This window comes from Apium graveolens, chromosome 6, assembly GCF_009905375.1.
Source record: "Apium graveolens cultivar Ventura chromosome 6, ASM990537v1, whole genome shotgun sequence".
NCBI lineage: Eukaryota > Viridiplantae > Streptophyta > Magnoliopsida > Apiales > Apiaceae > Apium > Apium graveolens.
In genome coordinates, this window is record NC_133652.1 from 52,915,605 (window position 1) to 52,976,552 (window position 60,948).

The 60,948-nt window shown below is 33.7% G+C and overlaps 5 protein-coding genes across 5 annotated transcripts; 2 read left to right on the forward strand and 3 right to left on the reverse strand.

Moving 5' to 3' along the window:
* Positions 1-36,609: 36,609 nt before the first annotated feature.
* Positions 36,610-37,947, reverse strand: LOC141665049 (uncharacterized). The gene is made up of 2 exons (XM_074471030.1): positions 37,608-37,947; positions 36,610-36,893 (listed from the first exon to the last, which is right to left on the reverse strand). Exons 1-2 carry the CDS (start codon positions 37,945-37,947, stop codon positions 36,610-36,612), a joined length of 624 nt encoding a protein of 207 aa, XP_074327131.1.
* Positions 37,948-42,586: 4,639 nt separating this feature from the next.
* Positions 42,587-45,782, forward strand: LOC141668184 (F-box protein SKIP19-like). Its single transcript, XM_074474915.1, has 2 exons — positions 42,587-43,240; positions 44,788-45,782. Exons 1-2 carry the CDS (start codon positions 42,888-42,890, stop codon positions 45,497-45,499), a joined length of 1,065 nt encoding a protein of 354 aa, XP_074331016.1. The 5' UTR covers positions 42,587-42,887; the 3' UTR covers positions 45,500-45,782.
* Positions 45,783-46,882: 1,100 nt separating this feature from the next.
* Positions 46,883-52,507, forward strand: LOC141665050 (putative F-box/LRR-repeat protein 23; the record flags this gene model as incomplete). The annotated part of the gene is made up of 6 exons (XM_074471031.1): positions 46,883-47,208; positions 48,484-49,025; positions 49,788-49,927; positions 50,673-50,921; positions 50,975-51,066; positions 51,926-52,507. Coding segments are annotated over 6 exons (1,809 nt in total), but the record flags the coding sequence as incomplete, so codon positions are not given.
* A 3,150-nt stretch (positions 52,508-55,657) lies between these two features.
* LOC141667460 (G-type lectin S-receptor-like serine/threonine-protein kinase At4g27290) lies at positions 55,658-59,081 on the reverse strand. Its single transcript, XM_074473965.1, has 7 exons — positions 57,736-59,081; positions 57,518-57,652; positions 57,264-57,421; positions 56,971-57,181; positions 56,535-56,772; positions 56,300-56,450; positions 55,658-56,208 (listed from the first exon to the last, which is right to left on the reverse strand). Exons 1-7 carry the CDS (start codon positions 59,066-59,068, stop codon positions 55,897-55,899), a joined length of 2,538 nt encoding a protein of 845 aa, XP_074330066.1. The 5' UTR covers positions 59,069-59,081; the 3' UTR covers positions 55,658-55,896.
* Positions 59,082-60,320: 1,239 nt separating this feature from the next.
* Positions 60,321-60,701, reverse strand: LOC141665051 (abrin-a-like). The gene has a single exon (XM_074471032.1). It carries the CDS (start codon positions 60,699-60,701, stop codon positions 60,321-60,323), a length of 381 nt encoding a protein of 126 aa, XP_074327133.1.
* Between the last annotated feature and the right edge of the window lie 247 nt (positions 60,702-60,948).

Below are 60,948 nucleotides of genomic sequence, written 5' to 3' on the forward strand. Positions count from 1 at the left end.
AGTTAATTAATAATTTAATTCAAAAGTAGTTTAAGTAATTTCTCTATATTATTTATTTAATTAATTAGGTCATACTTAATTAATATCATAAATAAAATAAATTACTTATTTAATTTAAATTCATAATTTAAATTATTTCTTCTTTAAACATTTTTTGAGTGTGACCTTGTAGGTTATTATTACGTTGACAATAATTTTAATATCTCATATTAAAATTATAAATAATGAGCGGCATCTAGTAATACACTTCCTCCCCAAATAATAATAGTTAGATCTCTGATTCGATTAAACCTTTCGTGATAATGTACAATGTAATATAATCACTTTAACCACATATTATAGATTAAACTAGAGGCATGTAATGTGTCATCCTCATCATAGTTTAGTCCAGGTTTTCTTGATCAATGAGTAGACTATCATAAATCAACATTTGAGTGTGGCCACGCATTTCATAGTCTACCTCACACAAGAGGCCAATAATATCATTCCTAAAATCAGGAGGGTTAAATCCTTTCTAGATCATTTATATTTCTCATGCGATTCATAATATACCTGAAATACACTTTTATCATTACTCGGTCAAAGGTAACTTTTAATATAATCAAAGCACATTAATTCTCGTATAAAATATAATAATTTTAAGTCTAAGGACCATTACATTATTATCACAGTGAGAATTACCTATGACACAACAGACATGTAGAATCTCACATTGGATCCATCAAGCATCATGTACATTTACATGTGCATGTGTTTTTGACTTTATTATCTCTATACCTATGATCAATGAGATGTGATCATCATTCAACAAACACACCGGTTTTAATACATTATTATTGTCCCTTAATAATAATACTCGACTAGGGGCCTTTAAGAATATTGATACTATTCTCATAATCTCATTTATAAGTCACGTACTTAGAGATATAGAATTTATATCATATTTCAAGGACATTTATTAATCTAACATTTATATCGCAGTAAATTAAGACATAATAAATTACAAAGGGAATAATCGATAGAAATGTAAACATTAATAATCCAAATGTTTTAAACTAAAATATTATAATATTGTCTCTAGGGCACAAACACTAACAAATAACTGATAAAGTACATTGTTCACTTGATTTTTTGTAATTTTAGATTATTAACAGTTATGATATATGTGTTGTATTGGGTATATAATAAATTTTGGAATGTGTGCTAAATTTCAATTTTTGAATAATGTCAAACCATTTGATATCACTCAAGTTAAAGGCTGTAGTGAGCAAAAAATATTTGAATATATATGCACTTCATCAGAATTAAAGAATGGCAAGTATTATTATCCTACACGATGGACTGAAGGTGGATAGTGATTCTCCTAATATTAATTCTAAGAAGAGGCTTCAGATATCATACAATTCTGCTAAGTGTTTGTAGCTAATTGACGATCCGCAGGTACCACACACAACTCTCCTGGTTTCAAAATTGATAGATGATTCAGTTAATTAGTGATGTGTACATCATTTGTACATATTAAATGACTCCATATGTCGTCTCTTTAATCACCAAAGATGTAATTATTAAAAAATCTCATGCTTTAACTACCTTGCTCAAGTTGAAGTGCTTTATCGGTGTAGTGGTATAAGAGATGCTGGTGAAGGTAATCGATTATCAAGAAAAAAAGTGACCGAGTGAATGTAAGGGATATTTGAGCACCAGAGGGCCAAAGCACTTTAACTTGAGCACCGATAGTTAAAAAATTATACTACAACCAGTAGGCCATTTTACCCGTAATCCATCACTTACTTGAAGTATACTAACTATACTCTAAAAATTAGTCTGATCAAAAAGTTGACTTATACAAATTATATAAGTCGGGTTTGATATCTGTTCATGGGTACTAATATATTGTACTCTGAGTGATAACATGATTTCTACCTATGACATACCAAATGGATTTGAGTTATTACATTGTATGAATTAAAATCATAATTAAAATATGTGAAGCTTATGTATTTTCAATAAGTATGATCATGATATCCTCAGAGGGATTAGTAGTCTGATGTGGTTTCTTAACAGGTTGAGATAAAGAAGAAGGGACCCCGCAAATCTCTTTATGCAAAACCCAAGAATACATGGGTACATCCAAACGTTGCAGCAAAGAGACTCAAGAATGATTGGGATTCAGCTGCTAAAATTGATGATTCTGATCTTAAAGATGAAAGTAACATTCCTCCTTCAGTTCTCGTAAGTTTACATGCCTGTGGAATGTAGAGAATTATTTGCAATTATTATATCTTTTTCTTTGAAAACAAAACAGCGGCTAAACAAGGCATTTTAGCAAAAAAAAAAATTCTTCGCGTTAGACGTGGGAAAACCATAGAATCAAAACAGAGATTGGATAAAAAACAAAACCAATTGAACTAAGAAAAGTTAATTAGAGTAAAGTAATAACTCCAATCCATGCAAAGCTCCGAGAGAAAAACACTCAAAATTTCTAGATCTTAAAATTCAACACGCTGTCAAAAATTTGTGTTATTCTAATGCCCATCAACCGAACTGCATAAAATATTGAATATCTGTCTTTTTCTTTCTAGCCAGTATGAGGATGATGTTTATTCCTTTGAATTTTTATATCTTATAGAAATAGGATATCATGGCATATAAATAGAAAATGTGATATCTTAATTTTTGGTATTTTGATGAGTTGATAGTATAAGCTTATGGTGTCACTTATTCAATGTTGGAATGTGTAATGTTTCGGTCAATATATTTCTTATATGAAATTGAGAGTGGCTTCTTTAGGAAAAGAAGCAGAAATTATGTTGCTTCTTTGGTTCGGATTTAGTGAGGTAATGCATTAAATATTTGGCCTTATGAAGGCAAAAAAATCAATATATAAAGGAAGGAGAGAACATATCGAATAGAAATTGAGCTGAAGGATGATGATGCAAGATTATGCTCCATACTTTTACTCTTTCTAATCTATTTTGGTGCACATTTATCTATATATTCAAATATCACAGTCCCTCGGGTAAATAATTATATTAAGGAATAAATAAATAAATTTATATATTCAAGAGAATAAATAATTATTTTATAAATGACCTCGCTTAACCTCCTTCTCATAGATTGTTATAATTTTTTTCGGGATGTGAAGGAGCTCAATGGTATGGCTCCTGAAAATGTTCTCTTAATATAGAAGAACTTTTACCTAAGAAAATCAATATATACAAATAAAGTTACGAATTTTTCCACCTATTTAAAGGTGAGTGATAAATTTCTCTAACCTTAAATATTGAGTGGTTACATGAACTATTCAATCGCATTTGCACTGGTTTGATTTAAGTTTGAAACTCTTTCTTTTGAGCGCCTCGAAACTATTTATATATGAATATCCATTATACTTAAATTTAGTAGTGTATATCCCTCTGTTTGGCAATCTTTTTTGTTTCCATTATTTTCATCGTAAGTGTGTTAGCCTTTTTAATATGAATATTACATTATTTCAACAAGATAAACATAGGTTTTTTCACACTTCTTTGAATGATTCTATGTGCCTAGGCTAATATCATTTCTTTATCCATGTAATGCTCGAGCGTTTTTACCACTCGCTCTTAAGTTTGATATATCAAATGATGATTTTTTGTGTTTTAAGCTTTGTAATTATTTTGTTTTTGCATGTCAGTGCTTGAAGCTGTTGTGGGCTTGCGTTGCCAAGGAATTGATAATGGTGCTAAGAATCATGGTAACCGGTAGTTTTTAAGTTATATATTTTCTAAAAAAATAAATGAGATATTCGAGCGTGCTTAGTTTCTTTTAATAATGTAACAAACCACACTTCCGAACTATTAATTCTAAATCAAAATTAATATAAAATACAATTTACTAATTCAAAATCTATTCAAAGGTGATTATAAAAAAAACGTAGCTAAAAGCGGAAGTCCAAAAGTCAATATACTCCAATTCTAAGGCCACGAACTCCAATATTATCCAACTCGAAACTTAGACGAAACCTAAAATTATAAGTAATGAGCTATACAGCCCAGCAAGAAACCAGTCGATCCAACTAGTTGGCCAAGTAACACATACACATGTATTAAAATACGATAATCTATATGATATGATAACAAAACACACACTTTCAATAAACTTACTTATTCTTATTCAATACAGATAATATAGATAATCACATAACAACAAAAATTCAAAACCCAATAATCCATGCCACGATCACTACAACCCGGTGATAACGGTCCAAAATTTTCAGAAAACTGTCATTACAATCCAGTGACTACGGTCCTAAGTTCTTATTCGATATTTTCACAAATCATGGTATAAATCAAAAATCCAAAATTATCGTTGAGACACCACATATATACTACAATACATATACTATAACACATAATACTTTCATATATATCATCACTTAGCCCATGTTTTGATAATCAAATATAAACACATAATATACAATTTTGAAAACACTAGAAAAATCGATCGAAAACTTATCTCAAAATATGATCATATCTAAATTTGTTATTTTTATACCCTCTAGACGACGTTATCTTAGAAAATACGAGACATGGAAGTTATAGAGAACGAAAAGTCCTTTCCTAAAAGTCTAAGATCAACGAATTCTGACTTACGATGAATTTTCTACGAATTTTACAAGATTGTCGATTTTTGTGAGAAGTAGCCCTACGAATTTTAATAATAAAAATGAGGGAGACGACTATGATGTATTTATGATGTTACCAAACCCTATACTTTAACCTATAAGTTTTCTATTTTAAAGTCTAATCCAAATCTTAGGCCCATTAGTCTAATTTAATTTTAATATCTTAATTTTAATCTAATTTTAATCACTTTTAATTCAATTATCTTATTATTATTCAAAAAAATTACGGGATATTAGCAACAACCCGCACTTCCGGACTATTAATTCTAAATAAAAAATAATTCAGGATACAGAAATAATCCACGACCACTACAACCTGGTGATAACGATCCTAAATTTTCAAAAAACTGTCACTACAATCCGGTGACTACGGTTCTAAGTTCTTATTCGATATTTTCACAAATCATGGCATAAATCAAAGATTCAGAATTATCGTCGAGACACCACATATATACTACAATACATATACTATAACACATAATACTTTCAAATTTATCATCATTTAGCCCATGTTTTGATAATCAAATATAAATACATGACGTATAATTTTGAAAACACTAGAAAGATCGATCAAAAACTTACCTCAAAATCTGATTAGATCTGAATTTACTATTTTTTACCCTCTAGACGACGTTATATTGGAAAACTCGACACATGGAAGTTGCAGAGAACGAAAAGTCCTTTCCGAAAAGTCCAAGATCAACAAATTTTGACTTACGATGAATTTTCTAAGAATTTTACAAGATTGCTGATTTTTGTGAGAAATAGCCATACGAATTTTAATAAATAAAAATGAGGGAGATGACTATGATGTATTTGTAATATTACCAAACCCTATTTCTTAACCCACAAGTTATCCATTTTAAAGTTTAATCCAAATTTTAGGTCCATTAGTCTAATTTAATTTTAATATCTTAATCTTAATCTAATTCTAATCACTTTTAATTCTATTATCCTATTATTATTATTCAAAAAATTACGGGATATTATAACTAAGTATCGCAATAATATGTCTCTAGGACTCTACTGTCAAAATATCATCGATAGAGCCATATATGCCATGTTTTAGTTTTTATCATAATAAAGCAACATATTACCTGTCTTAGATTTATTAAAAGAACAAACATGACTATTCATCACATGACAATTTTAGGATAGAGAAACCAATATTAAATAAGATGATACAATAATTTGGCATAATACTAATTTCATTTTATTTGAAATCTAACTGAGGTGGTAACTACGAAAGCACTGTTCCGAGAGATTTTGAGCTGCAACAGTTATTTCACATTTTCAGGTTATTTGAATTGTTATCATTATTCATTTGTACGTGCCTCCTAAAACGAGAACAGTCCGTACCATTTTTTGGGATATATCATGTAGGTTATAGGGTACTCCGAATGAGGAAATATGGTTAGGAGACCTGACAATTCGGATAACCGGTTCGGTTTCGGATCAGATTAATTTCGGATCAGATCTACTTTCGGATTATGATATATTCGAAGATCATTCATATCGGATCGGATGTGATTCGGTTCGGGTCTAATTCGGATTAAAATCGGATAAAATTCGGATTAAGATCAGACAAAATTCTGTTCGGATTAAATTCGGTTCGGATATTTTCGGATCATAACTTATTTATTTTTTCAATTTATGAAATTTAAAAAATATTTTTTTATTTAATTTAGTATTTTTAATATAATATAATGTATTTTTACAAAATAATATGATTAAATAAGTATGTTATCATAAACATAAAATTGTTTAAAGTATAAATTTTACTTATTTTGGGTCATATTTGGTTTGGGTAATACATTATTCGGTTTTAATCGGTTCCAAGTTATAATCAGATCTTGTATTTCGGATCATTTTCGGTTAAATTTTCGGTTCGGGTATTTTTCGGATCTGTTTAAATCGGTTTTCGGATAATTATCGGATTGTATGATTCGGATCTCAGATTGGATCTTGGTTTCATGAATTTCGGTTCGGTTCTTGGGATCCAGACTCATTTTGCCAGGTCTTAGGAGTCTGTGAGCTCATGAACTAGCATGAGTATCCCCTGTGGAAGCCTCAGCAACTGTCAATCATACGTTCCTAAAATTGAAGAGGACACTTCATCAAACACTAACTCTTAGCATGCACACTCTAGAAAAATCTGACTCCATCCATCTCATTTTAATTGTCACATTTGACTTTGATTAGTCAAATTGACTAAAATTTGACCGAACTTTATTAAAATTTTATAATTGAACAAAATAAAAAAATTACATCATCGGAAAGTAGATTTAATCTACTTTATATAATTTTTAGTTTTCTGAAATAATATAATAGTAATGTTTAATTTTTGATAAAAAATATTTAGTCAATTTGACTTTTAAAAAAGGAAATGTGACAAGTAAAATGGGATAGCGGGGTATCTCTTATTGGTAAGTCTTAAAATTACTTTTCGAAGCCTAATATTTTGCATAAGTTATAAAAGTTTGAGCTCCTTTAAATGTTTTTGTGGATTTACAACAAATGTTAAAGAATGAGCCATCACAACGAATCTCTGAAAATAAAGCGGTGGAGCACTCTCACTTTGGTATTATAGACAACACTCGGCTCTAAGGTTAACTAGTTATACCAGAGCTGGATTAACAAATGTACCCTTTTATGCAAGTATCAAGAAAGTAGATAACTTTGTGATTTTGTTGCTTTTCTCGAGCATCTACATATACAACTAACTGGAAGATGTCTTTAAATTTTGTCTTTAGTTTTGCAATTTATCGAGTTAAAATTTCAGTCTCACTTATGGCGCCTTAGATTTAAAAAAAATCAAAAGTTGTTTTCCCGTGTTTAATGTGCAAACAAGTCTATGCACTTTTTTCTACGGACAGTTTGAGCCTTTCTGGCACATCAATAAGGCTTGAAGTGTTATATAAAAAACTAGGGATTTTTGCCCGCGCTACGCGCGCTTCCTATTTTTAATTTTTGATTTTTTTAATTAATATGATTTAACATAATAATATTATAATTTATTTATAAATAAATGTCGGTTATTTTAATTTGTTTGTAATAAAAGCAATGCATGTTTCACATTTTTTTATACGCCTACTATTTCTTTGCAATGTCCACTTTTTTAATAACAACATTTTTTTATACGCCAACTATTTTTTTGCAATGTCCACGCTTTTAATAACTGAAAATTTAAAATAATCTTCCTATATGTAACTTGTTGGGTAATATAGCTTTATAATTTATTATATAACTCGACAACCCGAAAAACTGAAATATCAATGATCTTCATTTTCTCTTTAACTTCATGAATATAAATATAAGCAGATGCAAGAACTACGATAATGTGAGAAATGTAAGAAGATCCACTTTAACTCTTAATGTCTTGCTACTTTGTTCCCCCTTTCATAACCTTTAAACCTCGAATAAATAATACTCGATAAATGTTTATCCTCGATTAATTGATAATATTATATACTCCCGTCTCAGACCCTTTACTGTAAAGTAATAATTTGGTAAATATATAAAATGACAACTTTTTATTAAATGTATAAGTTCTATATCATATATAAATCACTAATTAAAAGTAAAGGGATTAGTTAAAAAGACGCAGTAAGGATATGCCAAGCAACACTGAAATTAAAATTGACTTACATTGATTTAATTTGGTCATCATTCTTTCTCTTGAAATTGGAATGTTCTCTCTGCGGCAAAGTAAAACCTATATCTTCACTAAAAAAATCAGGTGTTTCATCAATTTCTCCAAACATAAAAAGATAGACACGTTCTGTCATAAAGTTATGAATAATAATTATCTTCATTATCTATCTTCACATGACTAAGATATGTGACATAGAACTGGTGTTAGTATAGATGTTGATCTGTGGGTCGTGACTCATAATATAGAGGTGGTGTTAGTATAACTCTTAAGATAAAAAATTATATAATTTGGATATACAGATGAAACACAATTTGTTTTATAGTTTATATAACTATACTAAAGAACAATGCAATGATGTCTAAAAAATATTATAGACATAACTATGCTTTATCTGTTTAACGACAAATGTAAATTCATTATCTAGCAAAAACGTGCTACATTGATCACGGGGTAGTAATTGTACAAACGGATGAAAATATATAGACTGTACAAATTTTAATCTTTAACATTTTACATTGGCACAAATAATTAGTTTCTCCTAATGTAGGTAATTTGATAGAATACAAACATCATTTTTTACAACTCTAACATGGTTTTTGGGAAACATTCTTTAAAGTATCTTCTCAGCATAAGGAGATAATCAACATATTCTTTAAAGACACATCACAAAATTTGAGTAACATGACTATTGAAATCATAAAAATTAAATAAAATTGATAACTACCATTCGGTTATTCTAAATTATGATAACTGTTTAATTGATTAGAAAAGAACTGCCCCAAAACTACCGGACATACTCACACGTATATATACCTTTGGGTGTTTTTTACATTTAGATGTATACTACAGATTACAAAATGTCTTCACGAAGTGAAAAGAGGAAGAGATGGTAGGCATAAAGAATATAGCGGAGCAAGAGTTGCAAAATTTGGCTATAACGTGCGCAGAATTCAATAATGACATGGAAGAAGCAAAGATTTTCTACTCTGAGATGTATGCTACAATGGAAAATAGGCAATCTGAATTATTTGCTCATTCTGTTGGCCTTGAGGAATAACTCAAGTAATATTTAAATTTTTATCTGTTTTTATGATTTATTATGCTTTATATTACAATTTGAATGGCATTAGTTTTAATGTTTAAAGTGAAATACAAAATACTATGAAGAATGGATCAAAGAAAAAACGTGGAAAGTCATCACAAAGTAGTACTGAAATTCCACATTCTTATACAGGGAATTCACTCAGATTCCTAGATGATAAGTCCACATCTCTACGTGGTCATGAGAAAAACTTCAAACAGAACACGGAAGAAATGATAAGTGCATTTCAAAAGTTTGGAGATGGGTGGAAAGAACATCTTGATAATTTGAATGCTCGTGCTAATATGTTGTTTGAAGAAAGTGGAAAGCTTCGCATATTATTAGATGATTATGCTCGAAATATATAAAATATATTCCAGTCGATATGATGTGATAATGTATTATAATTTTTCAAGTTGGAGGTCATTAACAAACGCTTTTATGCAAAAAATGCAAATAGGATTATTTGTTTATGTTGGATTACTATCATGTTATGTTTAATGTAGATGATTAAAAAGATATATATATATATTGAACAACAATTTATGCAGTTTATTCTATCTACAAATATGTTTTACTTATATGATGTACATATATCAAATTCACATAAATTGAAAGATTTTTATACTTGCACAACCTGACCATCATTTGCTGGTTCGGGATCATTAATTTCAAAGTCTTGAAATCTTGCTTGTTCTGGCCCAATACCTAAATCCATGTTTAGGAAATTCTGTATATCTGCAATAGACCTATCAAATGTTCGAGGGTCATGTGTATCATGTCTTCTAAGTGTTGCCAAACGACATGCAACTGCATTCCTATGAGGGTGAACCAAATTAAGTTCATAACGGATATTCTTATCATTAAGCCTTGAAAGAATAAGTCTAATAGTTTGTCTAGTATGTGGTGTAATTCCTTCTTCTTTGTAATATTTGTATTCTCGATATGCTTGTATATTGTCGGTTTCAATGATAATCCGTTCTTAAGAATCCTGGAATGCACAACGCATGCCTAATAGAATAGCCCATAATGCACTATTCAAATTTGTAAGGCCTGGAATTGTGCCATAAGTAAGTCTGAGAAGATGACCTCCTGCGTCTCTTACAATAACACCAATATCGTTTCTATTATCGCCTTCAGGAACATTTTGAATAAACTCACTATGGATATTGATCTTCACCCAATCATTAGGAGGAAATTGTCCACACGTTCAACATGTTCCATTATCCTTAAATGTATAACACAACAGTTAACTGTTTATGGGTATAACTTGATTATATGAGATATTATAAAATGATTTTTGCTAATATATAAAGAAAAGAATTCAAGTGATGTGTCTGCTCCAAATAGTTGAAGACCTTTAAATAACTAAAAAAATAAATAGAAGAGTTGAGGAGATGTGTCTATTCCAAATAGTTGTGAAATTTTAAATAACTAAATCTATTGGAACAGTTTAGACTGCAATATTCATCATAAATATGTCCAAAAGAGAATTAGTATGTGGACAAAATTATATAAATAATTTTAAATTTTTCGCACATGATTTAAGCAATTGATACGTATAGTATTACATTTGAAACACAATTTTAAAATTTATGGTTCATAGATTATGTTATCGAAGATAAATTATATATTGTAGAAGATTATATTATGTCAAATTAAACTACATATGATGAAAACTAAGGTAAGATTTAAATTTATATACAACTATATTGAAACTTTTATATTAAAAGTTTAATAAAATAATATCTATTATTATTAGTAATAATAGTTTATCAGTAGTTATCTTTATTAGAAATAAAACAATATATGTTATAATAGTTTATGAATTAGTAATTATGATTAAATTTCTTTATTAGAAATTAAATAAGTTTGTTTAGTACCAATTAATTAATTATTTTAGACCAAACTTTATTTATCCAACTTTCAAACATGCAATGGTATATGTGCTTGGAAATTGTGATCACAATATATGTAAATTAATACAACTATATATAAATCTCAAAGTAATGAATTCCAGCCAAATAATGGTAAGCTTTAAACCAAAATTACATTATAATTGATGTGTGCCTCATAGTTCAGATCTGGTATTTCAAAATTTATGAAACATATTACACCCACACTCTAGTGCTGTTAGATTAGCTAGTGCACCAACAGTTTCAGATGTAACCACGCCTTGCACTCCTAAGGGACTTTCTTATCAACAGCATACTGCTTCAATATGTCAATTTAGGCAAGTTCATTAGAAGTAGTTAATAAGCCTCTTCATGAGTCAAACACATTCAACTGCAAGACACCAAGTTTTAGATACACGGAAAACAAACAAACAAGCATGCAACTAAAAAACTTTATTGAAAAAAATTACGACCAAATGAAACTCTTAAATTCGGATCATCTGACCATGTGTTGGACAGAGTGTATAGCATAGGTCCAAGTTCATGAAAAATACATACACATCTGTATTTATTTTTTCATCTTTTACAACCTAAATTAAGTGAGCTTCTTAAGTGAAAGCACCTTCTTAAGTGAGCTTTCAGGATCACCTATATTAAGCACCCTTTTAAGTGAGCTTTCAGGATGAACTATATCAAGCATTATCGCACTTCGTTTTCGTGTAGGCATAACCTCCATGCTGTTGGAGTAGCTAGTGCACCAGCAGTTTCAGTTGTAATCATACCTAATCTTGCACTCCATAAGAACCTGCCTCAATAGGCCCTGTTACAAATTTTAAGGTTAATCCAGTTCATCAAAGCAGTTAGTTAGCCTTCTTCCTAGTAAAAAAATTACATGCAAGATATAAGGTTTTAGATGCATGACAAACAAACATGTAAGCAACAGAAAGTATTTAAGTTAAAAAAATTACAACCAAATATAACTCTAAAATAGGATTATCTGAACATACCATTTGATAGAGTGTATAGCATAATTATAAGTTCATGAGAGATATATACACATCTGCATTTCTCTTCGCCTTTTACATCCTAACTTAAGGTTTGGATCCAAGATAACCATTATGTCAAATTTAACTAACATAAAGGATACCAGAATGATGTCAGCGATAATTGCATATTATACTTGATCAACAGTCAAATATATTAGTTGTAAAAATTGTCATGATGAATAATGTGTGTAACATAGTAAGAGTCGAAACAATAATACTGGTGAATCACAACTTGCATTTGAGGCTGGTGCAAGTAATAAAATTTTAAAAATACAGACATTGATAGCATTGTCACATATTGACACATTTGTGAAAGATGTATTAACTTTAAACTTCAACTATAAGCTAAGAATGCACAACGTAGACGTCAAGAATCTTTTAATCAAAATAAGGTTATAGAAACATGTCATATAGATTGATAATTATAAATTCAAGATACATAAGTTCAATTGAAGATAACACAAATCCATTGCGTAAATTTAATAATTCATAGCATAAAGTAAAATCTTGAAAAACAACAGTTGAAGAGTGCATTTGTGACATTTTGAGTTCCAAATATGCGCCATCTTCAAACCCTCTGGCCATAATTCACCTTCTTCCTGATAGTTTCCTTGGACAGCTCTAGTGCATAGTGAATTCCACAAGTCTACCTCAAGCGGAGGTCCATCTAGCAGGTCTAACGGTTTATTACTCCTTGCATTTGGACATATTTTGTTTGCTGGTAGTAGAAGATCATTTCCAGCAATGTTACCGTACATGTCTGAGAGCAGAGTAATAATCTCTTTCACGCTTCCTCTCATATTAGTATTGGTGATTATCATATACATTTCAGTAGCAGTACTTTCTAATTCAGCTGGTCTATATAATGCTTAAAGAAAATGTAAGCAAATCTGGATGGGAAATATGTAGAAGATAGATTTGATAAAATATCAAGATTCAATTGAACATTATGCCTCTGCAACAGTCTGAGAGATGAGTTAAAAAAGCTTGCCTGATGAACATTGTGTCTAACACAATAAGAAATGAAGCCATAGAACTAGTCACGCGTAACTTCCATTTGATGCTGATAAAAGTCATATAGCTTATCCCAGTCAAGAGCTTCAAGGGCATACTTAATGTGTTTTTTTGGTTGTTTACGCTTCCATACTAATCTTAAAGTTAATCAATATTGGATATCTTAAGTTTAATAACTTGTACAATTTGTACAATTAAAGAAAAGTAAAAACAGTATTCTAAGTACTGAATTATGAAGATAAGTATCTCAAGGAATCCTTAATAATAATATCAACTATTAAAGGTAATTCGTTGTAAATCAATTGCTCCACTTACTAATAAACAGTCATTACTATTGAGTTTCACATGGCAATACATATTAAACTTATCTTTCAAATTCAATATGTGTGACAATAATCACAATATGGTAAATGTTTGTATTAAATATAATAATAGCATAGTTCGAACAAAGAAGTATTAAGTTAAAGATTGCATAAAATAACTCTGGCATAATGCAACTAAAACGTTTAAATAGATAATATACAAATCCAAAATAATGAGAAACATACACTTTGAATAACAATAAATATTTTTTGTTGTAGAACAATGTGCACGCTTATTCCATAAATCGATAAAACTTTATTTTAGGTAGATATCATAAACTCTTAAATATCATAAAAAGCTCCAGCTACAGTAACTATTTAATGCATCAGTTATCGATATTCAATAAACTACATGACACAAAGAACACAAAGTTAGAGTACGAATAATAAATTATATACTATTTTAAATGTGAGTTAATTTAATGTGCATACCTATGTCTCAATGTGACGACATCAGGATAGTCAATATTGATAAAGATATTTGTTGAAGGCGGATTACCTATAAGAATAATGCCATTTTCAAATAGAAAAAGAATATGACTTTAGGAATGCTTGACTTGGAATTTGATAGTGCAATTGTTCACTTTAATAAAAATAATTAGTACATGTAGGAAAGAAATAATTTCACCTTGGTAAATGTTGATGCGGACAGATGCAAGGATGATAATTTTCATTTCTATTCCTATATCCTGTTATAAAAACTCAATATTTGGTGGTAAATTACCCACAAAATAAACACAGTGCGATGTCCTGAAATCAAAGTAACGATATGTTAATTTAAACAATTCTGATTGTACTCATCTGGATTATATAAGTAGAATACAAAATATCTTACTCTCCATCACTTAGTCTGAAGCGGATCATATCTCTTGAACCAAATCTGCTCAAGATTGTTCGCTTTGGTTCCCAGTCCTCGACAACACCGATAACATCTGTTTACAAATTGTAAATTAATATATATGATAACTTTATAAATCATGATTGTCGACGTTTTAAATTCTCTACATGTGGAATAAACAGGCATCTCATCGTAATTAGAATTCAATAGAGCATTGGAAATAGCAGGAAGAGGAGTCAATTCAAACTTGTGTCATGGAATTATTAGAGTATCCACTGGCATGACGTCCACAATAGTGATTGGTAGGAATCGTATGCAGTTTGTGTTACATACAGGCCTGTACAAATCAGTTGCAGGCATGATACCTATGTTCCTTATACAATATAAGGTTCCTGGATTCAAAAGTCCGGCAAATTGATTCCAAATAGCAGGTGACTCAACTGCAACCATGTGCGTATTCTGTAATCGAAACAGAGTATATGCATGAATAATGTAAATAAAAATATAAATGTAGTGCACTGAATTAATTTCAGCAGATTAAAAGCAATCACACCTCACAGTCGAGCAAAATAAGATTGTGCCTCGAGACCTCTCCATGACCATTCAATGACCTCCACATTCTTGTCACTCTAACTTTCAATGTCCATGCGATTTGAGTGGCATTCAGATCGGATAAATGTTTGTTAGATATATTTGATAATGTCATGGCTAATGTGATTTATGTTTAGTTTTCAGATCTTACTTAAACAGGATAAATCAGTACTTACTGGAAGTCAGGACTTAAGGATATCAGTACTTATATTATCAGAAGATAATTATCAGAAGGTGGATATCAGAACTTAAGTGTTGAAGGATGTTCAGATAAGGAAGGCATCTGGTTAAAGGAAAGAAGATTGAGACAAACATAAGAAGAGATATGCATGAAGAAGGAATTCTATGAAGAATAGAATACTTGGAAGAAAAGATATCTGATTGATATATTTTAGGAAGCAGAATTATATTACATATCAATTAGCGATTATCTTGTAACTGTGTAGTATATAAACACAGATATAGGGTTTACACTATAAGTGTTATCACGATTGAGAAGATTATTCTTTGTAACCCTAGCAGCTCTCGTGATATTTGTTCATCACTGAGAGAGAACAGTTCCATACTGTAATAGAGTTTATTGTTTTAAATAAAGTTTGTTTTCTGTTACTTGAGTTATTAAAGTTCGATTTGATTGTGCTATATACTGTATTCACCCCCCTCTACAGTGTGTGTGACCTAACAAGTGGTATCAGAGCCTATTTGTTAACACACAAACAGTTTAAGATCCAAACACAATCATGTCTGAAGCAGAAACTCCAACTAAGCCCACCAAAGCTGAAGAACCTCCAAAGACACAAATTCAAAGCCGATATGAGACTATTAGAGTTCCCATATTGAGACCATCTGAATATGCCATATGGAAGGTGAGGATGACCATGTTTCTGGAAGCTACAGATCCAGAATATCTTGATAGAATCAAGGAAGGGCCTCACAAACCAACCAAGCTCGCTGTTGCAGCTGCAGGTGAAGCAGCAAAGTTTGTACCAAAGGAGAAGAGTGATTATACTGCTGAAGATATCACATCAATTGCTAAGGATGCTAAGGTACGACACTTACTGCATAGTGTTATTGATAATGTAATGTCAAACAGGGTAATAAACTGCAAGACTACAAAGGAGATATGGGATGCCTTGGAAACAAGATGTGAGGGAACGGATACGATTAAGAAGAACAGGAAGACAATACTCACTCAAGAGTATGAACACTTTGACTCAAAGGCTAATGAGTCATTGACTGATTTATATGATAGATATGTCAAACTCTTGAATGATTTGTCACTGGTTAATAAGGAGTATGATCTTGAAGATTCAAACCTTAAATTCATGTTAGCTCTTCCTGAATGCTGGGATTTGAAGGCAACAACAATAAGAGACAACTATAATCTTGAAGAAACAGCTCTTGATGAAATTTATGGAATGCTCAAGACTCATGAACTTGAGATGGAACAAAGAAGCAAGAGGAAAGGAGGAAAGTCAAGGACAGTTGCTCTTAAGGCTGAAGAAGAATCCCCCAAGGCAGCTACCTCAAGGAAAGACAAGGGTAAAGCTCTCTTCACAAAGTCTGATACTGAGTCATCAAGTTCTGAAAGTGATGATGACTCAGAATCTGAAAGCTTGCCTGAGACGGATGCTGATGAAGAGATGATGAAGCTGTGTGCTCTTATGGTGAAAGGAATCACAAAGATTGCATACAGGAAGTTCAGGAAGGGAAAGAAGTTTTCCAGGAAAGGCGCAAGTTCTGATAAGAAGAATTTCAGAAAATCTGAGGGAAGAGGAGGAAAGTCTGACAGAGGAGATTATACAAATGTCAAATGCTACAACTGTGGTGAGAAAGGCCACATATCTCCTGATTGCAAGAAAGTGAAGAGTGACAAAGGCAAGGCTCTTGTCACAAAGAAGAAAAGCTGGACAGACACCTCAGATTCTGAAAGTGAGGAGAATTATGCCTTGATGGTAAATGCTGATAAGGCAAGTGCTGAAAGCAGTTCTGAAGTTGCTGAATCAATGGTACCTCAAACTACTTATGCCTTTCATACTGATGATATTAATGAGTTGAGAAAATATCTTAAAACCATGTTCATTAGTTATAGAGATCAAATTTTAACATGTGAAATATTAACTTCTGAAAATCTTGCTTACAAAAAGAGGAATTATTATTTAGAAAAAGAGTTAGTCATGTTCCATCAAACTCAGAAAAATAGAGATGATGTTTTCTATGTTAGGGATGAAGTGCTTAAAATGAATGAATCTCTAAAAGCTGAGTTAGAAAAGGAAAGAGAGATTATCAGGACTTGGACTAACTCTGGCAGAACAACTCAGAATTTGTTAAGTAGTGAAAACTGGAAAGAGGGATTAGGTTATGGAGAGGATAAGAATGATAAAGGAACTGTAGATATTAAGCCTGTAGTTGTTAAACAAAAGCCAAAGTTAAAACCTGTTAAGTTTGTAGTTGTAAAGTATGAAAATGAGAATTCAGAAGTTAAAAAGGAATTAACTTCTGAAAAACTAAAACAGGAAAAGACAACTGAAGTAAACGTAGGCTTAATGACTAAGAAGCAGCTTAAGCATAAGCTGAAAGATGTTAAGAATGCAAACAAGGTAAAATCACCTAGGAAAAATAGAAATGGAAAGGAAGGTGTGAATAAAAGCAATAATTATAAGCCTGTTCCTGAGGCTCCTAGGAAAACGTGTCATAACTGTGGAAGTTCTAACCATCTGGCTTCTTTTTGCAGGAAGAATAAGAACATAAACTCCTTACCTTCAAAGTCAGGAGTTAAGAGTCAGTCTGTTAGATATAAGCCACAAAATCCTTATTTTCATTATGGTAGTTTATGGCATTCCATTTATACTTGTAAGGAATATCATAGTTTGTACTATGATTATTATCAAATAAAACCTTCTTTAAAGAAAGTTACCATTGTTCCTTCTAGTGTAAGTTCTGATTCAAAGTCTAATAGTGTAAATTCTGATAAGAAAATTGTTAACATAAACTCTGATGCTAAATCCGCTGCAAATGTTAATAGACTTAATAAGGCCAAAGGATCCAAGCATGTTTGGGTCCTTAAAACTAATCATTAGTGGTCTTTGTGATTGCAGGGCAACAGGAAAAACATCCTAGTTCTGGACAGTGGATGTTCAGGACATATGACTGGAAATAAAGCCCTGCTATCAGACTTTGTGGAGAAGGCTGGCCCAAGTGTTTCTTATGGAGATGGCAACATTGGAAAAATATTGGGATATGGCAATATCAATCTTGGGAATGTCATCATTAAAGAAGTAGCTCTGGTCTCAGGACTTAAATACAATCTGCTGAGTGTCAGTCAAATCTGTGACAGAGGTTATCATGTGGATTTTTTTGAAGAACACTGTGAAGTTGTAAGTAAATCTACATGTAAAGTTGTTAAGAAAGGATACAGGCGTGGTAACATTTATGAAGCCAAGCTTTCAACAAGTACCGATGGTTCTGCAATCTGTCTGATGAGTAGAGCATCAATTGAAGAAAGCTCAAATTGGCACAAGAAACTCTCTCATTTAAATTTCAACAATATAAATGAGTTGGTCAAGAAAGATCTTGTGAGAGGACTGCCAAAGTCAGTATTTGCTCCTGATGGCCTTTGTGATTCTTGTCAGAAGGCCAAACAAAGAAAATCTTCATTCAAGAGCAAGACTGAATCATCAATTCTTGAGCTTATCACCTACTACATGTTGATCTATTTGGTCCAGTAAATGTCATGTCTATTGCAAAGAAGAAATATGCTATGGTCATAGTGGATGAGTTCACCAGATACACATGGGTGTATTTCTTGCACACAAAAAGTGAAACTGCATCTCTCTTGATTGATCATGTCAAGCAACTGGATAAATTGGTCAAAAACTCAGTGAAGATAATAAGAAGTGATAATGGTACTGAGTTCAAGAATTTGATAATGGAAGAGTTCTACAAAAACCATGGAATCAAGCAGGAATTCTCCGCTCCTGGAACTCCACAGCAAAATGGAGTTGTTGAAAGAAAGAATAGAACTCTTATTGAAGTTGCACGTACAATGCTTGATGAAGCAAAGCTTCCAACCTATTTCTGGGCTGAGGCTGTGCAGACTGCTTATTTTACTCAGAATGCAACACTAATTAACAAGCATGGAAAGACACCATATGAAATGGTGAAGAAAAAGAAGCCAAATCTGAAGTATTTTCACGTATTTGGATGCAAGTGTTTTGTTCTTAAGACTCATCCTGAACAGCTATCCAAATTTGATTTAAAAGCTAATGAAGGAATCTTTGTTGGGAATCCATGTTCCACAAAAGCCTTCAGAGTCTATAACTTAAGAACAAGAGTGGTCATGGAATCTATCAATGTCTATTTTGATGATAAGAAGATTACTGGACTTGAAGATTTTATTGATCATGATCAGCTGAGATTTGAAAATGAAGACTTAAATTCTGATACTAAAAATCCTGACAATCTAAATCCTGATACTGCAAACTCTGATGGATTAAACTCTGATGTTATTGAAATTGTGATGACTATGCCAAAGGAAGATGCACCTATGTAGGGGGAGCATACTCAAGATATAACCACATCTCAAGAAGCATCAGAACATATATCTGGCTCTTCAAGTCTCGTCAAGTTCTGATAAGCCAAGTTCTGACAGCTCTGAAAATCTAAATACTGAAGAATCCAACTCAGAGAGCATAGTTTCAGGGGGAGCATCAGAAAATGTTAATAAAGACAGCATGGATCATGGGGGAGCATCCAGTTCTAGAAAAAACCTTCCATCTGTAAGGAAGTGGACTAAATCACATACACCTGATTTGATAATTGGAAATCCTGATGCAGGTGTCAGAACTAGAACAGCTACTTCAAGTGAATGTCTTTACAATTCTTTTCTTTCTCAGACTGAGCCAAAGAAAGTGGAAGAAGCTCTTCAAGATGCTGATTGGGTGCAAGCAATGCAGGAAGAGTTAAATGAATTTGAAAGAAATAAAGTCTGGACACTAGTGCCAAGACCAAAGAACAGATCTGTTGTTGGTACAAAATGGATATTCAGAAACAAAACTGATAGTGATGGCAAAATTACAAGGAATAAGGCAAGGCTGGTTGCAAAAGGATATTCTCAACAGGAGGGAATTGATTATAATGAAACATTTGCACCAGTTGCTAGATTGGAAGCCATAAGGATATTTTTGGCTTATGATGCTCACAAAAAGTTTATTGTCTTTCAAATGGATGTGAAAAGTGCTTTTCTCAATGGAGAATTGGAGGAAGAAGTATATGTTGAACAACCTCCAGGATTTGTAGATTCCAAATATCCAGATTATGTCTACAGGCTTGATAAAGCACTTTATGGACTTAAGCAAGCTCCAAGAGTATGGTATGAGACATTAGCTCAGTTTCTTCTGGAAAGTGGATTTAACAGAGGAACAATAGACAAAACACTGTTCTACCTCAACCATGGAAAGGACTTACTTCTGGTCCAGATTTATGTTGATGATATCATTTTTGGTTCTACAAATGACAGACTTTGTAAGAAGTTTGCCAAACTAATAGAGTCAATATATCAAATGAGTATGATGGGGGAACTTAGCTATTTTCTGGGCCTTCAAGTCAAGTAGAATGAAGAAGGCACTTTTATTTGTCAAACTAAGTACACCAGAAATATGCTGAAGAAATTTGTAATGCAAGATTGTTCAAGTGCATCCACTCCCATGGCCACTGCAACAAAACTGGACAAGGATACTGGTAAATCAGTAGATATTACTTATTACAGAGGTATGATTGGCTCTCTACTCTATCTAACTGCTAGTAGACCTGATATCATGTATGCTACCTGTCTTTGTGCAAGATTTCAAGCAGATCTAAGAGAACCTCACTTAACAGCTGTGAAAAGGATTTTCAAATATCTTAAGGGAACAGCTGATCTGGGATTGTGGTATCCCAGAGAATCAGATTTTAAACTAATAGGTTACTCAGATGCAGATTTTGCAGGTTGCAAAATTGACAGGAAGAGCACAAGTGGAAGCTGCCAATTTCTTGGAGGCGGATTGGTTTCTTGGTTTAGTAAGAAATAAAAGTCAATTTCCACATCAACTGCAGAAGCAGAGTACATTGCTGCAGGAAGCTGTTGTGCACAAATTCTTTGGATGAAGAATCATTTACTGGATTATGGGTTAACATATTTTAAAATCCCTATTTACTGTGATAATCAAAGTGCTATTGCTATGACAGGTAATCCAGTTCAACACTCAATGACAAAGCACATCAGCATCAGGTACCACTTCATAAGGGAACATGTGGATGAAGGTATAGTGGAATTGCACTTTGTTCCAACAGATCAACAACTAGTAGATATATTCACAAAACCACTGTGTGAAGCTACTTTTACAAGATTGGTAAATGAACTTGGAATGGTTTCAGGTTCTTTTTCTAAATCTTCTTAGTTTTGTTCTGATGCATCAGACTTTATGATCAGTATTTACAGAAATTACTCTCTATGTGTATTTTGTGCTTCATTGAAAATTACTTAAGTACTGATTGTTGTCTGCTGTGAATTTCTAAACTTTGATAATGATATGTCTGTTTATGTAACTATTCTATCCTATGAGGATACCTGTGCTAGATGCTGACCTAGTAGTCTTCAATATACTAGAAATCCCATGTTAGAAGTAATTATTTATGTAGAAATCCATTGACACAAGCAAATTATGATATTGAGCTTAGTTAAGTTTACTCTGTCTATCTTATTACTAAGTCAAAAACTAGAATAATGCTTCTCATCTGTTAAGTTCTGGTGTTAGTAAATCTGCTGAATGTACTAAGTGTTGATAAACCTCACTTATCAAAAGAAAAAGAAATAAAAATCAGGTACTCCTTTGAGGTCTAGAGTAAAAAGGTGGAAGGTACGACCCAAGTGCATTGCTGGTATTAAGTAATATGCATCAGAAAAGCAAAATATTTTCTTGGTGACTTTTCACACTCTATGATTACTGGAGAAATACTCTGATAATAGCATAAATTCTGATAAGCAGTCGTGACTCTCTTACACTGAGAAGCCACTGTAAAATGGAATTTAAAAAGATGCACAAAATTAGCACAAAACAGTTGAGGTGGACTCAAGCATGAACTCATTCAATAGTAGGCTTCAGAATAATGATAGATTTTTAGTAAAGTTTTAGTTATGCCTTATTTCTAAGATGTACTGAAGTGAATCAGACTTTACTCTTTGTCTGATATTTAGCTTAATGCACACACTAAACACTCCATATGAATAATGAAAATTACTGTGGTGATCTATGTTATTTTAGATGAACAGTTTATGTGTCAGATTGCATAAATTCTGAGGATAGGTTCTGTTGAACGTTCTGATGATTAAGTTCTAAAGAATCGATATCAGAATTTGGGTGAAGAATTACGGAGATAGGCATTCATTTTTTCGAGTTAAGAAATCATGTTCTGATGACTGTTAAGTTCTGATATAAGTCTAAGTTCTGATATTAAATTATGTTCCTTTACTTGACTTATTTGTGGATTAAATTTAAAAACAGTCTCATTTTAAATCAGAATATGTTTGGGCGGAATATTAACAGTCAATATAATTAGGGATAGTGGTACACGTACATGCACAGTAATTTTTACTTGTTTCTTGTGTGCATTAAACCCTTTTTTGCCTTTCCAATGACTGTTTTTCTTCTTCCAAGTCTAGGGAGACGAGGTAGAATTATTTCTACCTGTCAGCATTAAATTTCCTTGCGTCTCCTGGCATTCTCTTGCCTATATAAACCAACACTTCACATCAGCCTATCCATCAATTCTTTTCTCACATACTCACTCTCCTTTCCATCATACCAACAAAACCATGGTCAACTACAATATATTTTTGAACTATGAGACCTTCAACATGGAGCTGAGCTGTGAGGCATGGCATTAGGAATGGCACGTAACTGTCATTCCTGATGAAATTTGGGACTCGGTTCCCCAGGAGGTTCTTACACACCTCTTGTTCTTTTACATGTACTACCATCGCCATCTGGAGCAATTGGAGGAAGAAAGGCTGGAAGCTCTCCGCCAGCAAGAACGAATCATCAGACTCGCTATTCTTTTTGTAGAGAGTAGGAAGAAAAAATAACTTATTTTCTTCTTCCTGTTTTTCTTCATCACCAGCCTTGCCCTGCTTCTTGAGCTAGGACTAAGGCTGTTGATGTTAGGATTAGAAGCTTAGAACAGTCTTGTAATTCTCTGATGTAATTTCAATTTCATGAATGTATTATCTTAATATATTAATGAAATTTCTTATTTTTGCAAGATTCTGTCTCTGAGATGTTTGCACATTTAACTGCACTGATAAATCCTGATATATCTATGTTCTGATGATCATTTTAATCATTGATTTAAATTAAGTTCTGATTTTAAAATATCAGTACTTGTTTACTTGATTTATTTTGGTCATTCTCATACTCGAATTTTTTTTTCAGAATATTGGTTTAGCAGTGGAAATAATTGAATAAGTGGGAACAGTTTAAATTTTGAATTAAAACTGACTTACCTCAATTAATGAAATTACTGGGTAAGTGGAACGGTTTTTACTTGAAAAACTGCAAGTGGGTAAGTAATGATTACTGTCTTCCCGTACCCATTAACTATTCATTATTGCTGCATGTCTGACAGGTGTCCAACGGTTATTTTTTTTTTACCAAGTAAGAGAGAGAGAGAAGATTATAAAATCTTTTATTTACTTTTACACTTTATCTCTCTTTCTTTGCTTTTACTCTCTCTCATCTCCTGACATTGGTTTTTCATACAGACATTTTATCAAACACCTAACAGGCAACTCTTAATTTTCAATTTTTCTCATGGCACCTAAGGATTTGATCATTGATGGAGCTAAGTTTGTTCCAAATAACTATGCTGCAATTCTCAATAATGATGAAGCTCCGTCTGAATTGCATTTTGTGCAAGATCTTCTTGCACACAGTGAAATTGGGTATGTATTGACCCATCCTTCAGTCTTTTCAAGCCAACAAGTTCTAACATTTTGGCGGACTAGGCATTTTGACAATGGTGGTGCTAATGGTACTCCCAGCATTGTTTTTGAAGTGGATGATACTGAATATGCGGTAACTCCTGGTACAATTCGCAAGGCCTTACATTTACCAGAAGGTTGTATTTTCTCAACACCGGAGGAATCAGCTCTACAAGAGTTAATGGTCAGTTTGGGGTATGAGCAGAGTTTGGCTAAGCTTGGACAGTTGAAACGGGCTCATATCAGAAAGGAATGGAGCTTCTTCTTCGACTGCATCACTAAAGCTTTCGGGAATAAGTGTTCCAACTTTGATGCCATTCCTATAATGAGTCAGCACATCGGGTATGCTATTATTAACCAAACTCATTTTGATTTTGCAAATGCTGATAGGTTTTATTGGGGATAGGATGACAGAAGATAGGAATGTTGTCTACTTTGCTAGATTTTGTCAGCTTATATATAATGTATGTTATATTGATGAACCCCAACCTACCACTGACTTAACTCCACCTTTCAAAATTGTAAAACGGAGCCTTTAATGACTTGGTAAATACTGACCTTAAGAAAAAGGTGGTTAGACCTTTACAGATTCCTCAATCTGTAAAACAGATCTTGGTAAATGTTGATCCTCAAACCTATAGATCTGTTTATCCTGATGTACAACCCACCACCACATCCCAAATACCACAGCAACCATCAGAACATACCACTCATACATCTATTCCTCAACCCTCTCTCTGAACATATCTCAAAACATATCTCACACCTTCACAGACAGCTCAACCTTCATCCTCAGCACCTAATGTGAAGCCTTCATCTTCCAAGCCCAAGAGGACAAAGATTGTTCCTCAGACACCTCAGAAGAGAAGGAGGATTGTTTTGAGAGATAAGTCTGATAGTGAGGAACAGGTTTCTTCATCAGAACCTGTTGTTAAAGAAGCTGAGAAAGTTCCTTCTCAGAAGGATTCTGGAATTGGGGGATCTAAGCTTCTCAAAAGGCTTAGAAGAATGACTTCTGCTGAACCTCCCAAGAAATCCCCACCTTCAAAGAGATACAAGAAATAGAGAGCTAAAAGGCCGGTTTCAGATGATGAAGAAGCAACAGCTAATGAAGGAGATCAGGAATCTCTGATCTCACAAGAACCAGAATCTGCTTAAGCCACTGCTTCTCCATTGACTCCAACTCAGGAAGATGCTACAGAATAGGCCAACACACCATCTGTGTCTCATGTACATAAGGCTGTATCTCCTGTTGATCCAGGCACGAGTGCTGATACTGATATTCAGAACCTGGTTGTGCCTGAGGTACTTTACTTAGAAGCTCCAACAGCAATTCATCCATCAACAACACCTGTTACTGATGCTACTCAAAGTCCAGAATTGTCTACTACACCTTCTCTGCATCTAGATGTTGATGATCAGAATATAGGTGAGCATCAGGATATGGCTGTTGATCAGAACTTGGAACCAGATCAGCACTTAGAGGATGATGCTGAAGCCTCAATTGCTTCTCATACTGTTGTTCTATCAGAAGATGTTGATTCTGTTAGTTCTGATGTTTCCAATGCTGATACTACTGGTGCTGATGTTTGAAATGCTGATCCTACTGGTGATACTGCTATGAATGCAGATGCTGATGCAGCTGGTCCTTCAGGATATGCACCTCAACAAACTGTTCTTAAATCTGAACTAGTTAAGAAGTTTGTTACAAGAGAAGCACCAGTGCCTTGGAGTGAAACTCCTGCAGGACAGGAGTGGACTAAGGAATGGAACTCAGTTACTTGTGTTCCATCTGCAAAGACTCTTGCTGAGCACTTGACAAAAGCTGATGAGATGTTAATTAATGATGATTTCAAAACACAGCTTCGTGTCACTGCATTGAGTACTAAAAATCTGCAAGGTCTCCATTCCACAACTCATGAAGAGTTACATAAAATTCAGGAAGAATTACTCAAGCAAGAAACAGTTCAGAAAATTGACAAGAAAAAATTCTTTCAACCTACCTTTGACTGAGTTGCTTATATTGAGAAGACCCGAGAGAAGCAACAGTCTCAGATTGATGCTATTTTGAAAAGTCAAGCTTCTTAGCAATCTCAACTTGATGAAATCCAAGCCTCAGTGGAATTGCTTGTCTCTCTTATGTTACTTGCTGATGCCAAAAAGGGGGAGAAAGTAATTAAGTCCAAATGCAAAACTGATAAGACACTGAAGGGGAAGGATGATGAAAAAGATGACTAGGGAAACTTTGGAATGAAAGGAATATGTCCTAAGTCCAATCATGTATTAGGATTTAGGAATAACTTTTATGTAATCTGTTTTGATTTCATTGATATTAATAAAGACTTGTTTTGTTTTTATTACGGGCTTTATCTATTTAAGTGTTTAAATAAGATATACCATAGTTTAGAGTAAAGCTTTTTATGGATTATGATGAGATCATAATAGTGAGACCTAAAAAGATGATAACTCTAAACTTAAATAGTTCCTGGTCATAGGATTACTAACTGGTAATTAATAATCCGCAAAGATCGGTACATACTATGCTTGCTTCATTATGAAGGATGTCTGTTCTCATAGACATTTGTGTGGTGACACTATAGCTAGTATGTAGGTGCTTATTATGGAATAAGTTCACTGAACATGACTCGCACAGCTGAACAACTGATGGAGTTCACTCACGTGTCAGCAGTTGTTCACATAGTGATAGTTGTACAAGTATCCTTAGACTTGAGGTCATTATAGTCATCTTGTGTACACTGAACTATGCTTTGGTTTAGTTCTTAGTCTCCAGGGACAATTATTAGGGTTCTTCTGGGTATAGGAATTTGTACACGAAGATAGTGTATGAGCAATAGAGGATCTACCCCTTCCAGTGAAGGAAGCGAATGTTCAAGGCTGATCCACTTATGCTAGTTCAGGAATCTCTGGCCAGAGTGAATGAAATTAGAAAGTCTAATTTGCATAGAACTACGCATAGTAAATGGTAAGCAAGTGATTGAATTAGATAGGCTTGACACGAGATCCATGCCTTGTATTTAATCGGGACATTGTAGGGTAGAAGGAGTTTATTGTACGGTAACTATTCACTGACAGGTTCTTGGTATTCTAAGCAGTGAATTCATATTATCCGGATAGTCGCGATATGTTGAGAAGCATCACTCACGATGTAGAATAAATGTGATTAATTAATTAATCATATTTAATAAATTAGAGAATTTATATAAATAATGATAAAATAGTTTTATTATTATTTATTTCTACTACCGGCTTAATATTGAACCTACAGGGTCACACCATAAAAAGAGAATGATTTAATGGTGGAGGAATTAATTAATAATGGCTAATAATTATTTATTTATGAAATAAATAATTAATTGGCAAATTTAATAATTGATTAAATGAGATTTAATTGATTATAAATTAATTAAGAAAAGTTCTTAATATTATTAATTAAAGGATTTAATTTTTGGAAATTAAATCGAGAGAGAGAATTATTTCTAAAGTGTTTAGAAAAAGGATTAATGATTAAAAGGTGTTTTAATTATTAATGAGAATAATAAATGGGATAATAATAATAATATTTATGGGAAAATTTCAGCTGAAAATTTTGCCTATAAATACACTATTATAGACCCTATTTTATTCTAACCCCATCGAACCCGAAAACCCAAAAAGTTTGGAAAACCCAATTCTCTCCACCTTCTTCCTCCTCCTTAACATCATTTTATTGGTGGAAACCGGTGGAGTGCTTCACACTTAAGGAGCAACTGCTAAGGATCTCTGATCGTTGTCTCCGAATTATTTTAAAGGTTAGATTCGATCCCTCGAATTTTTATTCATGATTTATATGCTTTTATTTGGATTTTATGTGTGTAAAAGTGTTTTACCATGCCCCCGCTGTGTTTAAAATCCAACATGGAATGGATGGAGGTCATAGTCAAGGTAGAGGTTTCTCATCAAGAAAAGCTGAAATCACAAGTCACAGGACAAGCTCTGATGCTGGAAAAAGAATTACTTCTGCTACTGGTAAAAGGATAAGTTCTGATGAACTTTTAGATCTTGATGAAGAAATGTCAAGACAGTTATTTCTTAAGGAAAATCCAGGAATGGAAATGGAGAGTTTGATGGAAGTAGAAGCTAGACTTAAATCAGAAAAAGTCAAATCTAAATTTGAAGCTTCTGGTAAAAGGAAACTTCCAAAACTCAAAGGCATTGTGATAAGAGAAAGGACAAATCATGTAGCAATCAAAGGTAAATCACAACTGCAGATAGATCCAAGGTCCAAGGGCAAAGAGAAAGTCTGTGAACCTATCAAGGTTTATGTGCCTCCTGTGAATGAAGAAATTACTGATGAAAATGCTGATCTTGCTCTGACTTCAAGAAAAGTTTCTAAGACAACCTCTGACGTGGCTCAAGTTGTTCAGAGTCAAGAGATAGTTAGTTTTGATATCTCTAAGAAGCAAGTAACCTCTGACATAGCTCAAGTTAACTTTATATCAGAAGATAAATCAAAGGAAACCTCTGACATTGCTCATGTTAAACCTTCAAAGATACTCCTACCAGGATTCACTAAAGCCAAACAGACTCAACCTTTGAAGACTGCTGCAAGTGGTTTTGAAGCAAGAGTGGTTACTGGAAAGGAAGCAAGAGATAAAACTGGATTGGGAAGTGCTGATGAAAGAAGAATACATAACACAACCAATGATCCAACTTCCTTAAGTGAGCCAGGTATTGGAGCAACTCCTGAGAGATTGAATCAACTAAAATCTGTACAAATGGTTTATCATACCTACTTGAAAGAACACATCTTGTTGTACTTCATGACAGATGGTAGGGTTTATCATATAAGGGAAAATGTCATTCCACTGAAGTATTTTGAAGAGCTGGAACATGTATTATTCTTACTTCAAGTGAATGACAAAATAACATAAAGTGCTGCAAACTTTTTAAAGAGTCAAATTCAGAAACAGAAAAAGCTTTATTCTATTAAGTCTGACAGCACATATCTTCCAAAGTACAGAGATCACATGGGTAATATTGTTGAGATGAAGCCCAATTCTGCTAAGATTATAACTACCTTTCTGGGTTACAGGGCTGTGGAATTCAATCTTGAGTCTGACAAGGCATATTTGATCAGACTGGATCAGGACATAAGGAAAGCTAGAATTAATGATCTCAGGGCTGCAATCTTCCAAATTGGTGAAGATTCTGCAGAACTTAAAGATACTAAAAGGAGGATGATTGATGAACTCATATATGCTGAGAGATGTTTGTTGAAGAACTATCTCAGAACAACTCCTGACATCAGAGAGATCAGAAGATGAAGCCAAGTCAAGATCTACAACTACTTAAATTCTGATATGAATACAGACTGAAGTTGTTATCAGAAGTTAAAGATTGGTAAAGCTTTAAGGACTGTAAGTTGTAGTTATCTAGTCAAATTCTCATGCATTTGTAATTAATGTTTTTGACATCATCAAATATCTGTTAAACTTGTATATTATGCTAATTTACAAGTTGGGGGAGATTGTTAGATATATTTGATAATGTCATGGCTAATGTGATTTATGTTTAGTTTTCAGATCTTACTTAAACAGGATAAATCAGTACTTACTGGAAGTCAGGACTTAAGGATATCAGTACTTATATTATCAGGAGATAATTATCAGAAGATGGATATCAGAACTTAAGTGCTGAAGGATGTTCAGATAAGGAAGGCAGCTGGTTAAAGGAAAGAAGATCGAGACAAACATAAGAAGATATATGCATGAAGAAGGAATTCTATGAAGAATAGAATACTTGGAAGAAAAGATATATGATTGATATATTTTAGGAAGCAGAATTATAATCCATATCAATTAGCGATTATCTTGTAACTGTGTAGTATATAAACACAGACATAGGGTTTACACTATAAGTGTTATCACGATTGAGAAGATTATTCTTTGTAACCCTAGCAGCTCTCGTAATATTTGTTCATCACTGAGAGAGAACAGTTCCATACTGTAACAGAGTTTATTGTTTTAAATAAAGTTTGTTTTCTGTTACTTGAGTTATTAAAGTTCGATTTGATTGTGCTATACACTGTATTCACCCCCTCTACGGTGTGTGTGACCTAACAATGTTGATGGTCATCCATACCTGGCTGAAAGATGAGCAATGTTTAAGCAATGAATGTATTATGTATAATATTTTTTGTTGAAATTGAAGAGAATATGTACAAACATGTATGTTCTTCAACAATTTGAGTGTAGAAAAACTGTCAAATATACTGAATATATAGTATTGTCTAAGTGGAAGAGGAACAATTTTGAATATGGTAAACATACTCAATCAAACCAATTTTTAAGGAAGATGTTGTCATCTTGATTATAGGCAGTTAGGATAATTTTGAGAGGTTATGGTATTCTCTACAAATCACAAACAATAAGCACACTTTATCACAATCATAAACAAACCAACATTAAGCTCAGGATTGCCATAATTAAGGTAGTGATTTATGTCAAAATTAAGGAGCATAATTTGAGTTTCTTCGCGGGAAAAAATGCGGAAACTTCTATAATGATACAGCAATTAGTTAAATATTGTAAATTTTCATTTTGATGTAGTTAAACGATGTTTGTTTAAAGTAATGGGCTGAGCAGTGCAGGAAAATTAAAACAAATAGTCTGACACTTTACTATGAATTTAAAGTTGATCATCATAAATGGTTCCCATATCAGAAAATAATCTGTCTTCTCTTTAAAAATTGATATTTTGGCTATACAATTTAAAATTAAACATTTCTTTCCATTAGATAATCTTATGTCCTTAAACGATATTGAACTTTAAAATAAAAGGTGTACGACAAGCTCCATGATAAATAAGTACTACAATATAATAAAAGTAGTGCTTTTACCATGCTTCATTAAACGTAGATGATCAAGGTAATATTTAAATATTGTAAACCAAACTTTTATATATGTGTGATGACGCTGATCACATTAATGAAGAATGAAAAACCAAATACATGGATAACAATTGATGGAAACAGAGTACAAATGATTGCAATAATCGAAATTACAAATATTGTCACGTGAACGGTAACTTTAAAAAATGATTTCAGCCATAACCAATATTAAAGTTCTGGAAAATCCTCATAGTTGAATCGTGAAATCAACCTTCATGCACGCATAAGTGACATATTCAGTAATTAAATTAGGTGGTGAAAGTCTTAAAGTGATAAAGAAGTTAATTAAATGGTTAGCGAAAAGCACTCTGGTATATAAGTACATAGGATGTCTAACATAGAATGATAGTATTGTCAGTACCTTTTTTTTTGTAACAGATTTAGTAGAGCTTGGAGTAACATTAACGTTGTCACCTTCAGAGTACTGAAAATGCAAAGACCGTTAACAAGAAAGTCTGCAATATTTATTATTTAGCAGAGAATAATAAATAAATCATAATTGTAAAATAACCGCATAATTCACTCACTTCAAAACCCATGTTAATGGAATAATCTTCGGACATATTTGGAGATTCAAAAGTAGTTGGAGTGTTCATTGTTGGTTCATATATATCTTCGGCATAAAAGAGGTTGTTATCCTCAATAAAGTTTGATTTGATCAGAGTGAGTTCAACTGAAAGTAGTCTTCCGACTAATGATTTAATCACTTTGGGAAAGACTTTGGAGGGATCCTGAACACAATTGTAGAAAATATAATTCCATATGTGGTATAACATGGTGACAGTGCAGCTGTATTCGGATAACAGTTCTTTACCTTATCGTATTCAGAAACCACCTTTGCAGTACTTGTTCCAAGAACTCTTCTAGAAGCTCGATCATTTAGAACAACATTACAGGCAAATATCTCATCATCAGCAAGGACCATGATACCGAACCTTGAGATAATAGTTAGCTAAATTTTATAGGCTTTAATTTAAAGTATCACGCCTACAAATATTTTCAACAAATTCAAATAGTTTAGTTACCTCTTCGGAGACACGGGAATGTTTCGAGGAAATTTGGTACATTTAAATACTGTGCAATGCGCTCAACCTCGTGAAGACATTTGTTACAGCTATAAAACCACCAATTTGTTTCCTCATCGACCTTAATAATCTTAAAGGTGCAACAAATTATTTTCTGGGTTACGATGAAAATATAATATTTAACAACAAAAGAAAACATATATAAAATACTTTTTCTGAAAATTATATAAAGTCAATACCTTGAGATGATCGTATGTCAAATTCTCATTAAGGTCTTTGAGTGACAATTTTTCAAATAATGTAGGAACCAGTTCATTTTGTTTAGCTTGGAACAATTTTTCTCTTTTCATTATATAACCTTCCTCATGCAACCTAAACAGATAGAAGAAAATGAAAAAGAGCAAAAGGTTGATGAGTTAATTTTAACTCTATATTTACTTGTTACCTCTACCTCATATCAATCACATATTCATCATCTAGATTTATATATAGATGAGTAGATGGTAATGTACCAATCTGAACAGGACCTGGATATGGGAATAAAGTTAATTGTTTAATCAGCAAGTATATAATTATGTAATAGGTTTGCTTGCAGAACTACTTACTCATAAACGTAGTCACTTTTTTACTTGTTAAAATAGGAATGATCGGTTTTTTGGGATTTTCAGCCATCTTGTCGTTGAACGACACAGCAAGATCACCCCAAACAGTGACTTTGTGGGCATTACTACAAAATAGGATTCGATATGAGTAAGGTTAATAATCTATAGCAATATGTGAGGTAGATCTCTAATTAGACTGCTGCTTAAATATACATATGCACACAACCTTGAATCACATATTCTAAACTTCACAATGTCCATATCTCCGTATTTAGTAGAAAAGCTTGTTCAAACCTTTATACTCCTCCACAACTCCAATAATATTTGTTTTACACAAAAAAATTAACACAATATGAAAGTATAATGTCTTATAATTGTAGCATGCTTGTTTCATATGAGTACATAAAACAATATTGAGTTAATAGAGTGTGTTACCAGACCTATTACAAATTCAGGCTGTTGTTGAGGCAGACATTTATTTGCTTCTGCAAATAAATCTCCCAGGTCCAAAAACTTAAACTTTTGTGACGGGATCATGCCATCATCATCAGTAGTCCTTACAGTAGTGGAGCCTGTAAATCTGATGTAGAGCATTGACTGTATGGGCTTCAAGTTTCCAACTGGATCTTTAACTGCAAACTGGTCAAAAATATAGACACAGCCTTCCGCAATCTTCGTGGTGAATCCATTCCAAATATTATGATAGGCAAAGGCATGAACATGGTTATCCTACATTTAAATAATTTAAATGACATAAATATATATTAGTGGAAAGCAGGATTGACATTAATCTTGCAAAGATGATTAAATTTAAACCATACATCATCGTCAAGAAGAATAAGATTGTAGCCTTTCAATGAGTTCGTCTCCAAAGTCATGTTAGCCCACATCCTCGTAACCCTGACCTTAATTTTCCAGTTAGTGCTTGCCTTGTCGAGATTGGATAGATGATCAAATGATTCCATTAAAAAAGAGCACTATAAAAAGAGCAAGAAAAAAGATTATTTAAACATTGTAGATAATCTCAGTACGTAAGCAATTCAAACATTCGATATTCTGAGAATAGCATAAATTTGTTAAAGAATAGAAGATCTTACAAAATGGTTGCACTCTTGAGAGAAAAAGAAAGATGATGGTTAGAAAATGACAAAGCTCTAGTAAAACTGTTGAAAATATATTTCACTAGCAAGGCATTAGGGAGATGCCAACAATTTAGCTCGAAATTGATAGTGCAAATCCATTCTTTTAAATGAGAATTAGAGTAGTATCCCAGTTTAATTTTCTTATAATTCTTAAGAATCATGTTTGATGTGATTATGACAACTAACCAACCTTATCATTTGGGATTCTTCCAAAAAAAGGAAAACTGTAATCATTTGATTAACAATAAAATTTGTACAAATTATTTTACCATTAACAGTATCTTCTTAATTAAATAAATTAAACATATTCTTAATAGACAAATTAATTGGAGCGATTTTGTTATTATTCTGTTTATACAGAGGTGAAATACATAAAATAATGCAACATATTAGTTGTTGCACTTACAACATTGATATATCACACACAATAAATCTAGAGTAAAGCAGGAAATATAGAATTATGCAATAAAATGTTCTTAATATATCAGGTCAATTGTCTACACTAGGAAAATTATAAAACACTTCCTCAAAAACTACATTATTTATAATATTTGTGCTACTATCATCATCACTATCTATGTGAATATGGAGGCCTTCAGGTCATGTAACTCTGGATATAGCAACATATATATGTCCATGCAAGAAAGCTGCTCTAGGAAGGTAAAGCCCAGCCGTATCAAGTGATTGTCCTTGACTTTTTTTAATTGTCATGGCATAACATATTTGAGTCGGAAACTGAACGCGTTTAAATTCAAAGGGCCAGTTCGTGTCACTTGGAATCATCTCAATTCTAGGATTTAGATGTTTGGTTCCAACATGAGAGCCATACAGTATCTCATATTCTATATTATTCTTTCTACATGATTTCACAATCATTCTTGTACCATTGCATAATCCCATAATCTGGTTCAAGTTTCTCATAAGCATTACGACAACTCTTACCTTCAATTTTAACTCATGCTTAGGAATGCAAGGCATATTGATAGAGTTTAGATACTCAACTAGAAATGCGGATCTAAAATCATTATCATTATCACTAACATCATCAATTGAATCCCGACTCAGATACGTATAAAAAGTGCCTGGAATTTTTTCAAGTGTTTGTGTATTAATTTCATCCACCACGATATTGGTAGGTGTGAGTATGGCCCTTGATCTGAGGTATTCATGTGAAGAGATATTATGCAGAAAATATGGGTATGTAACTTCAAAAAGCTTCTGGATTGGATCTCCAGACGTATGAACGATATATTGATCAGGAATCTTTATTAACATTTCACCACTATCTGGACTTGGAGAAAAATTGGTTTCCTTACCATCACCGAAATCGGCTACTACATGTTAAAGTCCGCGATGGTCTGATTTTACACATCTGTATTTCCTGCATTAAGCCGCATGTTTTGCTTCAATAAAAATACCTCACAAGATTCCCAAAGCTTGGATTTATTGAGGGTAGCGCAGACTACTTCATCCCTTGACGCTTTTGGAATGACAGGAAGTATCTGCCGAAAATCTCCACCAAAAATAATGGTTATACCACCAAATGGCTTTTTAGCTCTCCTTTTATCAATAGAAGACATAATATCTCTCAAGGATCGATCAACATATTCAAAAGCATGACGATGTTGCATGGGAGCCTCATCCCAAATTATTAAATCAGTTTGCTGAAGTAGCTCGGAAATATCGGTCCCGTGTCTTAAACCAGCAGAACAATGTTCATCAAGTTTGAGCAGAATGTGAAAGCGGGAGTGTGCGGTTCTTCAACCAGGAAGCAACACGGAAGCTATACCACATGAGGCCATAGGAAGCACAATCTTATGCTCTGATCGTAATCGACAACATAGTGTCTACCACAAGAAAGTCTTTTCACAACCTCCACTTCCGTAAACAAAGAAAAAACCACCATTTTCTGGTTGATTTTATCAAGAATGGAATCATAGACTATCTTTTGTTCATCATTGAGAAGACTATGATTTCTTGCGTGGATTCTTTTCATTTCTTCTGTATCATAGGATATTTCCTTAAGAATTAGTCTATTCTCAGAGTTGGAAAAAAAATCATCTCCTGGAAATGGCATATCTAGGAAGTTTCTCAGGCTTTTACCAATATCATTCAACAATTTCTCTATCTCTGCCATAACATTAATAAAAATTGATACTACTACGACAATCCTAAAAATGTATTATGTATAAAGCATTATTAATAGCTCATACATGCAAGAGCGTATTTCTGGATATCAAAATCTGATAGACAAAGGTTTGGATTGTCAGTGAGGTGTCGCCTCACAAGAACAATATCATTTGACATGCATCCCCAATGAGCTTTCCAAAGGCTACGCGGATGAGAGATTGGATTGTATACTAAAATGTTGACAAACATGGCACGTAGCTGTGGAGGCATGGATGTATGCGCATTTTCAGCTATAGCTTCGTGCCATTGCTGGTCATTTTGGAGGATACCTAACGCGACACAAGCTTCGTGAAAAGAGTTATGAACATGGTCGTTGACTGTCTTCAAATCATCAAAAGATATAGTACTTTTAATCCTGAGCAAGAGCATGCAGAGATATAATAGTTCACCGTTGGATGAATGTACTTTAGAAAGCCTACCAATGACATCACATTTTTTCCTCTATTTCCAGATACCCGGTTGTGGATGTCATGTAAACTTGCTTGGGAATTCTGAATAGGTGAAATTATTGGCCTCTGCATATATTTTATTCGCATCAAATCATGCTTCTAATTTGCTTTCCTTTGTTTCAAGATTGTCATAAACTTCCTGTAGATTTTGTGAGTCCTTAAACGACACATGTTTATCATTTGGTAGATTTATTGGCAATCGTTCAACAGGAGGCCAACGGGAATGGATACATGATGCTTCAGATGCATAAGCATATCTCCCATCCAAGTATTGTTTGACTTCATCAAGCAGACGTTTCTCAGGAGTGATTGGTGTTGTGCACCCATTTTTATTGTTTGTTTTTTTCCTCAGACACATGGTGGCGGTATCATGTCCTTTTAAACAATACTTGAACAGATATTTCAATGATCTTGAGCTGTTACAAATCTCTAAATTTGTGTGAAATTAAAATCTTATTAGAAGATCTCGATTGTATGGGACAACATACCGATTATCCAGGTCAATTCCCTTTTTCTTTACGGTAATTCCAGTTATCCTCCTCTTATAAATGGGAAAGCCACAATCATCAAAGAATGTGTGAGAAGTATACTTGTTACAAAGGAAAAATTAACTATTTCAAATTCATTATTATAAATTAAGAGGATTGTTTTCCTAAAAGGTGATTGAGAATGGTGTTTTCTCCCTCATGTCTATGTAAATTAAAGTTTATGTAAAAGATAAATAATTGCCTTTTAGGAAAATGTTTAGTACAACGTCACTTAACCATACATGGAGAATTAACACAGTCAGTGCTACATGGTCTGTGGATCATGTAATTCTTTATAGCTTCATAACCCACTGGATCAATACTTGGGTCAGGATTTTTTGCAGAAACCATTCTATCTATTTGTTATGTTGTCTTGGGACGATCGTTTGGATGCAACCATATTAGCATATAAGCATGTGGCAATCCATGCTTTTGAAACTCTATGACTTGCATTACTGTAAAATGACAGTTAAATAAAATAATTATATCAAGCCTGACAGATTTGTCCTGGTAAATATAACTTCAAATTTTTTAGTGGCAGAAAATGTGAAAAATTAAATACCTCCAATAAAACGTCCAAAGCAGTTCTTATTTATGATTTGATCAAGCAGCTGGTCAACTTTCATTTTAAATACCCTTACAACGACGTCGGGAGCGTCAACAACATCAATACCAGGTAGAAACTTTAACATTCGCCGTATTTCGGGCCATTTTGTATTAGTGGTCATCGTAAGGAACAATGATGGGTGTCCAAGTGTTCGACAAATTGCCAAATCATCCTTGAAATAATGATTCATGTACCATTTACTGCCTGTGAAGGATGCTGGTAAAATTGTTGATTTGCCGACATTTTCAGGATTGGTATCACCCTGTTTAAGTGCATCTCGTATATTGTGGTACATATTCGAACGAATCGTAGTCTGGTGACCTCTGATCCAATCATGTCTATATTGCTCAATCGCAGTAAATACGTCAACAACATATTGCTGTCATAAACGACCTCCGATATGTGGAGTCAAACCTGAATATGCATGAGTGAATAAATGAGAATATTAAAATTTGAGATAATACTAATAGATATGTAATAAAATATAGTATTTGATATTGAATATACCTTCTACAGGCCGTATCATGAGTTTATAATTGTCATATTCTCTCATGGTGATGAATTCTCTCTCCCCCTTTTCATCTGGATCTTCATTTTCGGTATTCTGAGTCTGTTTAGGCTTTTTTTGATTTGGTCTGTTTAAAGGGATTTGACGGTAATATCCAATATCTCCATGAGGAAAAAGAATAGGATACTGAAGCTGCATAAATCGTGGATCAGTTTCAAAAATCCTCTCCAATCCATTGGTTCTTGAATGGATTATTGTATCCCTGCATCCTTTTACATAGTCGTCAGTGACGATCAACCCGACAACTTCATTTCATGGGCCAATATGTTTAGGTCGACCAGTTGCGGAAGAAGAAGATATTAGAACCAATCAAAATTCATCAATTGCATTCTGGCTGATCCTTTCACGTGTCATACGAAAACCTTTGACCAAACGATTATGTTTATCCAACATTTCTAACAACGACTGAACAGTATCTTCATATACGGCATCGCGTCCTCCCTTAACGGCGTTTATTCTTCTATGTACTTCATCTTCAGTGTCATATATGTAGAGTGGGACAAAGCTTCCTATACTGTGGTAATTTACACCTTTGACCTTAAAACAGTAAGGGGCACCGCCCCGATTGATACTATGATCAATTTATCCTCCATTGGAAGACATGGCAAACATACAGTTGTACATTCTAATATTTTCCTTGAAATGCCTAAAACGGGAACCACCACTAAGGAGTGTAGCGAGAGGTTCGTGAGGTTGCTTTTCTTTCTCAAGAATTATCTGACCATTTTTACAACAAAGAGAGAAAGTTAGAGGTGTTCTGGGTACAGATTTATTGTTCTGTTCATGATTCCACATGATCGCCTGACACTTTGAACAAATTTTATCAGGATCACCGACATCCAGGTACTCACTCCACTTAGTAATAGTATCGTCAATTTCATTTACATCAACATCGTCACAATCACCTAAAAAATTGAAAAAACATGTTGATTGTGGAACATCAAGGAAATTAAGTAGTGATTGAAATTTAAATTCATACCACTAGATATACAATCGCTGTCGTTACTGTCAAAATCTTCAATATTGTTAAAGTCTCCTAATAAGTTTTTAGAACCTGAACTTTCTCCTCGCTCATAAGTACTTTTTACGGAAGATGTATCAAATGTTGAAGAACCTGGACAAATTTTGCCACATATTTTTTTGGATATATGTTCGACAGCGATATCACCGCTGGAATTGAAAGATACTTGTGGTCGTTTAACTATCCTGGATGTGGGCAGTGTAAAAGTGACATTATTTTTGGCACTTTGATATGTTTTTGGAGATGCCATATTTCGTTGTTGACCTGCTGCAACAACAACAGTGCAAATAAGTTCAACTCTTAATCTCTTTATTTGCATAGATAGTATTAGAGTGTAATTTACACATTTAATTATGAAACGCACCTTCAAATCCTACGGGCCGTAATTTAGGAACGCATGGAGTATTAGGAGTTGTGCATGTTTGTCCACATATGTGGACACCTACATAACATATCCAAAAATTATTAAATTATGCGATGCATTTAGCTTAGTTTATGTTTGCGGAAATATAGCATTAAGACCACCCTGGATATATCGTGTTCAATTAAGATAATTTGCAGATATTGACCTGATGTTTGAGAACAGTATGAACGTGACACATTTCTAGCAGGCGTGTATGGTAAATTAACAAATAATTCTCTGGCACGCTAAGTCTTTTCGCACACCTTATCTTTTCTTTTACCTGGAAAAAAAATGACAGTGACATCCAATATCATATAATTTTCAAATTTAAGGTTTTTTCAACAATTAGTTTACTAAGTTGTGCATGATGTTTGAAAAGCATCCGAAGGTGACGTGTTTCCTACAGGCGTGTGCACGATGCTTTCGCTTAAAAATGGATCATCCGTCAGTGTACTAAGGAATACTTTTTGTTCCCTAGAACTGTAGTTCTTTCGACGCACCCTCATTTGGGTTTTTTGATCTGCAATTTCCAATCAAGACATTTATATTAGCAAACAAAAATCTTTAGCCTAACTGACAAAAGTAATTATATTTATCATGCTGTTTAAGGTTCGGTATTGCTTTTGGAAAAGTATTGAGGTCACATCTGTCGCTAGCCAGTTTTTCAAAACTTTCTTGGAAATTAGTGTTAACCTGAACGTCATGGAGACTTGACATTAACATCTGTCATGTGGCTAAATTCTCCTTATCACCGGAGTGGTAATTACTGACAACCGGATCTGCATGATCAACACGCATTGTTAAGTTTCACTATGCAAAATCTGTAAACTAAAAATTGGAAATTTACCAGGTGTTGTATCGTCAAGATTGCGCCAAGACTGTTTGCTTAAATTTTCCAAACACATTGACAAATCTCCATAGATTGGTTTATTATATATTTGAACAAAAATATCTTGTAGCTTTGTGTTTTTAAGATCCTTATTTTCAATTCCATTGAATGCTGAACATGATATTGAATAAACACAACATTATTATTACAGTAAGAAGAAAACACAAACATGACAAAGTGGGCTAACCTGCAGCAAATAAATTCTGACTACATTCAAGATTTGTTGATTGAGGTGCCAGAGGAGACCGGCTAACAGAATTACTTGCATCCATGTAAGGGGAATACAAAGTAAACATAAAATATCAGGCATAATAACATACATGATTGTTCTGCAATTCAAGTTACCATTAATTGTTTGTAGAGGATTACGACTAAGATATTCTGCATTCTTCGTCCTCAAAGACCGCTTCAATGGTGAAGGTTTGGTACCTGTAACAATCAAAAAGAAACGATGTTAACTATACTCAAATTGTTCGACTGTTCAGAAGCAGATTTTTATCTGAACCGCAGTAGACGCCAGACATTGGCTATGCTAAGAACTTGATCGCCTGAGAGAGGAATTATTTGACAGAATTTGTGGATTCTGATTCTCCTTGCTACTATTTGCTACTGACAATGTATTTCCACGCACATTTATGGGATCAGATCCGGGTTTAACTAAAGAAAGAATAAAGAGAAACTTATTAACGTCTACAACATAACTTGTAAATTCAAACTACATCTGTCAAATGGATTATGATCCAAAAATCATGTCCGTAAGAATAGAATGGACATTCCTGTCACGGACGCGACGTTTTTTATCTGATTGGACAAAACCAAAAAATCAGTAACAACTACAAAACAGAAAGCGTAACCATGCCACATGCTCATCAAAATTCATACCTTGATTACCTGAGGTATGCGAGGTATTCAAAATTGTTTCAATATTACGACCACGAACACGTTTGGATCCTACCATATAACATAATCGGAAGAATGTAATGTCCGGTTTATCGCATGAAAAAGTCACAGATAATAAGCAAACAGATTATGAGTCAACATTGGTTAGAAGCAATACCTTGAGATTCCATGTTTCTGTTATCATTTCCGTACCAAGATATGATTATCAGATGCAATGGTCATCCATTGTAGAGAGAGAGATTGTAGAGAAGACTGAAAGAGTGATGTAACGGGATGGAGCAAATCATGCATGATTTGATTTTTTTAAAATTATTTTCCATAGATAGATTGATTTTGAAATTCAAAAGTAGCCAAATATTAATTAAGATGGGTCAATTGAAGTTAATTAGATAGTACATGGATATAGCAAATTATATAGGATTTGGGTTATGGATAAAAAAATTTACCCATGGGTAAATGTAGGAGTAGTCATTAAGATATATAGATTCACCGATAGTGATTATTTCATATACATATGTATCATATAGTTATCATTACACCTGCATATCCTTTTATAGAAAATAGTAAAATTGATTTCTACTTCGATTTTTTTAATTTTTTATTAAAGTTGTTGCAACTTTTAACATTTTCGAACATATTCCCAAATTAATCGTAAGAATACAACTAAGTGTTAAATTTGTAATACATATACAATACATATAGTTTAAATTTTATTTTTATTAAGTTTTTAGTGAGTTTGTATACATATACTATAAATTAAATATAATTTTTTTATATAAAAGTTACATATTATTACAAGTATAAGGCATAAATTAGTATTATAGTGGATGTAAAAAAAATAAGATATTCAATTGGAGTCAAATATAAAATACAATTTCACCTCACCCAATTTACTCTAAATGAACATATGAAAGAAAATTAAATTGTGTTCAACTAAATAAAAGGTGATTTAACCTTGATAGTCAATGTAATCAAAGTTGATTTTTTTTTAATTCTAAATAATCATAACATTTTTAATAATGACGTGACATTTTTCTTTATACCCAAATTATTGAAAAAATTTGAAGCCCATGCAAGCGAGTGTGGGCAAAAATTACTAATATAAAAAAAGTTGCAATCCAATCTTAAATCTTTTAACTAAATTTTTAAGGCGGCCATTTTAAATTTTAGTATGGGATATGCTCCCTTGCAAAAACCAACAAATTATAATGGGATTTATAATTCTAAGTACTCCCGTCTTCGCATTTAATCACTCTAGAAATATGTTTCCTTTCTTATTTTCCCCAGATTTCAAAATTTGAATAAAATCAAATCCCGCAATTGATGACACACACCCCTCCACTACCCCCTCTATTTATGCTCAAAGCAAGAAAACCATTTCATCAAATACGCTAATGATCTAAAACAAAAACTTGCAGCCCTTCAAACAAAACACCTACCAACTGTTTGTGAAAATGCCTCGCCGAAAAAAGCCCTCTAAACCCAAAACAATTAAAAAGTGGGTGAAGAAAACAAACTGGCTCGATCTTCCTGATGATGTAACAGCAAACATACTCCAGAGGTTGGGTCCAGTTGAGATTCTTGGGAGTGCCCAGAAGGTCTGCACTGCGTGGTGTAGAATCTGCAAAGACCCCGCTATGTGGAGAGTTATTGATATGCAAAATCATGGGGATTTTAGTGATATGCCTTATGATCTTGAGATTATGTGTAGGCATGCTATTGATAGGAGCCAAGGCCAGCTTGTCGAAATCAATATCGAGTATTTTGGCACTGATGAGTTGATGGAATACCTTGCTCAAGCTGGAAGGTATTGCGCTTCAGTTGTTTAAATAATATCGGTGTTTGTTACATATATGTTTGTGTATCTGTTGGTATTATTGTAATTGCTGTTATTTCTTTTTGAATATATGTGTTTAGCATTTTGACAATGTGATCCGAGCCTTTCTTGATTGTGTCATCTTGATTGCATGATAGAATATAATCTTAGTGAGTGAAGTGATAATTGTTTTTTGCTAAATATTATATAGTCACTAGTGATGATTAAGGTTAGAGATTCAAAGTTTTGTAATGTTATTAGGACTGTGGAAATACCGTATCATTTACTTCTTCTTTTGGGTTGTTTTGAAATGATGTATTTTCAATTCTGACTTAAACAATCTCAAAATTTATTTTTTATATAAAGTTGAGAATAGATACCTGGTACTGTGTCTGTCCCAAATTTGTAGTCCCTTTAAATTTTAGCACACAATTTTAGATGGATTAAAAATATAGGTCCAGGATTTATTTTTTGTTTTTCTCTATATACAAATTTAGAATTTTATTTTGTTAAAGAAAATTAAAAATAATAATTTGTGGACATACTTTTCTATGCGCATTAAAATACGTGCAAAGATTCAAAAGTACAACCAATTTGGGATGGAGGGAGTAGTTGATCAGGGATTGTAAATACATTCACCTTGTTTTGACTTTTGGCTTGTTTTTCATCGTTTGCTCATGTAATCTAAATAATTTCATATATGGCAAGAGATATTTTGAAGGATGATGGATTGATTTTAACTGCAGCAAGGCAGTTTTTATGTGGTAGTTTAGTGTAACAACCAAGAATCCCAGCAACTAGAGAATGCAGAGAACATTATTTGGACAACCTTTCGAGTGAATTACTATATTATAGGAAAATAGTTATATACTTGAGTCTTGACTGAATTATAATGCTCTATGATGCCCTTTCTGTTTTTCACATGAGATCATATTTTATTCCACCGAAGTTCAAATTTCATGAAATAAATTTACAAGGAAAACTCATAGTATGTAAAAGTCATAATTGGCTTGTAACTAAATTCAACATGATGTGGTTGTTGTAAGATTTAAAGCATCAACTTCAGGAAAGACGCGGTGTGTTCTCAGGGATTAATATTTAGTATATTTTGATGTGAATACCGCTCTGTTTTTGTATAAAGAGGAACCATATGATATGCCACGTTTCGTTGTTTATATAACTCTGTGGACTGTTTTTTGTAGTCATTTTGTAGTCATTTACGAAGGAATATCTATTCCAATACTCACCAAAGGTTTACTATTAATAATCCCCAATATATGTACTAGTAAGTGACGTCTTTTAGTCAAATGGGTAATTGCAGATATTCTGTTTAAGATGAATATTCTTAAGGGGTAGCGTAAGCGTTTAATTTGACAAAGGATACACTTTATCCAATATTCTTTGTGCTAGATAGTTTTAGGTTTTCTTTATCCAATATGTACAGATGTGTGATATCTATGATTTGTATCTCACCATCTCCCATATTATAATAATAACTCTTCTTAGTATTGTCGGGTCTTGTGTTATGTTGGTAACAGATCAAGTCAGCTCAAGCGTCTTCAGATTTCATGTTGCTATGGTATGATACATGAATCTTGGACTGAATTCTTAAAAAAGGCTCCTTTATTGGAGGAAATTGAACTGACCATTGCCGGTATTTCGGAAGAGGCTGTTTCAGTTGCTGGTCGATATTGTCCAATGCTTAAGATATTCAAATATAATGTCAGAGCTTATATGCATGATGGGAGATCCTTTAGCCAGGAAATTGCGGATGATGCAGATGCCTTTGTTATGGACATTGCGAAAGGCATGCCTAAACTACGCCACCTGGAACTCATTGGCAATTCAATGACGAATAAGGGTTTACAGGCTATTCTAGATGGCTGTCTTCAACTCGAGACCCTTGATCTACGTCGATGCTTCTACATCAATCTTGATGGGAGTTTTGGAAAGCTGTGTATGGAGCGAATCAAAAACTTGAAGCTTCCTCATGACTCGCTTAAAGGCCAGAAATTTGCACTTGACTATAGCGAGGATTATCATGCTATGTGTGGTGACCATGTTGCCATGTACGATGCCATGTATGATGAAGATGAAGACTATGAAGGGCTGTCTGATTATGATATATATTGTGGTCCTTACTATAATCCTTTTAAGGATGACTCAGATCCAGGTGAATTCTCTGCTTTGGAAGAAGTTTTAGCTGTAATGCATGCAATGCATATTGGGAACTCTTCCGATTCGGACTAGGAAACTACGGACTTGTTTGTTTTTTGCTGTCAATCTGTCATGCTTAAACTCCAGGTGGGAAGTCTTGTAATTCCGAAGTGATGTTTATTTTAAGCTACCATGCTTAAACTCTCCCTTGTACTGATGTTCCTTAGCTAGTTTTTGGTTTAAAGTCATGAATCCTATTTGGCAATGTCTGTTATCAAATTTGGAACATATTATCTCATTGATATATGAGAGCATGGATTTGAATATTACTATGCATGTTTTTGGCCTAAATATTTTAATTAATAATATTAAACTACATGCCCAACATGCTCCTAGCAAAGCTCCCTGCCTTGTCCTATTTTGTGCAGATATATCTCATAAATCGTTATTTTCTATAGATTAGGGTGCTAACTTATCACTGCCAAGGCTTTCCAGGAGCTGTACAAGTGATTGATTGTAGAGCTGCATTGATCCCACATTATGCAAGAAGAAAACGGAAATCAAGCTTGAAAGAGCCTTAATCGAGAGTTCTTATAATCGAAATTAGTTCAGATCAAGGTTTGAATGGGACTCCCAGCGTACATCCGGTATTTGGTATTGGTTATCGCTTGGCTTTTTAAATAACTTTTCTCAATTTCTGAAAAATAGAAAATATTCAGAAAATACATATGGTTTTTGGACCTGTTTTGTAAAATTAAGTATTTTCAGATAACAAAAAACAGGAAATATGAAAATTTTAATTTTTTTGCAAATTCTGAAATTATTTTCTGAATATAAAACTTTCTCGATATAATTCTTGAATCAGCAACGATTTGATAAAAAATGAAAAGGCAACGTTAGTTCAAATAACATGAATGCTAACCAAAAATCTGACTCGTACCGATGACATCTTAATTAAAACAACCCAGATAAACAATCGAATATAAAAATAGTTAAATTTTGAAGTTTAAAAATAAACCATAGAAAAACAAATGAGGCCCATAAAAAGGTGTAGTCTGGGCTTAATATTCTTCCCCAGATCTTTCTTCCTCCATGCATGTACTACTACAGTCTACAACTACAACTTTCGTTTAGCTAGTTTTTTTTTTTTTTAATTTTTGTTTAGAAGAAGCATACAAATTCCATAATAAAAAATAATTTCCGAAATTATACACTATGATTATTTATTCCGACCAATATATTGTGTCCTACGATCCATCCTATTCTCAGATCGCTCCTTATTCATACAACACAAATGTTCCATATTCCACGTGTCAATATGCATATCATGAGCAGGGTTTAATTCCTAATTACCTATTCGGTTTTGATCGATCGAATATTGTTCCCTTTATATAACTGTGTTCCATCACATTCTTCTGATTCCCTTCGGTTAGCCAGACAGAAAGCACAGGATTTCGCTGATTATCTCTGTAAAAAATACAGCAAAAGCAATGTAGGCAAGAACACAATTTTTTCGGATCGTCCGATGGTATAATAGAAAACATACTCCAAAGATCAGGCGCCTTTGAGATTTCTGTCAATGCACGGAGGGTCTGCAAGGAGTGGCGTAAAATCTGCCAAGACCCGGCTATGTGGAGAGTTATTAACATGGAAGATCCTGGAAGTAAATTTTGGAAGTACCCTAAACAACTTAAGAAGATGTGTAGGCAGGCAATTGATTGGAGCCAAGGTCAGCTTGTTGATATTAAAATTGAGCGCATTGCCAGTATTGGGTTAATCGAGTACCTCTCTGCAAATAAAAGGTATTTTTTCCCCTGTGTTTTTTCAACTCTGCCTATACTTGCCTGCATTTTAGAATTTTTAAAGTTGTATCAAATTTAATTTTATTAAATCTCTAGAAATTTATATAGCAATTTGGGAGGTAGTGATAGGACGCTCACTTTTGGCTAATGCAACACACCAATGTGCAAAAGGAAAATTAAAGGCTTAATGACCTTTTAAACCTCAAACTTTGAACTAGTATACTCTCAAATTTTGTCCTTCAAGTACTGAAAACGTAACCTTTTACCTTTAGACCAGCCGGTTTTCACCCGATTTTTTTCTCGGTCCAAGGGTAAAAAAGCACATTTTGGATATCCAAAGTGCTGAAAATATACGTTTTTAAACTTCAGGATTTTATGAGTACACTAGTGCAAATTTTGAGGCCGAAAAGGTCATTAAGCCAAAATTAAATTGTAATTTGCTGATAAAATAAATGAACAAGTCAAGATTAGACTTTATTCCTTTTAGGTTATCAGGTAAATCCTTCATTCTGCATTGTTCTGGTGTTATTTTTTCTGGGATATCGTTGTTCTAAATTTCTGATTGTGGGTTTCTTCTGCTAATTATCTGATAAAGGTTTTTTCATCACCACAGCAACATGCAAGTGTTTATGTTGCAATATCACTAAATGATAACATCTTCTACCAACTAGAAAATCAGAGAACATTAATGTTATGAAATCCTCACCCATGTATGAAATACTCAATGTTGTAAGAATGATTGTTTAATAATAACTATGAAAGCTTAGGATATTATAATCATGGCTTGCTACCGGAAATAAGCTGCAATCATGGTTTGGCCAAACTTAAATATTTTTTTTGTTCTTTGAGATGAACCTGGGGATACTGTTTTTTAAGTGTTTTGTACTACAAGGAAGTATTCAACGAACATAATAATTCAGATGATCCCGTAGACAATTCTTGAGGTTCGGTAGACCAACTAATTCCCGGTGACATGAACTATAGATACAATGATGAACTCATCTTTAAGAGTATCTCAGGCAATTAAAGTTAGATGACTAGTCATACTCATAGGAATAGCCCGAGGGTTTCAGTATAATGGCAACGTGTTATTTCCTTCTCCAGCCTTTTTTGGGTAATGGCCTGAGGTTGTTCTGTTCCTATTGAGGGTGATACCTTAATATTTTTTAAGTTCTGAAAACTTCAAACCCCTTTTCTGTATTTTGATTCCCATTTTTTTGTTCAAGAAAAATTAACCTTACTAATATTAGCATGATTTTGTTATACTTGTAACAGATGCAATTCAGCTCAGACGTCTTCAAATTTCAAAGAGCACTATCAGCAAAGACTGAGTCTTGGAGTGTTATATTCCAGAAGTCTCCTTCATTGGAGGAAATTTCTCTTATCTCTACTTTCATTAAAAAAAGTAACCGTGAAAAATGCCGGCCAATATTGTCTTCAACTTAAGTCATTCAAATACCATGAACCAATTTATCATTTAACACGTGCCTATCATCCATCAAAATCCACGCATGATGAAGAAGACTTTGTCCTAACTGTTACAAAAGCCATGCCTCAACTACGCCACCTAGAACTCGTTGGCATTGAGATGACAAATATGGGTTTACATGCCATTTTAGATGGTTCTCCTCACCTTGTGTCTCTTGATCTACGTCGATGCTTTTACATCAATCTTGATTCAAGTTGCGGAATGTTATGTAAAGAATGTATCAAGGATTTGAGGCTCCCTGATAAGAAACACCAGATTTTTTTTAACGCATTTATGTTGTGTGGACAGAGAATGATTTTCATAGTGATGAATGTTATGGCGGGACACAGTTAGTAAGATTGTTATCTTTTTTTCTCCTGGACCATCTTGGGTTATTTGTGAGTATTCTCTCAGATAAAAATTTACACAGATTCTATGTTGTTGGGAATAAAATAAAAAAACTAATATTGTGGAAACATCTTAAGGTAGTTTTAACATTTGAATTTCAAGCATTGAAAATTTACTTAAATTTTCGTAGCATGTTTCTGAATGGCCGTGATTTTCTTTTCAAATCACGTCACGGTGATAAATTCGAATGTTGCGCACCAGCAAAGAAAATCTTTGCACGGACACGCGTACAAGTAGGCACAGATTAAACAGAGTATGAATCATATTTATAACTTTCACAGGTTGAATTATTGGAAATGAATGCCCCCTGCTTGATGAAGCTATCTGATTCCTGCGTTGGCTCAGGTAGCTTACTTCCACCACCCAACATTGCATTTGCAACTATATATGGCATGTTTGGCCGTTCCTTAGGAAATGATTGCACACAGTAAACCGATGCAAGTAACAGGCAACACTTCACAATAAAAGTACTAACATAAAATGCTACTTACATGGCCAAGAAGGTTAAGCTTTTTTCTGAATGATAAAATCCTCGGATTTTCTTGCTCACTAATTCCAGAATTACTGCACCAAAGCTATAAGCACCTGATTTGACTGAGAAGAGTCCATCAGTGGCATACTCAGAGGACATGTAACCACCGTAAGAAGCATATATTAGGATCACATGAATATCATGGTTCTAAACAAAGTTTCAAGTTTGTAGTGTTTGATATATATTCTTACAATGATCCAACAACTTTAGCTGTATTCACCGCTCTTTCATTTCCACCAGAAGTACGTCGTCGCCATTCCAAAGTGAAATTCGCAGTCTCATATCACGATCAAGTTCCAGCTTTGAGATCTGTATGCATGATGCTCAATCTTGAATCCTGGTGAAGATAAAGAAGCCCTTCAGGAGTCCCATTGATGAGGATGTTGCGCTTTGGCCAATCAAGTTTCTTAATTAGCATTTTGTCTGCTCAATATATCATCTTAATTATCCCATATTTCCGTGCGGTTTGATTGTTTGTGTTGAACAAATATTAAATCTCTAAAATCTGTACCAAGGTTTTCAGAACAGCCTTACCAAAAATAAAAGAGTCAAGTTAAAAATTTAAATTAAAAGTTACATTACTAGGTAATGTGAGCAGTACCAATGACTTTTGACTTTTGACTTTTGACAATTTCTAATTAAAAGAACCTAAATAATTGAATATAAAATAGGTTAAATTTCAAATTATAAAACCAATAGAAACCCAAATGAGGCCCATAAAGATGTGCTGTAGCCATATACTTTTAACTCTCGTCTAGCTCTGGCTAGGGTTTTTTTCTGAAGAAGCCAAACCCTATACAAACCCCATAAAATAATAATAATAATAATAATAATAATAATAATAATAATAATAATAATAATAATAATAATAATAATAATAATAAAACAATGTCCGAAAATATACAGTATTCATCAAGCAATTACCAACGCAAGTACTACGACCAATATCTTATGTCTTATGATCCAACCTATTCTCAAACACCTATCTCGATCACTCCTTATTCATACAACACAGCTTTTCCATATTCTAGTTGTCAGTATGCATATCATGAGCAGGGTTTAATTCCCAATTATTCATTCGGTTTTGATAACTTGAATGTTCCTTTGTACAACTGCGTTCCAGTACATCCTGCTGATGCCCTTCGGTTAGCCAGACAGAGAGCTCAGGATTTCGCTGATTATCTCTGTAAAAAATATGGCACGCGTGAGGTCAAGAACACACATTTGTCGGATCTTCCTGATGATATAATAGAAAACATTCTCCAAAGAATAGGCGCCTTTGAGATTCTTGTGAATGCACAGAGGGTCTGCAAGGCCTGGCGTAAAATCTGCAACAACTTGAGAACATGTGTAGGCAGGCAATTGATCGGAGCCAAGGTCAGCTTGTTCATATCAAAATTGAGCATATTGCCACTGATGAGTTGTTGGACTACCTTGCTGCAAATAAAAGGTATCACACTCTTGATTTTCCAATTCTGTCGATCTGTGGATATCTGTTGGTGGAAATTTGAGTGTTTAAAGTGTTTTTCTGTTGAATATATATGCCATGCATAATGCATTCTGACAATTTGACTTCTTCAACATAGCGTTGCAATTTTTTTAGGTAATTTAAAATATATTAAAATGAAGGACCAGAACATAAAACTGCACAAATCACAGGGGAATAATTACTATGTAACTCAAGTGTGACAATTCTGCTCATCTTTGTTTAGTCTGTTCATTTGTCCAATTCTGTTCTTAGCAAAAATTAAAATAATTCAAAAATCGCCAGAGTTTTAAGGAGCAATCTAGGAGGTTGATTACAGGATGCTAACTTTAGGCTAATGCAACACAACACAACAACATGCAAAAGGAAATTTTATTTACTGATGGTAACTTTGGAGCTGCTAGACTCTAATTAAATGGGGGGCAGAAAGAATATGGGTAAGTAAGTGAATGCAGTTAAAATTAAATTATTAAGTCACGGCTGTGACCTTATTCGTATTAGTTGATTAGGGAAATAAATACTTCATCCTGCATTGTTCTGAATTTCTGAGAGTCTGTTTTTTGCTAAATGTCTGATAGTGGTTTCTTCATCACCACATCAACATGTTTATGTTATAAAATCATGAAATGATCAAATCTTCTACTAACTTGAAATTTCAAAGAACAATGTTATGAAATCCTTACTCAGGTATGAAACCAATATTGTAGGAAAGATTTTATACTTTGATGATACAGAATCACTTTGTAGAGGCTGAAGACATTATTGCGGTTCTTTAAAATTTAGCCCTGCTCATATTAGCACGATTGTGTTGTATTTGTAACAGATCAAGTCAGCTCAGACGTCTTCAAATTTTATGCCACTATTGCTGGAAAGTCAATTCTTGTAGTAACTTATTCCAGAAGTCCCCTTTATTAGAAGAAATTTCCATCACCTTTTCTGTTGACAGAAAAAAAATTGTGTCAAATGCCGGCCAATATTGTCTTAGACTTGAGTCATTCAAATACCATCAAACAAATTGTCGGACTGATTTTAATGGTCCATCTGGAATCACCCGTGATGAAGATGACTTCGTCATAGCTATTACAAAAGCCATGCCTCAACTACGCCACCTAGAACTCGTTGGCTGTGAGATGACAAATACGGGTTTACAGGCCATTTTAGATGGTTGTCCTCACCTTGTGTCCCTTGATCTACGTCGATGCTTCAACATCAATCTTAATTCAAGCTGTGGAATGTTATGTAAAGAACGTATTAAAGTTTTGAGGCTCCCCTATGACCGATAAGGAAGACCTTAGTTTTTCAAACACATTCACGTGTTGTGAGGACGGGTAAATTTTAAATAGAATAAGGAATGTTTAGACTAGATGTAATCTCTAAAAGTGTGATCTTTTACTTTTCTGTCTTATCTCGGTTTAAATTTACAAGAATTAATATTGATGGAAAATTAAATAAAAAAATTAATAACAGGGGACCATCTTAAGCTAGTTTTCAGTTTTGAGGTTTGAGATCCTCTAAAATTTACATTTTATCAGAAAAGATAAATGCTTGATTAGCCAAAAATAAAAGGAAATACCAGCATAAAATGTTACTTACATGGCCAGGAAGGTTAAGGTTGTTTCTGAATGATAAAATCCTCGATTTTTTTTCCCGCTCACTAATTCCAGAATTACTACGCCAAAGCTATAGGCATCTGATTTGACGGAGAATAGTCCATCAATGGCATACTCAGGAGTCAGGAGACATGTAACCACTGTACAAAGCACTATAAAAATCGCATGACAAACAAGGTTTTTAGAGAAAGATTCAGGTTCCAACAACTTTAGCTGTATTCACTGCACTTTCGTTTCCTCCAAATCCTTGCCAATCCAAAGCCTGAAATTCTCGGGCTCATATCATATTCAAGTAGAATATTTCCAGTTTTGAGATCTCTATGTATATATGATATCAATCTTTAATCCTGGTGAAGATATAGGAGCCCTTTAGCAGTCCCGTTGATGATGTTGTTGCGCTTTGGCCAATCAGCCTCTTGCTTAGCACTTTGTCTGCTCAATACATTATCTTTAATTATTCCATACTGCTGTGAGGTTTGATTGTCTGGTTGAACAACTATATTAAACTCCAAAATTTGTACTAAGGTTTTCAGAACAGCCTTACCGAAAATAAAGGAGTATAAACATTTGTTTGGCATGTATTCATAAATCAGCAACATTTCTCCGTCCTCAATGCAGCATCCAAGAAGCCTCACAAGATTACGATGCTGAAGCTTAGCAATGCATGAAACTTCGTTCTTGAACAATATGAGCAAGGGCGTAAGAATTGGTGGGTCAAGAAATATTGCTGGGTTTTAAGTACATTATAAGATTTAGCATGTATAGATGTTTATGGATATGACCTACCTTGTAGACTGACCTGAAACCTCCTTCTCCAAGCTTATTGTTCTGGGAGAAATTACCAGTAGCATTAGAAATCATTTTAAATCAAATAGCGGTAACTCCAGGTCTTCCCTTTCTGTTTCGTTTTTGAAATTACCTTTCAGGTTGAAGAGTGATCTTGCTGCTTAATCAGAAATTAAAAAACATATTAAATCTCATTTAAGCTTAGGAACTGCTAGACTTTTCTTATTTCAGAAGCTAAATATATTTTCGAAGTTTCCCAGCAGTGGTAAAACTGGTACTACTACAAGATTAGGTCCAAAGTCTAACGCAATGAAAAGTATGAAATTATTAGTGAAAGTATGAAATCACCCTAAACAACAGGGTGATGAAGGTTCAGATTATATTATATTTCTATCTCTGATTTGGAACAAGCAGCGAAAATCAATAAGGCAATAGAGTGATAATATATTAAAGAAAATTACATTTTCTCCTCTTCCTTCTCTTCTTGGACAGAAGTAAAAAAAATGAGCCTACTAGGAGGACAGCTGCTATCCCTGATACACAAATGATCACTATGACACGGGTACTCAATTTGCTCGGTTTTCCAGAGATGGTATTTTCTTGAACTGCAGTGAAGCAATTAATAATTACAAAGGGCCATAATTTAGACAAACTTTTACAGAAATCAAAGTTTAGAGCTTAATTACCTAATTCTGAGGCTGCAGTTCTTACAAAAAGATCTAGCACATTGACCTTATAATCCAACAGCATTGAACCACAAAAGCCATCCAGTCCCACCTTGTCTGATATCAACATTTGAGTAAGCTGTAAATGAGCAGTTTTTGGTGCACTTGTTCCTACATTTTTGAAACTCCATTGTTCGATTGAACCATGAACTTCGCGTACAGGAAACTTCAGGCCGGGATACTTGACAAACACATCTGAACCATTCTCACAAGCAAATTGAGTTTTCCCAACACAACCATCAGACCAGTTTCCTACTTTCCATCTTTCTCGGCTGATAACCTCTTAGACAAGTGCACGTCTGTTGTCCTACTGCCCGGGCCTGTGTAATGTTACAACTCCCATAAGCACCACAAAGGCATACTGATCACAATCTTCCCATAGTACATTTGGATCAAAACTACCAATATGTCCAATTTTGTGTTCTTTCCATACATTTTTAAGAAATGGATCTTCGATATATTTTTTTTTCCCGAAAGTTGAAGTACTCTTTACTCGACTCGACATCTCAATATCTCATATAACTATTTCAAAATGGGTATATGTTAGACTTATCAATTGCAGGTATTTCATTCAAATTTTCTTTAAAAATTCGTAAAAATATATGTTTTTCTACATAATAGAAAAAAAAATTGAGATAAAAAATGGATATTCTATAATTCATAATTTTTAAAAATTTATATAATATACTTTGGAGGGCGTTTTGACTTCGTTTTAATAGTAGAATCTCAAGCTGAGCATCTAGCTGCAATAATACTGCTACTGGTTTCTATTGATTCATTATTGACATTTGACTGTCCTCGTCCAAAGTATAAACTATGTAAATAACATTTGCTCCAACTCCGTATCGAAAAAAGTAAGGAAAAGCTACAACTCGTTTTCAATGTTTTGTAAACAAATCAATGGTCGACTCTATTGATTTGAGCTGCATTTTTTGTGATTTTTGTCGGTCCACAACATTCTCTCCTTCTTTTGGTTCCTTTGCTCATTCCATCTCGTTCAGTCATTCTCATCATGCCTTATTTGTTATATGTGTTTACACTTTAGTTATTAGCTGAGTCAAAATTGACAATCTCTACCAACTAAGCTGAGTATGATTTACTAATATGTATTTATGCGCGTCGCCTTGTTGCCCGTTGAATATTCCATTAAACTTTTGGCAGGTTCTGATATGCATGCATAGTTGGTGCCTGGTGTTGGTTTCAATTTCATATGTCAAGTGGACAGCTTAGTGTTATGTTTCGTCACTTGTTTCAGCTGTCATACTTGATAATTGTGTGTTTCAGTGGGTTGGTATAGTTTAGCTGTAATGTAAAACAAATATGCAGATTCTCAACCAGGTCACTAAGTTTTTGTATATTGCAATTTGGAGAAAGCGGCTAGCCACCAGCTTTTTGCTTCTGTTTGCCTTCCATTTGGGCGTAATCTTTTCATACGAGTGTTCAAAAAACAAGAATCTTTACTAATAAAGAAAGAGGATACATTTTGACATACAGATTTTAAAAAAACTCATAGAGGACTCCGAAAGTAAATGAACACCAGTAACAAAATCAACTTAAAAGTTCACCCTACCCCTAAATCGGAACTTGAGCTGCCAAATTGTTTACCAGAGTATCATTCAAAGGCATCCTTGGAGCATAATTATGTGCCAGAACATACTGAACATGAGAGCTTACTATCTAGGATCAAGCATTGTAATAGTTAATGCATTGTTTGTTAAACTTGATCCAGTGTTGTGAGATGGAGACTCTGAACCTTGTTGCCCTCTGCTCTCCGTGAAAAAGCCTGGCTGTTTTGGCTGGGGAAGCTCATTTTCACTATCCAACATTGAAACAACATATGTCATGTTCGGTCTGTCTTGTGGATATGGTTGAACACACAATAATCCAATGTGTATAGCTCGCAAAACTTCTGATAAGTTGCATGACCCAAACATTATCTCATCAGCTAGGTCCAAGAACTCGCCATCATTAAAAAGTTTCCATGCCTGTAATTTTTGTTATAATAGTTTCATTAGCAATGGTAAATCACATAATAAAATGAAATTATGTTGGAAATATTAGGTTCCTCGAGCTTACATGACCGAGAAGGTTGAGGTTGTCCTTTGAATTATAGAATTGTCTTATCTTTTTCCCACTTACAATCTCCAAGACCAGCACGCCAAAACTGTACGAATCAGACTTAACTGAAAATAATCCTTCAATAGCATACTCCGGTGCCATGTAACCGCTACAAAAGTTAATTATAGATTCTTATTAGCTTTTATGACATGTCAATTAGTGGAAAGTGTAGAGTATAGTAGATATCTCTTACTATGTTCCAACTACTCGAACTGTGTTTACTGCACTTTCATTGCCTGCAAAACTCCTGGCCAAGCCAAAATCAGAAATTCTGGGACTCATCTCATGATCAAGTAAAATATTGCCAGCTTTGAGATCTCTATGAATGATTCTCAGTCTCGAGTCTTGATGAAGATACAGTAGGCCCTTGGCAATGCCGTTTATAATACTGTAGCGCTTTGGCCAATCCAGTGACACACTTAGCTCTTTGTCTGTCCATTATACCATCATAGTTAATACATGTTTGATATTAAATTAACTGGATAATTTTAAGGGAAAGTAAGGCTGTCAAAAAAAAACAGAATGAAGATTGTTGACCTACAAAGAGCTTCTAAATAACATTCTCTTGAAAATTTTACAATATAAAAAAAGATTTATCAACGACATCAAGATACTGAAGATAAGCTTACCGAAAATGAAGACATCTAAACTCTTGTTGGGCATGTATTCATAGATCAACAACATTTCTCCATCCTCAATGCAACATCCTAGGAGCCTCACAAGATTTCTGTGTTGTAGTTTAGCAATGCATTTCACTTCATTCTTGAACTCGTCTAGTCCTTGTTTTGAAGTCTTTGAGAGCCGCTTCACAGCTATTTCTTGTCCATCATCCAAAGTTCCCTGAAAAGAAGGACAATGTTAAGTTTACACCTGTATTATGATTCATGGGTAGTTAGGCATAAAGAGAGATGTATATCTGTACCTTGTAGACAGGACCAAAACCACCTTCCCCAAGCTTATTGTTCACAGAGAATTTATTGGTAGCTTTAGCAATTAACTCAAAGTCAATCAATGGCAACTCCAGATCTTCTCCCTCGTCTTTTTTTCCTCCATCTTTATCTGGTTTCAGTGTTAATAATCCTGCAAATTCAGTTGAAATATACGGTTAATAACAAAAGATGATATTATACTGTTTTTTATAGATCCAAGTTCTCAAATAATGCATATACATAATACCTTTGCTCTTCAGCTTTCTATTCCTGAATACATATATCAAAATTAGGACTAGCAGTACTAGTACTCCCACTGCTGCAGGAATCACAATGGAAATCATCTTGACTTTCCCCTTTTTATTTAAGCTTCCATTTACCCCTGTCCAATCAAAACAAAATAACCATAACGAAAAGAAAAAGAATAATTTCAAGCTGAAATTCGAGAAACTCAATTGGTCTTACCTAATTGAGAAGAACTTCTAATGTGCAGGGGAAGGCCATTGTCTGGGTAATTTCTCATGTCAATTAGATCACCGAACCATAACATACATCCAGTGCCACCTTGTCTAATATCCACATTTGAGTAAGCTGTACAAGAACAGTTTTTCCTGCACTCAGTCTCACAATCAGCAAGGCTCATGCTTCGATTGAACCATGCGGTCTGTGTATCAGGCAATTTAAGGTTCGGAATCTTCTCGAATCTGTCTTCACTTGAACAAGTCAATTGAGCTGCACGAACACATCCACCAGACCAATCTGAAAGTTTCCATTTTTCAGGAAATTTAGGCACAAATCCTCCTAAACATTCACAAGCGCTTCGTCCTGATTGAGCTCTGGTAATGTCACAACTACCAAATGTTCCACAAAGTCCATATGGGTCACATTCATCAAAAATCACTCTAATGTATTGACTGAATGTCCAATTTTTAGCTTGGTCATACCATGTCAGAAGTCGTATAATTCCATCAGGATTTAACACAAACCTCACAGGCCTAGTATTATTGTTGACATCAAACTTGGCATAAATTTCATTATCGACCACAATAAGCTTTAAGTCAAAATTTAGGTCTGGTGCCTTAAACTGCACACCACTAAATTGAATACCATCCCATGGCCCAAACCTGAAATCTATGGTGGAACCATCAGCGACTTTCATCTGTGGATATCCTTCAAGATACATTCTGAAAGTGTAATTGCCTGGTGAAGGATCATTCATACTTTTCCATGACGTTAGATATCGATCCAGCCCTTTACTTAAATCCCATCCAAGTTTCATGCCTGATAAAATATGATCAGTAGGATGATCAACACTTTGCCAGAGATAGTTTTCAGGGTCACTGTCATTTACATACCTGATCACAAGGTTTGATGACTCCATCAGTTGTGCCATAACAGGATTATTCACCGCAGCTTTTGTTGAATTGGAAAACCAAATTGTGCTGTTTCTTGCATTCACAAGTTCTAAATTTCCACTGGCATCAATTCTTAACACCCCAGAAGTGTCAAGAATTGGAGTGTCTCTGTTTGCAACCCAAACAACAGTCCTGTTTGATACTTTCTTGTACCAAATGCCTAGATATCGATTCTTGGAGCTTCCTGGACTGAAGAATCCCAGCTCAAATTCGCCACCAGACGATACAATGGTGCAATTGCCATCATCTCTGAGTGTTTGCTTGACATTCAAGGTATCAGCTGCAAAAGAGCTGCTTATAGAAATCAAGAAAAAAATCAAAATGGAGCACAAGAAATCATTCATGTCACTGGTTCTAGTTAATCTAGCAAGTATTATTTTCATGTCATGCACACCTTAAACTTTGAACTTATAGGAACAAGATAAATAAGTTCATGTACATAATTTTGTGTGAACATGACATCACTGACAGCTAGGACTATCCATCTCTATAATATTACACAATTTTGTATCTTCTTTGAAACTTCATACGCTGTAAGACCAGTGGGGATAGACTCCACACTGTCGTCTTTTGCCCAACTTGTTGACTTGAAAAACCTGTGTTCTATTAGTTGACACATGATTGTAAATCAAATCTAAATTAATCATTGTAAAATTGGACAAAAAATCACAACCACTGTTATGCAAATGACCAATGGATGCTTCCTTTCTGTTCATAAGAAAGGTGAAGCTCTTGAACAACTCCTTGAAAATTTACGGACTTTATGGCCATTTCACTGTCCTTGATTTGATTAATTTTAACTCAACTTGCTATCTTTTTCCTGTTAAGTCACATTGCAAGATTTTACATAACTTCTGCGTACACATACAAAATTATTTTGAAAATCACTATAATTATACAGATACAGATGTATGCTAATGTTTCTAAATATTTTTTATGTCGTTATGACACCCCAAGTTTAACATTTGCAAACTGCGAATCCTATGTTTATGCAGAGTATATATTGACTATCACCATCTCAATTATTCATCTAATGTTAACTTAAACATATCTTTTTGAATCTATGGGAAAAGCTAACATGCAGATGCTTTCTTTGTATTTTTTTATTATCTGTGGTATTATTGCATAAGTTTATTTATAAAGAGAAGGCACCCGAGTTTAAATTTCGAGGGTACTGAATTTTTAATCACATTAACTTTTGGATCGTCCCTAAAGAACTGCAATGTAGAAGTCCCGGTGAAAGAAGCATAGTAGAAAAACAACTAATCGAGAACAAAAGATGATAAGGCTTAACCATTCAAGACCTTATTTATTTTTACATGTGATATACTATCACTTAATTAAGATATCGATAGCGAAACTTATTTTGGTGGTCCTGATTGTCAACAAGAACTTGTAGTTCTGAAACTCACACAAACTTTATGTCGAATGTCTGTTTAGTGGTAGGCGTATCTGTAGAGCGTTTCACAACCATTATTTTCTGATTTTTTGTTACTTCCAGAAAATATTTATTGGTCGCATCAGAAACACTGCGATCATGACTGAATAACCATCGTTCAGCATTATTTACCTCCATCGCACAAATTATGAACCACAACTTTACCACCCGGAGAGGATTTTGATTTGAGGCAGTTCTTAGTCGACATACTTGGGCGGAAGAGCCCATTGCTGGACTCCTTTATCACTACAGAAACTCACTTGAACACTAATATTGCCAGATGCTTGCAAACACGTACCTTTGTAGCTAAAAACAGGGGTCACTACTGGTTCTGTGCTATTAGTTAAACTCCAACCTTGGCTCGATGAGTATGCTTTTGTTCGAGACTCTGTGTATGCGTTCAAAGCCAATTTGGACTCTTTATTTATAATATTCACATTGTCCTTAATTTCCCACTTGTTACCAGAATACTCGGGCTTGGTGGTGCAATTATGAATCTTCACAGACTGTTCCATTTCAAGACGGTATGCAGTCAAGCACTTTCCTTCAGACCAAATTGTCTTTGTCACATCTTTCATCAGACTCCATAATTGATTGGTGTTGAGTGGACGGACTTTGTTTTTACAAGTGGGAAATTTGTTATGCCTCAGGTAATTAATTGTTTTTTTGAACTATACTTGTAAATGTTTTCTGTCAAAAACTTATCAAACTAAAAGTAACTCAAAACTATATGCTGTTGGCAACACTGAGCTACATGATCTACTTCAAATGGGATTTGATGCTAATAATAATATTGGCCCAACCAGTAATTTTCCGATACTTTAG

Bases quoted from the DNA above. Each gene is read 5' to 3' on its own strand.
- LOC141665049 (XM_074471030.1), bottom strand. From the start codon at position 37,947: ATGTACCACAATATACGAGATGCACTTAAACAGGGTGATACCAATCCT. The intron at 36,894-37,607 runs GTATTTAATTTT...ATTGTTTAAAAG, and splicing joins CTTTGGACGTTTTATTGGAG to GACATGATACCGCCACCATG.
- LOC141668184 (XM_074474915.1), top strand. From the start codon at position 42,888: ATGCCTCGCCGAAAAAAGCCCTCTAAACCCAAAACAATTAAAAAGTGG. The intron at 43,241-44,787 runs GTATTGCGCTTC...TGTTGGTAACAG, and splicing joins TACCTTGCTCAAGCTGGAAG to ATCAAGTCAGCTCAAGCGTC.
- LOC141667460 (XM_074473965.1), bottom strand. From the start codon at position 59,068: ATGAAAATAATACTTGCTAGATTAACTAGAACCAGTGACATGAATGAT. The intron at 56,451-56,534 runs GTAAGAGATATC...TAACTTTTGTAG, and splicing joins GTTCGAGTAGTTGGAACATA to CGGTTACATGGCACCGGAGT. The intron at 56,209-56,299 runs GTAAGCTCGAGG...CAAAAATTACAG, and splicing joins ACCTCAACCTTCTCGGTCAT to GCATGGAAACTTTTTAATGA.
- LOC141665051 (XM_074471032.1), bottom strand. From the start codon at position 60,701: ATGAAAGATGTGACAAAGACAATTTGGTCTGAAGGAAAGTGCTTGACT.